We start from the raw sequence: 71,476 nt of genomic DNA on the forward strand, positions 1-71,476 counted from the left end.
AAGGTAGGAAAACATGTACACACACACAAACACACACACTGACCAAGCCAGTAGTGTGTGAGATAATGCAAAATCCAGTCAACACAGGCAGACAGCGTGTCTGCAGAATAGCAATAGAGGCGGAGCAGAGCCCTTCCCCTTTCTCACCTCATCTCTCTGTTTCTCACTCCCCTGCTTTTTGCATTATCCACTGTCAAATCCTCTTCATCACACTCATTTTCATCAAGCTGAATCTTTCTCTTTCTTTCCCTCTGCATCCCCCTTTCCTCTCTCCTCCCAGCTTTCAGCTTCCCTCTGTGAGATTCTGTCTGCTTCCTTCCTGTTCCGTAAGCAACAGTGTGATCCCCCTCTCCACACGAGACAGACAAAGAGACGGAGAGAGGGAAGAAGAGGGGGAGTAACAGACGTATGTTAAGAATGAATAGAATGACATGATGGCTGTGACAGAGAGATATTAAGAGAGAGAGAGAGAGACAGAGAGAGAGAGATTCATGTAAACCCAGGGGTGTCAGTGTTGCCATACAGACAAAGGTAGCGCCGTAGTGCATGTGGTCTCTCTCTCGCACACACACACACCGGCATTACAACTGCGTAGGAGTCAGACAGAAGAGGAATGCCACTGGCTTGCACACAGAGTAGCCTCACATTCATAACTTAACAACAACAGGCGCACAAGACACACACATGCACGCACGCACGCACACACACACACACACACACACACTCAATCAATCGCAGACACAGACTCTTTGTGTGGCTGTAAACATGGGGCTCGTCATGGGGACCTTTTCCATGCAGAGCAATAAGCAGGATCGGACCTATCGGAAAGGTAAGACCTCCATCGTTTATTCTCAGAGTGGGAGACTGATTCGGTTTACTGTGTGTTACAGGGTTAGTACTGTATGTCTGTGTGTGAGAGACTTTGTTATATACGCTGAGTTTACAAAACATTATGAACACCTGCTCTTTCTGTGACATAGACTGACCAGGTGAATCTGGGTGGAAGCTATGATCCCTTATTGATGTCACTTGTTAAATCCACTTCAATCAGTGTGGATGAAGGGGAGGAGACGGGTTACAGAAGGATGTTTAAGCATTGAGACATGGATAGGGTGTGTGTGCCATTCAGAGGGTGAATGGGCAAGACAAAAGATTGAAATACCTTTGAATTGGGTATGGTAGTTGGTGCCAGGCACACAGGTTTGTGTCAAGAACTGCAAAGCTGCTGTTTTTTTCCTGCTCAACAGTTGCCTGTGTGTATCAAGAATGGTCCACCACTAAAAGCACATCCAGCCATCTTGACTTCAATGCTTCCCACAGTTGTGTCAACATGGACCAGCATCCCTGTGGAACACTTTCGGCACCTTGTAGAGTCAACATGGACCAGCATCCCTGTGGAACGCTTTCAACACCTTGTAGAGTCAACATGGACCAGCATCCCTGTGGAACGCTTTCGGCACCTTGTAGAGTCAACATGGACCAGCATCCCTGTGGAACGCTTTCAACACCTTGTAGAGTCAACATGGACCAGCATCCCTGTGGAACGCTTTCAACACCTTGTAGAGTCAACATGGACCAGCATCCCTGTGGAACGCTTTCAACACCTTGTAGAGTCAACATGGACCAGCATCCCTGTGGAACGCTTTCAACACCTTGTAGAGTCAACATGGACCAGCATCCCTGTGGAACGCTTTCAACACCTTGTAGAGTCAACATGGACCAGCATCCCTGTGGAACGCTTTCGGCACCTTGTAGAGTCAACATGGACCAGCATCCCTGTGGAACGCTTTCGGCACCTTGTAGAGTCAACATGGACCAGCATCCCTGTGGAACGCTTTCAACACCTTGTAGAGTCAACATGGACCAGCATCCCTGTGGAATGCTTTCGGCACCTTGTAGAGTCCATGACCGGATGACTTGAGTCTATTCTGAGGGTGAAAAGGGGATGAAAATCCATATTAGGAAGGTGTTCTTAATGTTTTGTACATTCAGTGTATGTATAGGCTAAATTATGCACATATGTGTCTGCATGTACTGCATATGGACTAGCATCCATTAGTGTCAGTGTCAATGCATGATTTATCAGTTTATGCATATGTGATTACATTTACACGTAGAATATAGTCTGTGAGTGAATATGATTACTTGTAGACTTGTAGGCTGCAGTCTGTGTGAATATGATTACTTGTAGGCTGCAGTCTGTGAGTGAATATGATTACTTGTAGGCTGCAGTCTGTGAGTGAATATGATTACTTGTAGGCTGCAGTCTGTGAGTGAATATGATTACTTGTAGGCTACAGTCTGTGAGTGAATATGATTACTTGTAGGCTGCAGTCTGTGAGTGAATATGATTACTTGTAGGCTGCAGTCTGTGAGTGAATATGATTACTTGTAGACTTGTAGGCTGCAGTCTGTGAGTGAATATGATTACTTGTAGGCTGCAGTCTGTGAGTGAATATGATTACTTGTAGGCTGCAGTCTGTGAGTGAATATGATTACTTGTAGGCTGCAGTCTGTGAGTGAATATGATTACTTGTAGGCTGCAGTCTGTGAGTGAATATGATTACTTGTAGGCTGCAGTCTGTGAGTGAATAATAAACTCATGTTTTTTGGACACCAGAGCAGAGCAAAGTCCCAGGGAGGATAACCAACTTGGTTTCAGCACTAGCACTATACCATAGAGTCAACTTCTTCTGTTTTCTGTACACATTGTGTGTGTCTGTGTCAGTCTGTGTGAATATGATTACTTGTGTGTGTGTGTTTTTGCACCAGAGCAGAGCAAAGTGTGTGCTCGCACTGAGTCATGAGTGTGTGTCGTGTCCGTGTGTGTGTGCGTGTGTGCGTGTGCGTGTGCGTGTGCGTGTGCGTGTGCGTGTGTGTGTGTGTGTGTGAGTAGACAGCACACTACTAAGGTAAATAGAGAGGGTTAGGATAATGTCTATAAAAGGGGATGGTATTCACTAGCCTCCACGTCTCTGCTTCTGCTCATTAAAACAAAACTTGCGTTCTGTCTGCCAATGTCTTACAAGGACAGGAAATTGTGTGTGTGTGTGTGTGTGTGTGTGTGTCTGTATGTTGGTCTTAAGGGGCGTCTTTCTAGCCCCTTATGTTGTGTTCAGGTAATCACTGTAATCCGTCAGCCATTGGCTGTGGCGTGTCTGCTGACTACAGATTGTCACTCACCATTGGACACAGAACTTGAAAGCATAGGACTCCCAAACATAGAGCTAAAAATACTAAACCAACAGAAACGGGGTCTACAGGAGCATTATCCATTACTATAAACTGTTAATCCACGATCTATTCCTGTATTTAATCAGGACATGCTGGATCTGGTACAATTTGAACAGAATTACAATAGCAGAAAGCAGAGCTACAAGCTCCTAAGAAACAGAATATGTGATAAAAACCAGGTGTATCCCTGCAGAAGCTTCATCTCCAGGATCTATAGTTCAACGGAAGCAGGGGCTGCGTCCCAAGGCACACTATTTATATATAGTGCTCTATTTCTGTTCACCAGAGCCCCATATTTATTAGTGCACTATGTAGAGAATAGGGTGCCATTTGAGATGTACTCAGGGACAAGCAGGAACCACCAGGGCTTTGGGGAGCCTTCAGTCCCTCTGCTGGCCATCTGACAGGGGGGGTTGGAACCTGGACTTACACATAGAGGACCCACACTGAGAGGACCTATACATCTAGATCACAACACCACCAGCCACACACACAACCCCAGCCCAACCAATCAACACCCTCCCAAGTCAACCATGCCCACACCCCATTTAGGCCCCCTCAGATCAGACCTATGCCCCTCCTGCCCATCCCATGCACCCCACCCCAGCAAAAAGGGCTTCAACATGGAAGTCACACATATGCCCAGGCCATGAGCAGGCAAACAGGCCCAACCCCCACTCTTACACTAGCCCAAGCCAATGGCATGTACCAGATACTCAGCAGGCTCTGCTCTCACTTACTGGCCTGAGGCCAAACTACACGACCAACAACATTGGACACTTTATGGAACACAAAGCCTTCACTATCTCATCCTGGAATATCCCAGGCCTGAGGTCATCTGCCTTTGGCCTAAAGGGCAGGAACCTGGACTTCATCAAAGAAATACAGACATTTTCATCCTACTAGAAACCTGGTATAGAGGAGACGGACCCACTGGTTTCCCTCTAGGTTACAGAGAGCTGGTAGTCCCATCCACCAAACTACCAGGTGTGACACAGGAAAGGGACTCAGGGGTTATGCTAATTTGGTATAGAGCAGACCTAACTCGCTCCATTAAATTAATCAAAACAGGAACATTTGACACTTGGCTAGAAATTCTAAAGGGAATGATCTTAACAGAGAAAAAGTATTCCTGTGTGCTAACTATATCCCCCCCCCCCATTTTAACGAAGACAGCTTCTCCATCCTGGAGGGGGAAGACAATCATTTCCAGGCCCAGGGACATGTACTAGTCTGTTGTGACCTAAATGACAGAACTGGACAAGAACCTGACACCCTCAGCACACAGGGGGACAAACACCTACCTGGAGGTGACAGCATTCCCTCCCCCATATGCCCCCCTAGGCACAACTATGACAACATAACCAACAAAAACGGTCACAACTCCTGCAGCTCTGTCAGGCGCTGGGTATGTACATAGTCAATGGTAGGCTTTGATGGGACTCCTATGGTAGGTACACCTATAGGTCATCCCTTGGCAGTAGTACTGTAGACTACTTTATCACTGACCTCTACCCAGAGTCTCTGAGTGTTCACAGTCAGCCCACTGACACCCCTATCAGACCACAGCAAAATCACAGTCTACTTGAACAGAGCAATACTCAATCATGAGGCATCAAAGCCAAAGGAACTGAGTAATATTAAGAAATGCTATAGATGGAAGGAATGTAGTTTGGAAACCTACCAAAAAACAGAAGAGAAGAGGTTAACAGAGGTAGAGAGAGGAGGTTAACAGAGGTAGAGAGAGGAGGTTAACAGAGGTAGAGAGAGGAGGTTAACAGAGGTAGAGAGAGGAGGTTAACAGAGGTAGAGAGAGGAGGTTAACAGAGGTAGAGAGAGGAGGTTAACAGAGGTAGAGAGAGGAGGTTAACAGCGGTAGAGAGAGGAGGTTAACAGCGGTAGAGAGAGGAGGTTAACAGAGGTAGAGAGAGGAGGTTAAACAGAGGTAGATAGAGGAGGTTAAACAGAGGTAGATGTAGGGAGAGGAGGTTAACAGAGGTAGATGTAGAGAGAGAGAGGAGGTTAACAGAGGTAGATGTAGAGAGAGAGAGGAGGTTAACAGAGGAGGTTAACAGAGGTAGATTTAGAAAGAGGAGGTTAACAGAGGTAGATGTAGAGAGAGGAGGTTAACAGAGGTAGATGTAGGGAGAGGAGGTTAACAGAGGTAGATGTAGAGAGAGAGAGGAGGTTAACAGAGGAGGTTAACAGAGGTAGATGTAGAGAGAGGAGGTTAACAGAGGTAGATGTAGAGAGAGGAGGTTAACAGAGGTAGATGTAGAGAGAGAGGAGGTTAACAGAGGTAATGTAGAGAGAGGAGGGTAGATGTAGAGGTTAGAGGTAGATGTAGAGATAGGAGGTTAACAGAGGTAGATGTAGAGATAGGAGGTTAACAGAGGTAGATGTAGAGAGCTATTTGGCCCTAAACAGAGAGTACACAGCGGCAGAATACCTGACCACTGTGACTGACCCAAAATTAAAGAAAGCTTTGACTATGTACAGACTCAGTGAGCATAGCCTTGCTATTGAGAAAGGCCACCGTAGGCAGACATGGCTCTCAAGAGAAGACAGGCTATGTGCTCACTGCCCACAAAATGAGGTGGAAACTGAGCTGCACTTCCTAAGAGAGCAACCACCATTGTAAATACAACCCATATTTATGCTTATTTTTTTTTATCTTGTGTCCTTTAACCATTTGTACATTGTTAAAACACTGTATATATATATTATATGACATTTGGATTGTCTTGTTTTGAAACTTCTGTATGTGTAATGCTTACTGTTAATTTGTATTGTTTATTTCATTTTATATATTCACTTTATATATTATCTACCTCACTTGCTTTGGCAATGTTAACACACGTTTCCCATGCCAATAAAGCCATTTGAATTGAATTGAGAGAGGAGGTTAACAGAGGTAGATGTAGAGAGAGGAGGTGAACAGAGGTAGATGTAGAGAGAGGAGGTTAACAGAGGTAGATGTAGAGAGAGGAGGATAACAGAGGTAGATGTAGAGAGAGGAGGTTAACAGAGGTAGATGTAGAGAGAGGAGGTTAACAGAGGTAGATGTAGAGAGAGGAGGTTAACAGAGGTAGATGTAGAGAGAGGAGGTTAACAGAGGTAGATGTAGAGAGAGGAGGTTAACAGAGGTAGATGTAGAGAGAGGTTAGGGTTAACAGAGGTAGATGTAGAGAGAGGAGGAGGTTAACAGAGGTAGATGTAGAGAGAGGAGGTTAACAGAGGTAGATGTAGAGAGAGGAGGTTAACAGAGGTAGATGTAGAGAGAGGAGGTTAACAGAGGTAGATGTAGAGAGAGGAGGTTAACAGAGGTAGATGTAGAGAGGAGGTTAACAGATGGTAGATGTAACAGAGAGGTTAAACAGATGTTTGTAGAAAACACTGTAGAGTTTTGAGGTTAACAGAGGTAGATGTAGAGAGAGGAGGTTAACAGAGGTAGATGTAGAGAGAGGAGGTTAACAGAGGTAGATGTAGAGAGAGGAGGTTAACAGAGGTAGATGTAGAGAGAGGAGGTTAACAGAGGTAGATGTAGAGAGAGGAGGTTAACAGAGGTAGATGTAGAGAGAGGAGGTTAACAGAGGTAGTTGTAGAGAGAGGAGGTTAACAGAGGTCTCTTGAGAGGTTTTGATCTTAGTCAGTACAGCATGAGGTCATAGCTCTGGGAATAATAACAGATGGCTTCTTCTGAAGAGTCTCAGGGAACATGATGCAGTGATCGTCTGTCACCTCACAACACACTACTTCCAATAGGAATGATTCCCTGTAACAACAAAAACATAGCAACAAGAAACCCATCACTAATCTCCCCCCCTGTCTCTCTCTCAATTCAATTCAGGGGGGGTTATTTGCATGGGAAACATGTTAACATTGCCAAAGCAAGTGAAATAGATAAAAACAGAAGTGAAATAAACAATACAAAATTAACAGTAAATATTACACTGACAAAAGTTCCAAAAGAATAAAGACATTACAAATATATTATGTCTATATACAGTGTTGTAACGATGTGCAAATAGTTAAAGTAAAAAGGGTAAATAAATAAACATAAATATGTCTTGTATTTACAATGGTGTTTGTTCTTCACTGGTTGCCCTTTTCTTGTGGCAACAGGTCACAAATCTTGCTGCTCTGATGGCACACTGTGGAATTTCACCCAGTAGATATGGGAGTTTTATCAAAACGGGATTTGTTTTCAATTCTTTGTGGATCTGTGTAATCTGAAGGAAATATGTCTCTCCAATATGGTCATACATTTGGCAGGAGGTTAGGAAGTGCAGCTCAGTTTCCACCTCATTTTGTGGGCAGTGTGCACATTAGCCTGTCTTCTCTAGAGAGCCATGTCTGCCTACGTTGGCCTTTCTCAATAGCAAGGCTATGCTCACTGAGTCTATACGTAGTCAAAGCTTTCCTTAAGTTTGGGTCAGTCACAGTGGCCAGGTATTCTGCCACTGTGTGCTCTCTGTTTAGTGCCAAATAGCATTCTGGTTTTCTCTCTCTGTCAAACGATTTCTCTTCCCGGTTCTCTCTCACCACTTCTCACTCTATATGCAAACTTTCTCTATCTGTCGTTATCAGATCTGATAGGGACATCCACACTGCATGCTGCACTAAGCTCATCGCTGGCTTTGAATCATGTGTTGGGCTAATCTTGTTCTGTGAGTGTGGGGCTATCTAGTCTAGGTTAGTGTGTGTGTAGTGAGTGTGTCTTTGGGTTAATATCTCCATCAGCCACAGGCTAAAGAGGCTACGTCAGCAGCATTAGAAGAGCACATCTCCCATCCTCTCCGCTCCTCTTCTCTCTGCTCCTCTCCTCTCTGCTCCACTCCTCTGCTCCTCTCCTCTCAGCTCCTATCCTCTGCTCCTCTTCTCTCCTCTCTGCTCCTCTCCTCTCCGCACCTCTCCGCACCTCTCTGGTCCTCTCCGCTCCTCTCCGCTCCTCTCTGCTCCTCTCCTCTCTGCTCCTCTCTGCTCCTCTCCGCTCCTTTTCTCTCCTCTCCGCTCTTCTGCTCCCCTCCTCTCATCTCCGCTCCTCTTCTCTCTGCTCCTCTCCGCTCCTCTCCGCTCCTCTCCTCTCCGCTCCTCTTCTCTCCTCTCCGCTCTTCTCCGCTCTTCTCCTCTCCGCTCCGCTCCTCTTCTCTCTTCTTCGCTCCTCTCCGCTCCTCTCCTCTCTGCTCCTCTCCGCTCCTCTTCTCTCCTCTCCGCTCTTCTCCGCTCCTCTCCGCTCCGCTCCTCTTCTCTCTTCTTCGCTCCTCTCCGCTCCTCTCCTCTCTGCTCCTCTCCGCTCCTTTTCTCTCCTCTCCGCTCTTCTGCTCCCCTCCTCTCATCTCCGCTCCTCTTCTCTCTGCTCCTCTCAACTCCTCTCCGCTCCTCTCCTCTCCGCTCCTCTTCTCTCCGCTCCTCTTCTCTCCTCTCCGCTCTTCTCCGCTCTTCTCCGCCCCTCTCCGCTCCGCTCCTCTTCTCTCTTCTTCGCTCCTCTCCTCTCTGCTCCTCTCCGCTCCTCTTCTCTCCTCTCCGCACTTCTCCGCTCCTCTCTGCTCCTCTCCTCTTCTCTCCTCTCCGCTCCTCTTCTCTCATCTCCGCTCTTCTCCGCTCCTCTCCGCTCCGCTCCTCTCCTCTCTGCTCCTCTCCGCTCCTCTCCTCTCTGCTCCTCTCCTCTCTGCTCCTCTCCGCTCCTCTCCTCTCCGCTCCTCTCTGCTCCTCTCCTCTCTGCTCCTCTCCGCTCTCTCCTCTCCGCTCTGCTCCTCTCCGCTCCTCTCCTCTCTGCTCCTCTCCGCTCCTCTCCTTTCTGCTCCTCTCCGCTCCTCTCTGCTCCGCTCCTCTCCTCTCCGCTCCTCTCTGCTCCTAACCGCTCCTCTCCTCTCCACTCCTCTCTGCTCCTCTCCTCTCTGCTCCTCTCCTCTCTTCTCTGCTCCTCTCCTCTCCTCTCTGCTCCTCTCTGCTCCTCTCCTCTCCTCTCTGCTCCTCTCTGCTCCTCTCCTCTCATCTCTGATCCTCTTCGCTCCTCTCTGCTCCTCTCCGCTCTGCTCCGCTCCTCTCCGCTCCTCTCCTCTCCGCTCTGCTCCTCTCTGCTCCTCTCCTCTCTTCTTCACTCCTCTCTGCTCCTCTACGCTCCTCTCGCTCCTCTCTGCTCCTGCAGCTTCATCAGTAACCCCCATCATACCCTCACATCAACAGACACCACAAGGATCAGTTAGAACTGCCAAAGAGCTTTATTAGTCACATGGCTCCATCCAGGGGTGATAATCCACTGCCCACAGCACTGTGTATGTGAGTGTGTTGCTGCGTGTGCATGCAAGCGCATGTTTGTCTGTGCATGCGTGCATGTGTGTATTCACATGCATTTTCCGCTGTCTGTGTACCGTATTTTCACTGAACAAAAATACAAATGCAGCATGTAAAGTGTTGGTCCCATGTTTCATGAGCTGAAATAAAAGATCCCAGAAATGTTCCACACGCACAAAAAGCAAATTTGTTTACATCCCTGTTAGTGAGCATTTATCCTTTGCTAAAATAATCCACCCTCCTGACTAGTGTGGCATATCAAGAAGCTGATTAAGCAGCATGATCATTACACAGGTGCACCTTATTCTGGGGACAATAAAAGTTCTGTCACACAACACAATGCCACAGATGTCTCAAGTTTTGAGGGAGCGTGCAATTGGCATGCTGACTGCAGGAATGTCCACCAGAGAATTTAAAGTTAATTTCTCTACCATAAGCCACCTCCAATGTCATTTTTTGAGAACTGTGCAGTACGTCCAACTGGCCTCACAATCGCAGGCCACGTGTATGGTGTTGTGTGGCCGAGTGGTTTGCGGATGTCAATGTTTTGAACAGAGTGCCCCATGGTGGCGGTGGGGTTATGGTATGGGCAGGCATAAGCTACAGACAATGAACACAATTGAATTTTATCAATGGCAATTTGAATGCACAGAGATACAGTGAGGAGATCCTGAGGTCCATTGTCGTGCCATTCATCCGCCGCCATCACCTCATGTTTCAGCATGATAATGCTTGGACCCATGTCGCAAGGATCTGTACACAATTCATAGAAGCTGAAAATGTCCCAGTTCTTCCATGGCCTGCATACTCACCAGACATCTCACCCATGGAGCATGTTTGGGATGCTCTGGTTCGACAGCGTGTTCCAGTTCCCGCTAATATACAGCAATTCCGCACAGCCATTGAAGAGGAGTGGGACAACATTCCACAAGCCACAGTCACACCAGATACTGACTGGTTTTCTGATCCACTCCCCTACCTTTTTGTTAAGGTATCTATGACCAGCAGATGTATATCTGTATTCCCAGTCATGTGAAATCCATAGATTAGGGCCTAACGAATTTATTTCAAAGGACTGATTTCCTTATTTGAACTGTAACTCAGTAAAATCTTTTAAACGATTGCATGTTGGTCCTGGTCTGTCCCTGGATGGGAGACCAGATGCTGCTGGAAGTGGTGTTGGAGGTCCAGTAGAAGGCACTCCTTCCTCTGGTCTAAAAATATCCCAATGCCCCAGGGCAGTGATTGGGGACACTACCCTGTGTAGGATGCCATCTTTCGGATGGGACGTTAAACGGGTGTCCTGACTCTCTGAGGTCACTAGCGATCCCATGGCACTTATCGTAAGAGTAGGGGTGTTAACCCCGGTGTCCTGGCTAAAATCCTAATCATCCCCAGTTTACAATTGACTCATTCATCCCCCTCCTCTCCCCTGTAACTATTCCCCAGGTCGTTTCTGTAAATGAGAACATGTTCTCAGTCAACTTATCTGGTAAATAACGAATAAATAAAAATAAAAAAATGTTGTGTATATATTTTTGTTCAGTGTAAGTTGCTTGATGTGTCTGATTGCTGAGTGGTAGCCAAGCTTAAGTTCACTATCCTCCACAGAGTTTCCAGTCTTTTTTCATTTCATATCCAATCCCTGAGGAGCCTGAGTGAGTCATGTGAGAAGCCTATTCAGTCTGGTGAAAGGCACCCTGATTAAAGCTGGTGTGCTGAAACGCTTTGGTGTTTAATGGGAAAGAAACACTTTCTATTCAAATGTCATTGGAGAGGGGCTGAATATGTCTGACCGCCAGGAATGTAGATGTGAGAAGTTAAAGCTGAGGAGATTAAGGACATTCCAACATCCTAAATCTCCAGACAGAATTTCTAAGAAGAGTGTGATCAAGGGTGTATTCATTCTGTCAATTCTGTTGAAAGAAATGTCTTCTGCCACCGCAAATCTTTCTCTCGACCTGTGTGCACCTATGTTCTAAACCTTCATTCATAGGCTAGGTTGTAGCAACCTCATGAAGGGTATAGGGGAAATTCTAGTATTGTGTAGTAGCCTAAACCTATCAATGTTACATTGAACTGGGTGAATGGAATATGAATGACAGTCATCCATTATGCTGACATTTTGTCAGGCCATGCTGACAAAAACAAATCATCTTCCCTTAAATGGCACCGACCGACCATAGATTTACTGTCAAAACTGCTTACATCCCTGCTCTCACTCCCACAGTATTCCCAACTTATAAACTAATCAGAAGAAGAATCTGTTCTGAACTGAGCACCCAGTCTGTCACAGACAGCACCAGGAGCAGAGACATCACATCAACCCAGTCTGTCACAGACAGCACCAGGAGCAGAGACATCACATCAACCCAGTCTGTCACAGACAGCACCAGGAGCAGAGACATCACATCAACCCAGTCTGTCACAGACAGCACCAGGAGCAGAGACATCACATCAACCCAGTCTGTCACAGACAGCACCAGGAGCAGAGACATCACATCAACCCAGTCTGTCACAGACAGCACCAGGAGCAGAGACATCACATCAACCCAGTCTGTCACAGACAGCACCAGGAGCACATCACATCAACCCAGTCTGTCACAGACAGCACCAGGAGCAGAGACATCACATCAACCCAGTCTGTCACAGACAGCACCAGGAGCAGAGGCATCACATCAACCCAGTCTGTCACAGACAGCACCAGGAGCAGAGACATCACATCAACCCAGTCTGTCACAGACAGCACCAGGAGCAGAGACATCACATCAACCCAGTCTGTCACAGACAGCACCAGGAGCAGAGACATCACATCAACCCAGTCTGTCACAGACAGCACCAGCAGCAGAGACATCACATCAACCCAGTCTGTCACAGACAGCACCAGGGAGCAGAGACATCACATCAACCCAGTCTGTCAGACAGCACCAGGAGCAGAGACATCACATCAACCCAGTCTGTCACAGACAGCACCAGGAGCAGAGACATCACATCAACCCAGTCTGTCACAGACAGCACCAGGAGCAGAGACATCACATCAACCCAGTCTGTCAGACAGCACCAGGAGCAGAGACATCACATCAACCCAGTCTGTCACAGACAGCACCAGGAGCAGAGACATCACATCAACCCAGTCTGTCACAGACAGCACCAGGAGCAGAGACATCACATCAACCCAGTCTGTCACAGACAGCACCAGTCTGTCACAGACAGCACCAGCAGAGACATCACACCAACCCAGTCTGTCAGACAGACCAGGAGCATCACATCAACCCAGTCTGTCACAGACAGCACAGGAGCAGAGACATCACATCAACCCAGTCTGTCCCAGACAGCACCAGGAGCAGAGACATCACATCAACCCAGTCTGTCACAGACAGCACCAGGAGCAGAGACATCACATCAACCCAGTCTGTCACAGACAATACCAGGAGCAGATACATCACATCAACCCAGTCTGTCAGACAGCACCAGGAGCAGAGACATCACATCAACCCAGTCTGTCACAGACAGCACCAGGAGCAGAGACATCACAACAACCCAGTCTGTCAGAGACAGCACCAGGAACAGAGGCATCACATCAACCCAGTCTGTCAAAGACAGCACCAGGAGCAGAGACATCAATCAACACTTCACAGACAACCAGAACAGAGGCATCACATATCTGTCACAGACAGCACCAGGAGCAGAGGCATCACATCAACCGTCTGTCAAAGACAGCACCGGGAGCAGAGACATCACATCAACCCAGTCTGTCAAAGACAGCACCAGGAGCAGAGACAAAACACTTCCAGTAAGATGTGAAGTATTAGCAAGGCGTGTAAGAGAGTATGGCAGCTTCCCTCTGTCACCTTCTCAGTCTCAGAGTGTTGGTGACCCATCAATAGGACTGGGATCCTCAATCATCTGAAGGAAGGTTTCATCATGACTACTGTGTACTGATAGAGATAACCCAGTGAGCAAAATGTGTCAAAAAGATGGCTTTGAAAATATGTTTTAATTGTGTCTTGTGCTCATTGGGAAAGCAAGGTCTGAGACTGAGAGATACAGCTGTGCAGCAAGACTTATCTTTTGGACTGTGAGAAAGGAACAGATAAGGATGTGAAATTGGTATTCTGAAGAGATATATTCAGGACTCAAGGCTTGTGAAGTCTATCCTGATAAATACCGGATGTCTGAGGAATTTCTAAGACGGTGAAGGAAAGGATTTGATGCAGAATAAATATGACGTGTGAAGGTTTCTAATATTTTCACAGATGGAGATCCATATCTGAGGACTGTGGAGGAAAGGAATGGACATTCATGAGCAATTGATTTTGTGAAGAGATATGTTTATATCTCAAGGCTCACAAAGTCTATCTTGATAAAGATACACTACATGACCAAAACTATGTGGACCCATGCTCGTCGAACATCTCATTCCAGAATCGTGGGGATTAAATATGGAGTTGGTCCCCACTTCGCTGCTATAACAACCTCCCATCTTTTGGGAAAACTTTCCACTAGATGTTGGAACATTGCTGTGGGGATATGCTTCCATTAGTGAGGTCGGGACTGATGTTGAGCGATTAGGCCTGGCTCGCAGTCGGTGTTCCAATTCATCGCAAAGGTGTTAGATGGGGTTGAGATCAGGGCTCTGTGCAGGCCAGTCATGTTCTTCCACACCGATGTCAACATCATTTCTGTATGGACCTCACTTTGTGCACGGGGGCATTGTCATGCTGAACTAGGAAAGGGCCTTCCCCAAACTGAAGCATAGAATTGTCTAGAATGTCATTGAATACTCTAGCATTAAGAGTTCCCTTCACTGGAACTAGGGGCCTAGCCCGAACCATGAAAAACAGCACCAGACCATTATTCTTCCTCCGCCAAACTTTACAGTTGGCACTATGCATTGGGGCAGATAGCATCCGCCAAACCCAGATTCAATCACCAGACTGCCAGATGGTGAAGCGTGCATCATTACTCCAGAGAACACGTTTCCACCTCTCCAGAATCCAATTGCGGCGAGCTTTACACCACACCAGCTGACACTTGGCATTGGTAATCTTGGGCTTGTGTGTTGCTGCTCGACCATGGAAACCCATTTCATAAAGCTCCCGACAAACAGTTCTTGTGCTGACGTTGCTTCCAGAGATAGTTTGGAACTCGATAGTGAGTGTTGCATCCGAGGACAGATATTTTTTTACGCACTTCAGCATTCGGCAGTCCCATTCTGTGAGCTTGTGTGGCCTACCACTTCACGGCTGAGCCGTTGTTGCTCCTAGACGTTTCCAATTCACAATAACAGAACTTATAGTTGACCTGGGCAGCTCGAGCGGGCAGAAATCTGACAAACTGACTTGTTGGAAAGGTGATATCCCATGACGGTGCCACGTTGAAAGTCACTGACCTCTTCAGTTAGGCCATTCTACTGCCAATGTTTGTCTATGGAGATTGCATGGCTGTGTGCTTGATTTTATACATCTGTCAGCAACGGGTGTGGCTGAAATAGCCAATTCCATTAATTTGAAGGGGTGTCCACATACTTCTGTCTACACTACACTATGCATTTCCAGAGTTTTTAGGAACTGCCTGTGAGCGAAAGAGAGGCATAATATTTTGTCTAAGGAGACGTGTGTCTGAAGTCTGAAGGATAGTGTTGCTTTTCAAAGGCTCTTTGGTCTGACTGACTTCTTCATTGTCATCAAGATGTCCCCTTCTGTCCCTCTATCTCTCTTTTCATGTCATCCCTCCTTTCCAGTTCTCTATATGCTTCTTAATTCACATTTGATCCTCCTCCTCTCTCTCTCTCTCTCTCTCTCTCTCTCTCTCTCTCTCTCTCTCTCTCTCTCTCTCTCTCTCTCACCAAGCTTCTCAGAGGCACACACAATACAACACACAATACAACACACAATACAACACACACGCCAACAAGCTCTCATGTCAGATTTAGACGTTCATCCATTTTATGTGTTTGTTTACTTGTCTGTATCGTTCCAAGGTTAAATCTGAATTATTAAGGTTCGGCATTAACTCTAAAAGGTTATGGTCATAGCCGTGGGAAGATGTGTTTGGGTGGGGGTGCTGCGATATTTTTAGTAAAGGTGCAGTGCAGCACCTTTGTGGTGAATATTTTTACCGTGTAGAGTCCATGCCCTGACGAGTTGAGGCTGTTCTGGGAGTAAAGGGGGGTGCAACTCAGTATTAGGAAGGTGTTCCTAATGTTCTGTATACTCAGTTTATATTCCTATGTATGGTCATTGTTATACCATTTAACAACTAACCTTGTTTAGTCTCATTCTGTGGATTAACTCATTAAGACTCCTGATGTAATAGTCATAAAAGAGCCTTGGCTCACTTGACCAGAACTGTCATACTCAGGCTATGCATACATGCTGTTTTTAAGACCTCAGAGTTAGTGTATTTCATTAACGGGCAAAGTTGTGTATATTCACACACAGTGTTCAGTGTATTGTACCATTTTCTTCCTATAATGATGTTCGTTGGTTAAAGTTGCTTCTTAACTAATGGCCTTGGCAAGCATAGCTCACAGCACACTGTGTGAGCATCTTTGTTCCACCTCTCCCTCTCTCCATTTCTCCATCCAGAATTTGGTGCCTGTGCTACAGTCGGCTATATCAGTCCGCTAATACAGGACTAGTATTGGCGCAGTGCACTACTTTTGTGAGAGAGAAAAAAGGTTATTTTAATTTTATTTAAAAAAATGTATATGTATTTTTCAATTCAGATTTTTCAGGGGGTTCTTCAGCACATAACAGCTCTGTCATTATCCTCAATCTCTGTCTTTACCCCCTCACGCCTTCTCTTTCTGTTTCTCTTCCATCTTCCATTCTGTTCTTCTGTTCTCTCCCCCCATCCCCACACTCCTTCTCTCCCCCCATCCCCACACACCTTCTCTCCCCCCATCCCCACACTCCTTCTCTCCCCCCATCCCCACACTCCTTCTCTCCCCCCATCCCCACACACCTTCTCTCCCCCCATCCCCACACACCTTCTCCCCCCATCCCCACACTCATTCTCTCCCCCTTTCTCTCCCCCCATCCCCACACTCATTCTCTCCCCCTTCTCTCCCCCCATCCCCACACTCCTTCTCTCCCCCATCCCCACACTCCTTCTCTCCCCCCATCCCCACACACCTTCTCTCCCCCATCCCCACACTCCTTCTCTCCCCCATCCCCACACTCATTCTCTCCCCCTTTCTCTCCCCCCATCCCCACACTCCTTCTCTCCCCCCATCCCCACACTCATTCTCTCCCCTTTCTCTCCCCCATCCCCACACTCATTCTCTCCCCTTTCTCTCCCTCCATCCCCACACTCATTCTCTCCCCCTTTCTCTCCCCCCATCCCCACACTCCTTCTCTCCCCCCATCCCCACACTCCTTCTCTCCCCCATCCCCACACTCATTCTCTCCCACTTCCCCATACTCCTTCTCTCCCCCTTCCCCACACTCATTCTCTCCCCCTTTCTCTCCCCCATCCCCACACTCCTTCTCTCCCCATCCCCACACTCCTTCTCTCCCCCATCCCCACACTCCTTCTCTCCCCTTCCCCACACTCATTCTCTCCCCTTTCTCTCCCCCCATCCCCACACTCCTTCTCTCCCCCATCCCCACACTCCTTCTCTCCCCCATCCCCACACTCCTTCTCTCCCCCCATCCCCACACTCCTTCTCTCCCCCATCCCCACACTCCTTCTCTCCCCCATCCCCACACTCCTTCTCTCCCCCATCCCCACACTCCTTCTCTCCCCATCCCCACACTCCTTCTCTCCCCCTTCCCCACACTCATTCTCTCCCCCTTTCTCTCCCCCATCCCCACACTCCTTCTCTCCCCCATCCCCACACTCCTTCTCTCCCCCCATCCCCACACTCCTTCTCTCCCCCATCCCCACACTCCTTCTCTCCCCCCCCATCCCCACACTCCTTCTCTCCCCCATCCCCACACTCCTTCTCTCCCCCCATCACCACACTCCTTCTCTCCCCCATCCCCACACTCATTCTCTCCCACTTCCCCATACTCCTTCTCTCCCCTTCCCCACACTCATTCTCTCCCCCTTTCTCTCCCCCCATCCCCACACTCCTTCTCTCCCCCATCCCCACACTCATTCTCTCCCACTTCCCCATACTCCTTCTCTCCCCCTTCCCCACACTCATTCTCTCCCCCTTTCTCTCCCCCCATCCCCACACTCCTTCTCTCCCCCATCCCCACACTCCTTCTCTCCCCCATCCCCACACTCCTTCTCTCCCCCCATCCCCACACTCCTTCTCTCCCCCATCCCCACACTCCTTCTCTCCCCCTTCCCCACACTCCTTCTCACCCCCATCCCCACACTCATTCTCTCCCACTTCCCCATACTCCTTCTCTCCCCCTTCCCCACACTCCTTCTCTCCCCTTTCTCCCCCCATCTCCAAACTCCTTCTCTCCCCCTTTCTACCTTCCATCTCCACACTCCTTCTCTCACCCTTTTCTACCCCCCATCCCCACACTCCTTCTCTCTTTTCTGTCTCCATCTTCTTCTCTATCCTGGTGTGTTTTTATAGATGGATGATGTATGTAGTGGGTGATCAGTGGGATGGATGATGTATGTAGTGGGTGATCAGTGGGATGGATGATGTATGTCGTGGGTGATCAGTGGGATGGATGATGTATGTCGTGGGTGATCAGTGGGATGGATGATGTATGTAGTGGGTGATCAGTGGGATGGATGATGTATGTAGTGGGTGATCAGTGGGATGGATGATGTATGTAGTGGGTGATCAGTGGGATGGATGATGTATGTAGTGGGTGATCAGTGGGATGGATGATGTATGTAGTGGGTGATCAGTGGGATGGATGATGTATGTAGTGGGTGGTCAGTGGGATGGATGATGTATGTAGTGGGTGATCAGTGGGATGGATGATGTATGTAGTGGGTGATCAGTGGGATGGATGATGTATGTAGTGGGTGATCAGTGGGATGGTTGCCGTATGTAGTGGGTGATCAGTGGGATGGATGATGTATGTAGTGGGTGATCAGTGGGATGGTTGCTGTATGTAGTGGGTGATCAGTGGGATGGATGATGTATGTAGTGGGTGATCAGTGGGATGGATGATGTATGTAGTGGGTGATCAGTGGGATGGTTGCTGTGTGTGGGGGTGACGAGGGGAGGAGAAGATGTGTGTAGTGGGTGATCAGTGGGATGGTTGCTGTGTGTGGGGGTGAAGAGGGAGGAGAAGATGTGTGTAGTGGGTGATCAGTGGGATGGTTGCTGTGTGTGGGGGTGAAGAGGGGAGGAGAAGATGTGTGTAGTGGGTGATCAGTGGGATGGTTGCTGTGTGTGGGGGTGAAGAGGGGAGGAGAAGATGTGTGTAGTGGGTGATCAGTGGGATGGTTGCTGTGTGTAGGGGGTGAAGAGGGGAGGAGATGATGTGTAGTGGGTGATCAGTGGGATGGTTGCTGTGTGTAGGGGGTGAAGAGGGGAGGAGAAGATGTGTAGTGGGTGATCAGTGGGATGGTTGCTGTGTGTAGGGGGTGAAGAGGGGAGGAGAAGATGTGTGTAGTGGGTGATCAGTGGGATGGTTGCTGTGTGTGGGGGGTGAAGAGGGGAGGAGAAGATGTGTGTAGTGGGTGATCAGTGGGATGGTTGCTGTGTGTAGGGGGTGAAGAGGGGAGGAGAAGATGTGTGTAGTGGGTGATCAGTGGGATGGTTGCTGTGTGTGGGGGTGAAGAGGGGAGGAGAAGATGTGTGTAGTGGGTGATCAGTGGGATGGTTGCTGTGTGTAGGGGGTGAAGAGGGGAGGAGAAGATGTGTGTAGTGGGTGATCAGTGGGATGGTTGCTGTGTGTGGGGGGTGAAGAGGGGAGGAGAAGATGTGTGTAGTGGGTGATCAGTGGGATGGTTGCTGTGTGTAGGGGGTGAAGAGGGGAGGAGAAGATGTGTGTAGTGGGTGATCAGTGGGATGGTTGCTGTGTGTGGTGGGTGAAGAGGGGAGGAGAAGATGTGTGTAGTGGGTGATCAGTGGGATGGTTGCTGTGTGTGGGGGTGAAGAGGGAGGAGAAGATGTGTGTAGTGGGTGATCAGTGGGATGGTTGCTGTGTGTGGGGGTGAAGAGGGGAGGAGAAGATGAAGTGTAGTGGGTGATCAGTGGGATGGTTGCTGTGTGTGGGGGTGAAGAGGGGAGGAGAAGATGTGTGAGTGGGTGATCAGTGGGATGGTTGCTGTGTGTGGGGGTGAAGAGGGAGGAGAAGATGTGTGTAGTGGGTGATCAGTGGGATGGTTGCTGTGTGTGGGGGTGAAGAGGGAGGAGAAGATGTGTGTAGTGGGTGATCAGTGGGATGGTTGCTGTGTGTGGGGGTGAAGAGGGAGGAGAAGATGAGGTGTAGTGGGTGATCAGTGGGATGGTTGCTGTGTGTAGGGGGTGAAGAGGGGAGGAGAAGATGTGTGTAGTGGGTGATCAGTGGGATGGTTGCTGTGTGTAGGGGGTGAAGAGGGAGGAGAAGATGTGTGTAGTGGGTGATCAGTGGGATGGTTGCTGTGTGTAGGGGGTGAAGAGGGAGGAGAAGATGTGTGTAGTGGGTGATCAGTGGGATGGTTGCTGTGTGTAGGGGGTGAAGAGGGGAGGAGAAGATGTGTGTAAAGGTGTCTGTGTAACAGTATGATTATGTCTGTAATCACTTTAGTTCAAATATATTAATAATTGTTTTATGGAGGGGTGTGTGTATCTGCGTGTGTGTGTGTGTGTGTTTAAATTACATTTTTATTCTCAGGGGGATGGAATGGTGTAACAGTACTGTAACAGTACTATGAGTCATTGAGTCATATGATCTATGATTCAATGAATCAACCTCTTACTGTTTTACTGACTCTGAATCAATGATTCAGGCTTTTCAGTGTTCTGGAGGAGGGAGGTGGGAGGTGGGAGGAACACAGCAACAAGGAGAAGGAGAGAGGAGAGAATGGGAGAAAAGAAGAGAGAGAGAAGGAGAGAGAAGGAGTGAGAGAGAGTGAGGGAGAGAGAGAAGGAGAGAGGGAGAGAAGGAGAGGGAGAAGGAGAGAGCGAGAGAGAAGAGACAGAGAGAGAGAAGGAGTGAGAGAAAATGAGAGAGAGGGAGAGAAAAGGAGAGAGAGAGAGAGAGAGGGGAGAGCCTGAGAGCAAGAGAGAGGGAGAGAGAGAGAGAGGGGAGAGCCTGAGAGCAAGAGAGAGGGAGAGAGAATGAAATAGGGGGAGAGGAGGGAGAGGGAGGGCGAAAGAGAGAGCGAGGGAAAAAGGAGAGGGAGAGTGAAGGAGAATGAGGGAGCGAAAAGGAGAATGAGGGAGCGAAAAGGAGAATGAGGGAGCGAAAAGGAGAATGAGGGAGTGAGAGAGAGAGAGAGAGAGAGAAAGAGAGACTGAAAGAGGGAGAGTGAGGCAGAGAGAGGGAAAGAGAGAGAGAGAGGAGGGAGGGAGAGGGAGAGAGGAGGGAGAGAGAAGGAGAAGGAGAGAGGGGGAGTGAGAAGGAGAGAGGGGGAGCGAGAAGGAGAGAGAGTGAGAGGAGATAGGTGGAGAGAAGGAGGGAGAGGGAGAAAGAGGCAGAGATAGTGAGAGAGAAGGAGAGCTAGGGAGAGGGAGGGGGGGGAGGGGAGAGAAGAAGAATGAGGGAGAAGGATAGAGAAGGAGGGAGAGAGGGAGAGAGAGAAAGAAGGTGCGAGGGAGATATAGGGTGATAGAGAGAGAGAATGGGAGAGGAGAGAGAAGGAGAGAGGGAGAGAGAAAGAGAGAAGGAGAGAGAGAGAAGGAGAGAGAGAGGGAGAGAGAGAAGGAGAGATGGGGGAGAGAGTAGGAGAGAGAAGGAGAGCAAGGGAGAGAGGAGAGAGGGAGAGACAGGGAGAGAGGGTAAGAGAGAATGAGAGGGAAAGAGAAGGGGAGAAGGAGAGAGAAGGAGAGTTATGGAGAGATAGTGAGAGAGGAGAGAGGGAGAGAGAGAGTCAGAGAAGGCGAAAGGGAGATATAGGGCGATAGAGAGAGAGAATGAGAGATATAGGGAGATATAGAGAGAGATAATGAGAGAGAAGAGGAGAGGAGGAGAGGGAGAGAGGAGAGGAGAGGGAGAGAGAAGAGGAGAGGGAGAGAGAAGAGGAGAGGGAGAGAGAAGGAGAGATGTGAGAGATAGACAGAGATAGGGAGAGAGAGAAGGTGAGAAACGAAGGAGGGGGAGAGATAGGAGAGAAGTGGGGAGAGAGGAGAGGGAGAAGCAGAGGGAGAGGAACTTCGAGGCTCCACAGATCGAGAGAGTAAAAGAACGAAAGAAAGATAGCGGGGCGTCGTTGAGTTAAACCATTCAGAGTCAGATGACAGGATGAGTGGAAAGAGGGACAGAGAGAGGGAGGGAGTGAGGGAGGCAGTGTGAGAGCTAACTGTCAGACACGTTACAGACCTCTGACAACATGGGCGCTGTGGTGGGCACGTTAACCATGGGGGAGAGGACCAAGGGGGAGAGGAGGAGGCCATCCAGAGGTGAGACACACGGACACACACAGGTGCACCACACACATACACACACACACACACACACACACACACACACACACACACACACACACACACACACACACACACACACACACACACACACACACACACACACAACTTAAAAAGGATGCTAGCACTCACATACACACATTTATGAAAACAACACAACCTACATCTATCAACAACACATGCAACCAATACAATGTCATACACACACATAATAATAATAATAATAATAATAATTATTATTATTATCATAAAGCCACTATTCCATGGAAGCATCAGTTGAATGTGTGTGTGTGTGTGAGAGAGAGGTAACAACTGGGATAATGTGTGTGTGAGCGAGAGGTAACACCTGAGGTAATGTGTGTGAGAGAGAGAGGTAACACCTGAAGTAATGTATGAGAAAGAAAGGTAACACCTGAGGTAATGTGTGTGTGAGAGAGAGAGGTAACACCTGTAGTAATGTGTGTGTGAGAGAGAGAGGTAACACCTGTAGTAATGTGTGTGTGAGAGAGAGAGGTAACACCTGAGGTAATGTATGAGAAAGAAAGGTAACACCTGAGGTAATGTGTGTGAGAGAGAGAGAGGTAACACCTGAGGTAATGTATGAGAAAGAAAGGTAACACCTGAGGTAATGTGTGTGTGAGAGAGAGAGAGAGAGAGAGGTAACACCTGAGGAATGCATGGGTGAGAGAGAGAGAGTTAACACTTGAGGTAATGTCTATGAGAGAGGTAACACCTGAGGTAATGTGTGGGTGAGAGAGGTAACACCTGAGGTAATGTGTGGGTGAGAGAGGTAACACCTGAGGTAATGTGAGGGTGAGAGAGAGAGGTAACACCTGAGGTAATTTGAGAGAGAGAGAGAGAGAGAGAGAGAGAGAGAGAGAGTAATGTCCAGAGAGAGAGAGAGAGAGAGAGAGAGAGAGAGAGAGAAGAGAGAGAGAGAGAGAGAGAGAGATCTGAGAGAGAGAGAGAGAGAGAGAGAGAGAGAGAGAGAGTGAGTTAACACTTGAGGTAATGTCTATGAGAGAGGTAACACCTGAGGTAATGTGTGAGTGAGAGAGGTAACACCTGAGGTAATGTGTGTGGGTGAGAGAGAGAGATGTCTCGAGAGAGAGTAACACCTGAGGTAATGTGTGGGTGAGAGAGAGAGGTAACACCTGAGATAATTTGTGTGGGTGAGAGAGAGAGAGAGAGAGAGAGAGAGTGCAGTGGATGTGTGTGAGAGAGAGAGAGAGAGGTAACACCTGAGGTAATCTGTGGGTGAGAGAGGTAACGCCTGAGGTAATGTGTGGGTGAGAGAGAGAGAGAGAGGTAACACCTGAATGAGTGAGAGAGAGAGAGAGAGAGAGAGAGAGAGAGAGAGAGAGAGAGAGAGAGAGAGAGAGATCTGAGAGAGAGAGAGAGAGAGAGATGTGTCTCGAGAGAGAGAGAGAGAGAGAGAGAGAGAGAGAGAGAGAGAGAGAGAGAGAGAGAGAGAGGTAACACCTGAGGTAATGTGTGGGTGAGAGAGAGAGGTAATACCTGAGGTAATGTGTGGGTGAGTGAGAGAGAGGTAACACCTGAGGTAATGTGTGGGTGAGAGAGCGGTAACACCTGAGGTAATGTGTGGGTGAGAGAGAGATAACACCTGAGGTAATGTGTGGGTGAGAGAGAGGTAACACCTGAGGTAATGTGTGGATGAGAGAGAGAGGTAACACCTGAGGTAATGTGTGGATGAGAGAGAGAGGTAACACCTGAGGTAATGTGTGGATGAGAGAGAGAGGTAACACCTGAGGTAATGTGTGGGTGAGAGAGAGGTAACACCTGAGGTAATGTGTGGATGAGAGAGAGAGGTAACACCTGAGGTAATGTGTGGGTGAGAGAGAGATAACACCTGAGGTAATGTGTGGGTGAGAGAGATAACACCTGAGGTATTGTGTGGGTGAGAGAGAGGTAACACCTGAGGTAATGTGTGGATGAGAGAGAGAGGTAACACCTGAGGTAATGTGTGGGTGAGAGAGAGGTAACACCTGAGGTAATGTGTGGATGAGAGAGAGAGGTAACACCTGAGGTAATGTGTGGGTGAGAGAGAGATAACACCTGAGGTATTGTGTGGGTGAGAGAGAGGTAACACCTGAGGTAATGTGTGGATGAGAGAGAGAGTTAACACTTGAGGTAATGTCTATGAGAGAGGTAACACCTGAGGTAATGTGTGGGTGAGAGAGAGGTAACACCTGAGGTAATGTGTGGGTGAGAGAGAGATAACACCTGAGGTATTGTGTGGGTGATAACTCTAGAGAGAAGGGTAGTGTCATCAGGACATAGAGGATCTATACATGCTCTAGTGTAAGGTAATGTCTATGTGCATGTGTTTGCTTGATGTGAGAGGAGTGGTGCGTGTGCGTGTGTGTGTGCGTGTGTGTGTACATAAGTGTATGTGCAGACATCAGTGGAGGGGAAACATACACAAGGTATTTGTCACTCTGCTCACACACTCTCTTCCATCTTGCCTGTTCCCTTGGAAGCACGGTTGGCATGGCAACACAATATATCAGTTTTGGGGGTCAATGAGATGTTATGAGATTGGTGGTTCCAAAGTTATCCATGCTTATTGCAAATTTGCACAATTTTGCATATTGCTCTTTTGATTATTTTTCCATGGGTTATTTCCATATTGTAATCTAAATCACATTAGATAACATATCATGTTTTATATCATGAAATATTGACATAATGAAGACATTAAATATAAATTATTAAATATAGTTTGCATTGCATTAACTGTCTCGTTCCTTCCATATCTGTCTCCTTCCATATCTGTTCCTTCCATATCTGTCTCGTTCCTTCCATATGTCTCGTTCCTTCCATATGTCTCGTTCCTTCCATATCTGTCTCGTTCCTTCCATATCTGTCTCGTTCCTTCCATATCTGTCTCGTTCCTTCCATATCTGTCTCGTTCCTTCCATATCCGTCTCGTTCCTTCCATATCCGTCTCGTTCCTTCCATATCCGTCTCGTTCCTTCCATATCCGTCTCGTTCCTTCCATATCCGTCTCGTTCCTTCCATATCCGTCTCGTTCCTTCCATATCCGTCTCGTTCCTTCCATATCCGTCTCTTCCATATTCCTTCCATATCCGTCTCGTTCCTTCCATATCCGTCTCGTTCCTTCCATATCTGTCTCGTTCCTTCCATATCTGTCTCGTTCCTTCCATATCTGTCTCGTTCCTTCCATATCTGTCTCGTTCCTTCCATATCTGTCTCGTTCCTTCCATATCCGTCTCGTTCCATCCATATGTCTCGTTCCTTCCATATCTGTCTCGTTCCTTCCATATCCGTCTCGTTCCTTCCATATGTCTCGTTCCTTCCATATGTCTCGTTCCTTCCATATGTGTCGTTCCTTCCATATCTGTGTCGTTCCTTCAATATGTCTCGTTCCTTCCATATGTCTCATTCCTTCCATATGTCTCGTTCCTTCCATATCTGTCTTGTTTCTTACATACAGTGCATTCAGAAACTATTCGGACCCCTTGACGCTTTCCACATTTTGTTACGTTACAGCTTTAAGGAAGGAACAAGACAGATAGAGATGTAAATGTGATATTTCAGTTGATTTAACTTATGCATTTTCAAACATTTCTACAAACCTGTTTTTGCTTTGTCATTATGGGGTATTGTGTGTAGATTGATGATGGACAAAAACAAACATTTTGAATATCTGTCTTGTTCCTTACATATCTATCTTGTCATATCAAGATGTATGCTACACTTTTAGAAAAAAAGGTTCCAGGTAGAACCTTTTTTGGTTCCAGGTCAAATTATTTTGGGTTCCATGAAGAACCCTTTGTGGAAAGGGTTCTACCTGGAACCAAAAAGGGTTCTCCTTTAAAAAATGTATTTCATATACAGCATATACAGTTGAAGTCGGAAGTTTGCATACACCTTAGCCAAATTCATTTAAACTCAGTTTTTCACAATTCCTGACATTTAATAATTCCTGACATTTCACAATTCCTGACATTAATAAAAATACCCTGTTTTAGGTCCGTTAGGATCACCACTTTTTTTTAAGAATGTGAAATGTCAGAATAATAGTAGACATAATTATTTATTTTAGTGTTTATTTCTTTCATCACATTCCCAGTGGGTCAGAAGTTTACATACACTCAAATTAGTATTTGGTAGCATTGCCTTTACATTGTTTAACTTGGGTCAAAAGTTTCGGCGAGCCTTCCCACAATAAGTTGGGTGAATTTTGGCCCATTCCTCCTGACAGAGCAGATGTAACTGAGTCAGGTTTTTATGCCTCCTTGTTGCACACACTTTTTCAGTTCTGCCCACACATCTTCTATAGGATTGAGGTCAGGGCTTTGTGATGGCCACTCCAATACCTTGACTTCGTTGTCCTTAAGCCATTTTGCCACAACTTTGGAAGTATGCTTGGGGTCATTGTCCATTTGGAAGACCCATTTGCGACCAAGCTTTAACTTCCTGACTGATGTCTTGAGATGTTGCTTCAATATATCCACATCATTTTCTTTCCTCATGATGTCATCTATTTTGTGAAGTGCACCGGTCCCTCCTGCAGCAAAGCACCCCCACAACATGATGCTGCCACCCCCGTGCTTCGGCTTGCACGCCTCCTCCTTTTTCCTCCAAACATAACGATGGTCATTATGGTCAAACAGTTCTATTTTTGTTTCGTCAGACCAGAGGACATTTCTCCAAAAAGTACGATCTTTGTCCCCATGTGCAGTTGCAAACCTTAGTCTGGCTTTTTTATGGCGGTTTTGGAGCAGTGGCTTCTTCCTTGCTGAGTGACCTTTCAGGTTATGTCGATATAATACTCATTTTAATATGGATATAGATACCTTTGTACTTGTTTCCTCCATCATCTTCACAAGGTCCTTTGCTGTTGTTCTGGGATTGATTTGCACTTTTCGCACCAGAGTACGTTCATCTCTAGGAGACAGAACGCGTCTCCTTCCTGAGCGGTATGACGGCTGCGTGGTCCCTTTGTGTTTATACTTGCGTACTGTTGATTGCACAGATAAATGTGGTACCTTCAGGCATTGGGAATTTGCTCCCAAGGATGAACCAGACTTGTGGAGGTCTTAGCTGATTTCTTTTGATTCTCCCATGATGTCAAGCAAAGAGGCACTGAGTTTGAAGGTAGGCCTTGAAATACATCCACAGGTACACTCCAATTGACTCAAATGATGTCAATGAGCCTATCAGAAGCTTCTAAAGCCATGACATAATTTTCTGGAATTTTCCAAGCCGTTTAAAGGCACAGTCAACTTAACGTATGTAAACTTCTGACCCTCTGGAATTGTGATACAGTGAATTATAAGTGAAATAATCTGTCTGTGTCCTAAGCAACTTGCCAAAACAATAGTTTGTTAATTAACAAGAAATTTGTGGAGTGGTTGAAAACGAGTTTTAATGACTCCAACCTAAGTGTATGTCAACTTCTGAATTGAACTGTATATATAAAAAAAGGAACCAAAATGAGTTCTTCAAAGGATTCTCCTATTGGGGCAGCTGAAGAACCCTTTTAGATAGCACCTTTTTTCTAAGAGTGTAGGGCCAGTGGTAACGTCAGATTACAGTTATAGTTCCTTGTTAAATTTAGTATCCTAGCTTGACCTTATTAGAGCTGTGCTACGGAGGTGTGTTATCCTATCTGGGTCTTTCCAACTCTGATGTTTTCTGATGCATGTTATCTCTGTGACAGTGTGTGTGTGTGTCTCTTCTCTGTAACAGTCTGACAGGGTCTTAGTGACATGGGGCTGATGACAGCCAGCTCCGACAGAAGCTTTTGATGGCTTTTTCTCTCTGGTGAATGTGTCATTGCTTCTCCTCCGCCCCCATCCTTCCATCCCTTACTCGGGCTCCCTGCAGCAATGTTGTCTTCCTCTTCTCGCTTCCTGCCACTCTCCCTCTCTCCCTTGCTCATTTTTTCTGTCCCTTCCTGTCTTTTCCTGCCTTCCTGTCTCCCAAACCCTTTCTCGTCTTCCTTTCTCTGTCATATCTCTCTCCACATCTCCTTCTGTCTCTCTCTCTCTCCCGCTCTCTCTCTAGCTCTCTCTCCATATCTCGCTCTGTCTCCTCCTGTCTCCTCCTGTCTCCCTCTCTCTTTCTCTCTCTCTCCCGCTCTCTCTTTCTGTCATCCTCTCCTTCTTGTCCCCAATTCCACTCCTCCCTCTCTGTTTTTGCTCCCCCCTCCTCCTCATTCCACATTTCTTTCTGGTTTTATCACTTCTTCGTTCTTTTCTCCCACCCACTCTGATTCATAATCTTTCTCCTCACTCTCAACCCAACCCTTGCACATCCCTCGTTTTGCTCTCATCCTCCTTTCCTTCCCTCCCACCCATCCCCACGAACATTCCTTCTCTCACCAACGCTCATAAAGAGTATTGCAGGGTGTGAGAGTGCCTATTAACCAAGACATCCTGTGACGGCAGCCTCAGTTGACTATCTACTACAGTGTTTTTTTCTGTGTGTTGATAGCAGACTCTTCTAGTCCGTGGGGATGAGCAGACAAACGGCACTCTAATGCATTTCACACGGACTGTGTCATGACATTAGCGTAAGATTTAGTGCGATGGTGTGTGTGGGTCTGCTTTTCTGAGTCATTGAATTTGTGTCGGCCTCTTTTTAATTATGGATGTGTTTCTTTTGCACTTCCTAAGAATATGTGGAGATGTCACTCTGTCTGTCAGTGTTGGACTTAGAGGGCCCTTCAAAAGGCCAGTGATTATGTACATTAGCAGTAACACTGCTTAACATTTCCCAGTGAATTATTGGTGTGAGTGAAGGGTGACCCAAAGGCATGCAAAGTGAAGGTTTAGTTATAGTATGTCAATTTGTGTCACTGTGTCCTGAAGTCGCAAATTTGCTTTAGTCAAATGGAATTTAGAATGCAGTATCTTATCTCCACTGGTTGTGAGTGGGTGGAATGCTGTGTACATCTATTGGTGTGGGTGTAATAGTGTGTAATATGGGTGTGTGTGATCCATGTACCTGCTCAGTGTTGTGATGTCAGAATAGTGGTTCTGTTTCATAGAGAGCGTTCCTCACTGATAAGTGGCCAATGAGAGGCAGCTGGTCGCTGGGGGACGAAACAGATTAGGCTAACTCAGATTATGCAAACGAGAGTCTCATATGGAAGGATTGCAGGGATCAGTTTGAGTAGAACGAGAGAGAGAGGGAAGAGAACAGGAGAGGGAGAGGAGGGAGGGGGAGAAGGGGGAAGGGATAGAGGGAAGAGAACAGGAGAGGGAGGGGGGATAGAGGGGGAAAGGGACAGAGGGAAGAGAACAGGAGAGGGAGGGGGAAAGGGATAGAGGGAAGAGAACAGGAGAGGGAGGGGGAAGGGATAGAGGGTAGAGAACAGGAGAGGGAGGGGGGGAAGGGACTCAGAGGGAGTGTTTGCTTTCTCATGGTCAGTGAGAGAACAGGAGAGGAGAGGGGAAGAGAAAGAGGGGAAAGGGATAGAGGGGAAGAGAACAGGAGGGGCAGAGGGGGGAGAGGGAGAGGGGGAAAGGGATTAGAGAAAGAGTCAGGAGAGGGAGGGGGGATATAGGGGGAAAGGGATAGAGGGAAGAGGAAAGAGGGGGAAAGGGATAGAGGGAAGAGAACAGGAGGGGCAGAGGGGGAGAGGTAGAGGGGGAAAGGGATAGAGGGAAGAGGGGGAGAGGTGAGAAAGGGAGAGAGGAAAACAGGGAGAGAAAAAATAGAGAAAGAGTCTGGATTATATACTCAATAATAAAATGGTGATATGACTCCAGGAGTGTTTGCTTTCTCATGGTCAGTGAGGTTCTGGAAACAACACCATAAGGACAATATAAGAGAATACAAGATGTTGACAGAGGGGAAAAGGAACACCACAATGACCAAAACTGTCTGTCTCCCTCTACTGGTAGATTGTGATTACTTCAAGTAGATTTGACTAGATTCATAGTGGCATGTATTTTATTGATAATAATAATAACTATTGGGCCTGACTGGTTGGTCTACATGAGGGACAATGACTTGTGTCATTGTTGGGTATTGTTGAACGGATATAACAACAGTTTAGCAAAGCTACTTTCAGGCAAGTTAAGCACAGCTACATTATGCTGTACAGTGAAAAATACACACACACACACACACACACACACACACACACACACACACACACACACACACACACACACATAGAATGATATTATATTATTATTATTATATTATCCACGTTGAGGCTCAGGCTCAGTAGTTACCACTGAGGGGTTATCCACGTTGATGGTGAGTAGTTACCACTGGGGGTTATCCACGTTGAGGCTGAGTAGTTACCACTAGGGGTTATCCACGTTGATGGTGAGTAGTTACCACTGGGGGTTATCCACGTTGAGGCTCAGTAGTTACCACTAGGGGTTATCCACGTTGATGGTGAGTAGTTACCACTGGGGGTTATCCACGTTACCACTGGGGGTTATCCACGTTGATGAGTAGTTACCACTGGGGTTATCCACGTTGAGTAGTTACCACTCCACATTGAGGGGTTATCCACGTTGAGGCTTAGTAGTTACCACTGGGGGTTATCCACGTTGAGGCTGAGTAGTTACCACTGGGGGTTATCCACGTTGAGGCTCAGTAGTTACCACTGGGGGTTATCCACGTTGAGGATGGTAGTACGTTGAGTAGTTACCACTGGGGTTATCCACGTTGAGTTAGTAGTTACCACTGGGGGTTATCTGGGGTTATCCACGGGTTATCCACGTCAGGCTAGTTACCACTGGGGTTATCCACATTAAGGCTCAGTAGTTACCACTAGGGGTTATCCACGTTGATGGGGTTATCCACATTGAGGCTGAGTAGTTACCACTGGGGGTTATCCACGTTGATGGTGAGTAGTTACCACTGGGGGTTATCCACGCTGGTGAGTTACCACTGTTATCCACTGGGGGTTATCCACGTTGAGGCTGAGTAGTTACCACTGTTGGTTATCCACGTTGAGGCTCAGTAGTTACCACTAGGGGTTATCCACATTGAGGCTGATTAGTTACCATGGGGGTTATCCACATTGAGGCTGAGTAGTTACCACATGGGGGTTATCCACATTGAGGCTGAGTACCACTGGGGTTATCCACATTGAGGCTGAGTAGTTACCACTGGGGTTATCCACATTGATGGTGAGTAGTTACCACTGGGGGTTATCCACGTTGATGGGGGTTATCCACATTGATGGTGAGTAGTTACCACTGGGGGTTATCCACATTGGTTACCACTGGTTGAGGCTCAGTAGTTACCACTGGGGGTTATCCACATTGATGGTGAGTAGTTACCATTGGGGGTTATCCACATTGATGGTGAGTAGTTACCACTGGGGGTTATCCACATTAAGGCTGATTAGTTACCACTGGGGGTTATCCACATTGATGGTGAGTAGTTACCACTAGGGGTAATCCACATTGAGGCTGAGTAGTTACCACTGGGGGTTATCCACATTAAGGCTGATTAGTTACCATTGGGGGTTATCCACGTTGATGGTGAGTAGTTACCACTAGGGGTAATCCACATTAAGGCTGATTAGTTACCATTGGGGGTTATCCACGTTGATGGTGAGTAGTTACCACTAGGGGTAATCCACATTAAGGCTGATTAGTTACCACTGGGGGTAATCCACATTGAGGCTGAGTAGTTACCATTGGGGGTTATCCACATTGAGGCTGAGTAGTTACCATGGGGGTTATCCACGTTGAGGCTCATTAGTTACCACTAGGGGTAATCCACATTAAGGCTTATTAGTTACCACTGGGGGTTATCCACATTGAGGCTGAGTAGTTACCATTGGGGGTTATCCACATTGAGGCTGAGTAGTTACCACTGGGGGTTATCCACATTGAGGCTGAGTAGTTACCACTGGGGGTTATCCACATTGATGGTGAGTAGTTACCACTGGGGGTTATCCACATTAAGGCTGATTAGTTACCACTGGGGGTTAGCCAGGATTTTCAACCCAGATAGTCACCTGGCATGTTACCACTGCTGAGCTTAAAGGGTCTCTCCGATGTTCTGCATAGTGAACCTTTTCCATATGAATGAAGATTGCCATGAGTATTGAGAGAGAGGAGGCAAAGTGTACTACCATTACCTGTGTGTAAGGCTGGTTTTGTATGACTGTTCATTCTTAGAGAGAAAGGTTCCAAAAGGGTTCTACGGCTGTCCCCATAGGAGAACCCTTTTGGGTTCCAGGTTACCTAAAAGGGTTCTACGGCTGTCCCCATAGGAGAACCCTTTTTGGTTCCAGGTTACCTAAAAGGGTTCTACGGCTGTCCCCATTTGAGAACCCTTTTTGGTTCCAGGTTACCTAAAAGGGTTCTACCTGGAACCAAAAGTGGTTCTTCAAAGGGTCCTCCTATGGGGACAGCTGAAAAACCATTTTAGAGTCTAGATAGCAGCTTTTTTTCTAAGAGTGTACAGTATCATTGAACAGTGACTCGGTCAGGTGACTGAGGTGGAGGAACACAGGGATTTCTACAATGACCTCTCTCTCACTCTCTCTCTGAGATCCATCTCCTCTCTGTGCTATTATTTCCTCTCTTCTCTCTCCCTACATACAGTATTACTCATTTCTATAGCTGATGAAAATGCAACATTTTGTGTAAATTCCCTCGGATGATATTGATGCTCTGTCTCTCCCTAGATAAAATAGATGATGATTTTGAGTTGAGCATTGTGTGTCATCGGCCAGAAGGGCTGGATAAACTAGAGGCTCAGACCAACTTCAGCAAGCAAGAGCTGCAAGTGCTCTACCGAGGCTTCAAAAACGTATGTAGTCACTCTGTGTCACTCCATTTCTCCATTACTTCATCAATTAGTGTCCGTCACTCTCTCTATGGCTGATCTCGCTCTTTTCTCCCTATTTTCTCTGTCTTCCTCTGCCTCTCTCTCCATCGTAGGAGTGCCCTAGTGGGGTGGTGAATGAGGACACCTTCAAACAGATATACGCACAGTTCTTTCCCCATGGAGGTAGGGAATGAGTTTGTGTATGTGTGTGCATAACCTATAAAAGGTGTTGAGTTGTGCGGTGGATTTGTGTTATGATCACATAAAGGATAACACATACATTACATGATCAAAAGTATGTGGACACGTGCTAGTCCAACATCTCACTCCAAAACCATGGGCATTAAAATGGAGTTGGTCCCCCCTTTGCTGCTATAACAGCCTCCACTCTTCTGGGAAGGCTTTCCACTAGATGTCGGAACATTGCTCCGGGGACTTGCTTCTATTCAGCCACAACAGCCTTAGTGAGGTCGGGCACTGATGTTGGGCGATTAGGTCTGGCTCGCAGTCAGCGTTCCAATTCATCCCACAGGTGTTAGATGGGGTTGAGGTCAGGGCTCTGTGCAGGCCAGTCAAGTTCTTACACACCGATGTTGACAAATCATTTCTGTAAGAACCTCGCTTTGTCCATGGGGGCATTGTTATTGTATTCTCTAGCGTTAAGATTTCCCTTAAGTGGAGCTAATGGGCCTAGCCCAAACCATTAAAAACAGCCCCAGACCATTATTCCTCCTCCACCAAACTTTACAGTTGGCACTTTGCATTGGGGCAGGTAGGGTTCTCCTGGCATCCGCCAAACCCAGATTCATCTGTTGGACTGCCAGTCGGTGACGCGGGATTCATCACTCCAGAGAATGCGTTTCCACTGCTGCTGAGTCCAATGGCGGCGAGCTTTACACCACTCCAGCCGACGCTTGGCATTGTTCATGGTGATCTCAGGCTTGTGTGTGGCTGCTTGGCCATGGAATCCGATTTCATGAAGCTACTGACTAACAGTTATTGTGCTGATGTTGCTTCCAGAGGCCGTTTGGAACTCAGTAGTGAGTGTTGCAACTGAGGACAGACGATTTTTACGCGCTACGCGCTTCAGCACTCAACGGTCCCGTTCTGTGAACTTGTGTGGCCTACCACTTCGCTGCTGAGCCGTTGTTGCTCCTAGACATTTACACTTCACAATAACAGCACTTACAGTTGACTGGGGAAGCTCTGGCAGGGCAGAGATTTGACGAACTGATTTGTTGGAAAGGTGACATTACATGATGTTGCCACATTGAAAATCACTGAGCTCTTCAGTACGGCCAGTCTACTGCCAATGTTTGTCTATGGAGATTGCATGGCTGTGTGCTCAATTGTATACACCTGTCAGCGATGGGTGTGGCTGAAATAGCCGAATCCACTAATTTGAAGGGGTGTCCACATACTTTGTATACATAGTGTATCTCTTCTCTCGAATGCTCTGCAGATGCCAGTACCTACGCACACTACCTGTTCAACGCCTTTGACTCAGCACACAGTGGATCCATCAAGTTTGAGGTAAACATTCCTCTACTGTCTCTCTACTCCTCCCCCGATCTCTCTCTTTCTCACAATCATCAGATGACTAACCCTTTTTGTATTCTGGATCCTTCGTCTTCTTGTTCTCCCTGATACGCCGTCTCATTCTGTCACTCTCTCCCTCCTCCAGGGCTTTATCATGGCGTTGTCCACCCTGCTGAGGGGTTCAGTGAGGGAGAAACTGACGTGGACATTCAACCTGTACGACATCAACAAAGATGGCTACATCAACAAGGAGGTGTGTGTGTGTACTTAAATATTGCGTGTGGTTATTTCACCATTTAACAACGACAGGCAAATATTATTGCATATATTTTGCTTCATATGCTGCGGTTTTGTGTATTTTTTGTGTGTGTTTTACAGGAGATGACAGACATCGTCAGGGCGATATATGACATGATGGGGAAGTACACCTACCCTGCCCTGAAGACAGACACTCCCAAACAACATGTGGATGCCTTCTTCCAGAAGATGGACAAGAACAGAGATGGAGTAGTCACTCTGGATGAGTTCATTCTGTCTTGCCAGGAGGTAAACATTCTCTACATTTCTACAATCAGCAATGTTCCACCCACTTATTCTTGTCTTTTACTGTAGTTTGAGGGTTTTGGTTGGATCAAATTCAATGAGCCATGAGTCAACTCAGCCACTTTCGGTTCGCTTCCAACCATCTACCATCTCTATGTCAACAACAAACATCTGACCAATCAGATTAGAACTAGGTAGCTGCTAGGCAGATAATCAATTATTGTTCCAAACACTGTTGTGTAGTTTTATAGTTTAGAAGTACACAGCAGTGACTTTGGGGTTATTTTATGAGGTATAATATTATTTTCTATTTGCCCCTTCTGTAGGTCTTCACCTTCAACCTTTTTAACTTCTTCAGTCGGTCCACCAAAGACTTAGAATGAAGATGTCACAGACTGGAAAATGTCATGGAAACCGTTCGGGCTCAGAATGCTCAAAACTCTTTCGGCTTGTCATAAAGTCACTCAAAAATTACTCCAGTCACTGTGTTGGGGAGAAATCCACAATATTCGGTCAAACCCTATGGCTCTCCCATCAAATCAAATGAAATCAAACTGTATTTGTCACCACAACAGATGTAGACCTTACAGTGAAATGTTTACTTACAAGCCCTTAACCAACAGTGCAGTTTTAAGAACCCCCCCCAAAAAAATAACATTTAAAAAAATCTAAGTAACAAATAATTAAACAGCAGCAGTAAAATAACAATAGTGAGGCTACATACAGGGGGTACCGGTACATAGTCCAATGTGCGGGGGCACCGGTTAGTCAGGGTAATTGATGTAATATATACATGTAGGTAGAGTTAAAATGACTATGCATAGATAATAAACAGAGAGTAGCAACGCAAATAGTCTGGGTAGTCATTTGATTAGATGTTCAGGAGTCTTATGGCTTGGGGGTAGAAGCTGTTTAGAAACCTCTTGCACCTAGACTTGGCGCTCTGGTTCCACTTGCCGTGCGGTAGCAGAGAGAACAGTCTGTCACTGAGTGGCTGGAGTCTGACCATTTTTAGGGCCTTCCTCTGACACCACCTGGTATAGAGGTCCTGGATGGCAGGAAGCTTAGCCCCAGTGATGTACTGGGCTGTACGCACTACCCTCTGTAGTGCCTTGCGGTCGGAGGCTGAGCAGTTGCCATACCAGGCAGTGATGCAACCAGTCAGGATGCTCTCAATGGTACAGCTGTAGAACCTTTTGAGGATCTGAGGACCCATGACAAATAATTTCAGTCTCCTGAGGGGGAATAGGTTTTGTCGTGCCATCTTCACGACTGTCTTGGTGTGCTTGGACCATAATAGTTTGTTGGTGATGTGGACACCAAGGAACTTGAAGCTCTCAACCTGCTCCACTACAGGTTGGGGGCGTGCTCTCTCCTCCTTTTCCTGCAGTCCACAATCATCTCCTTTGTCTTGATCACGTTGCGGGAGAGTTTGTTGTCCTGGCACCACAAGGCCAGGACTCTGACCTCCTCCCTAAAGGCTGTCTCGTCGTTGTCGGTGATCAGGCCTACCACTGTTGTGTCATCAACAAACGTAATGATGGTGTTGGAGTCGTGCCTGGCAGTGCAGTCATGAGGGAACAGGGAGTTCAGGAGGGGACTGAGCATGCACCCCTGAGGGGCCCTTGTGTTGAGGATCAGCGTTGCGGATGTGTTGTTACCTACCCTTATCACCTGGGGGCGGCCTGTCTGGAAGTCCAGGATCCAGTTGCAGAGGGAGGTGTTAAGTCCAAGGGTCCGTAGCTTAGCATAGGCATCACTGTGATAGCAGCTGGTTTTGGTTGACTAAACTCCCTTCCTCCCTCTTTCCCCGCAAACCCTGCCCCAACCAGAAAAAACAAGCATGTGAGGTGTCTTGCTTTCTGTACTCTCTGCTGTTCACATTGCTGTCCCTTGCTATATTCTCCTCTGCTTTTGTTGCCCCCTCGTGGTGGTTATGAGAACTGCAAGTTCAGAGGTATCATTTTATCCACCTGATATTAAATCAGCTCTCCTTTTTTCCATACTTTCTTTTCTTAGGACGAAAACATCATGAGGTCCCTGCAGCTCTTCAAAAATGTCATATAGACCACACAGAGAAAAGGAGAGAAAAGACACAGAGAAAGAAAGACCGGGAGGAATTGGAAGAGATGCTTGAGCTGTGAGAAGGAAAAGCAGCCCGCCATTTAATGGAAAAAAGAGGCACAAATAAACTTTGTTGTCACCATGGTTACGAGAGGTACTCAACACCGGCTGCCCAACAACAGCTATACACACCAGTCGTGTGGCACAGTGTCTCACGATCATGTTACCATGGCAGTGACCATCAACGGGCTGGGTTATGACCCTTGCCATTGACCTCTGACCCCTGTACCTGTTTTTGAACTTCCTGTGACTCTGTAACCTTTCACCCTAGTCCTCTCTGTCTTGTTCTGTTGATGTTGTTATGGTTACTGATCTCTCTGAGAGTGTATATCACACCTGTTAGTGTACCTACTGACAAACACACACAAAGATTAAGGCATACACACATACCTTGGATTGAATCCTCAATCGACTACCAAATAACAAATACATAATCAATACATTTTCATCTGTAGAATTCATCTGATTGGTATTTGACCTTTAAGAAAAATGCATTTGAACCAAGTCAGTCCTAACCCTGCTAAATGCAGATCTCCTACAGAATGTGTGTTAGTGTTATTCAATGGTTTTGGTGTTGTGGTGACTTGTGTCATAGTGTTTTTGGCTTCTATCTTTCTGTCTGCAATGAGCTCTTTTCATCTGTGTCGTGGTTGGTCTCTTTGTCTGTCAATCTAAGTCATGGCCAGACGACATCCCGCCCACAGGGCCTGGATTGGATGTTATGTGGCCTATGATAGACATATACAGTGGTAGGAAGTTATTGCAAGTCCCATTTTGAAGTGTATTCTTATGTGGGATATTACGACTGAACAGTAACATCTCTCAAGACAATACCCAACCACTCACTGTGACCAGAGAGAGAGAGAGAAAGAGACCTTGTCACTGAGAATACAGGAATAAAGCCATGACAGATGACAATAGCCTCATCAATGTGAAGACTTACTGACAAGAAAATACAAAATCCCTTTCCTCACAGTTACCTCACAGAAAACATCAGTGTATTCAAATGTGGTGCAAAATGATATTTAACAAACTTCTCTGAAAAAAATGGTGACGTTTGATATTTCTTCTTTGAGTAAAACAAAGCTTTCCATCCGTGTCTGTAACATCACAGGCAACAAATGAAGGGTGCTCAAGTGAAGAGTGTATATCGGCATTTACATATCTACATCCCAAGTACAAATGACGATACATTTACACCCACATCCTCATAGGAAATGAGTCACAAATGGAACATTTGAGGATGTTTTAGTTTCACACTTTACCGACATTGCATGCATCATTCTTCCACCTCTCCACTTCCTCCCTCTCTTCTATACCCCTCTACCTCTCACACGTGCCTCCTCTTGTCCTTCCCTCAGTTCCCTGTCACTTGAGTCTACAATCTGTCTTTAGCCATAGAGCTTGTTCCACGTTGCTGCCGACAGTGCTGACAGATCTACAAATCACCTTGCATCATAAGCAACTACTCATTCTTATCTGTAGATCAGTCAGTCAGTAACCCTTTACCCACAATGCACCATGGATTTGACGCTCTCGAACACGGCCACAGTGTGGGATGTAAAATAAGGCCAGATAGGGGTCAAAACACCTGTAAGTGTGCTTGGGTAGTGTAGATAGATTGAGCCCTATCTAGGTCTAAGGATGAGGGGTTGGGTGTAGTATTAGGGCTATCCGGCACCTTGTCTCCACACAGTCTCAAAGGGGCATCACACACTGTCCATAATCTCCACTTTGCCACTACCAACTGAGCTAGGGTCAAATCATTCAATTCCTCTCATCGGCCCAGGGCTGCAGGTTCCTCCTACTCCCTCTCCTCGGCCCAGGGCTGCAGGTTCCTCCTACTCCCTCTCCTCGGCCCAGGGCTGCAGGTTCCTCCTACTCCCTCTCCTCGGCCCAGGGCTGCAGGTTCCTCCTACTCCCTCTCCTCGGCCCAGGGCTGCAGGTTCCTCCTACTCCCTCTCCTCGGCCCAGGGCTGCAGGTTCCTCCTACTCCCTCTCCTCGGCCCAGGGCTCGGTTCCCAGGGCTGCAGGTTCCTCCTACTCCCTCTCATCGGCCCAGGGCTGCAGGTTCCTCCTACTCCCTCTCCTCGGCCCAGGGCTGCAGGTTCCTCCTACTCCCTCTCAGGTCCTCGCCCAGGGCTGCAGGTTCCTCCTACTCCCTCTCCTCGGCCCAGGGCTGCAGGTTCCTCCTCCCTCTCCTCGGCCCAGGGCTGCAGGTTCCTCCTACTCCTCTCCTCGGCCCAGGGCTGCAGGTGCAGGTTCCTCCTAGGGCTGCCCTCTCCTCGGCCCAGGGCTGCAGGTTCCTCCTACTCCCTCTCCTCGGCCCAGGGCTGCAGGTTCCTCCTACTCCCTCTCCTCGGCCCAGGGCTGCAGGTGCCCAGGGCTGCAGGTTCCTCCTACTCCCTCTCCTCGGCCCAGGCCTGCAGGTTCCTCCTACTCCCTCTCCTCGTCCCAGGGCTGCAGGTTCCTCCTACTCCCTCTCCTCGGCCCAGGGCTGCAGGTTCCTCCTACTCCCTCTCCTCGGCCCAGGCCTGCAGGTTCCTCCTACTCCCTCTCCTCGGCCCAGGGCTGAAGGTTCTGCAGGGCATACAAGGAGGAGTTATGTGAGCACAGCGGGTCGAAGCCTGCTAATTCGTTAAAGGACTTGTGGAGGGCGTCGGCCTGCAGCTGTAGAATCAGCCGATTGGCCTGTTGATGCTCAGCCTCCCGCTCCTCTGCTGTCTGTCTCCTAAAACAGAGAAAGGGAGAGATCAGGCCTACTTGCTTACAATCTAATTGTGAACATAGAATACTTCTAATATGTTGAAATTCACCAATGGTCAAACTTATGTAGCCTAGTGGACGTTTATATACCATCTCAACTTTCCTTAGGCATCTAGGCCTACAGCTTCATTTTTCTGAAGGCACTGTATAATTGCAGATGACTTGATAAACTTTAGGTCTAGGCCAAACAGACTTGGTGTGAGGACTGACGCTGGAGACAAGAAGCAAGTACAGGGAGTGAACATTTAATGGACAACAGACATCAAACAAAACAAGAACAGATCCTGGACGGGGCAATGAAATGACATGATGGCAATAATGCTGACACGGGGAACCAACTGAGGAACAGACAGATATAGAATCAACAAACATGAAGGAGTCCAGGTGAGTCCAATTAGAGCAGATGCACGTAATGATGGTGACAGGTGTGCGTAATGAAGGGCAGCCTGGCTCCCTCAAGCTCAGAGAGGGGAGAAGGGGGAGAAGGTGTGACAGTATCCCCCCCCTCCCTCCCCCCACAGAGGCCCCACCCGGCATCCCACCTAGGCGTGCCTGACAGGCCGGGCCGAGGCTTAGGAGTGGAAGCCCGACGAGCCGGCTGAGACGTGGGAGCCTAACGATCCAGCTGAAACGTGGGAGCCTGCCGAGCCGGATGAGGCGTGGGAGCCTGATGAGCCAGCGGAGGCATGACGTGGGATGGGAGCCTGCCAAGCCAACCGAGGCAAGGAAACCTTTCGAGCCAACCTTTCGAGCCCGACGAGCCAGCTGAGGCACCCCTGGTTCCATCAGCGTTGGCACCCGGATCCGACGTCACCACCAAAAACCAAAAACAAGAACTCCCTCAAATATTGGTGTCAGCATTCTGTAAGGACCGATGCTGGAGACGAGACGCAAGTACAGGGAGTGAACATTTAATGGAAAACAGACATCAAACAAAACAAGAACAGATCCTGGACGGTGGAATAAAACAACATGACGACAATAATGCTGACACGGGGAACCAACTGAGGAACAGACAGATATAGAGGGGCAATCAACAAAGTGAAGGAGTCCAGGTGAGTCTAATGAGTGCAGATGCGAGTAATGATGGTGACAGGTGTGCGTAATGAAGTGCAGCCTGGCGCCCTCGAGCGCCAGAGAGGGGAAGCGGGAGCAAGTGTGACACTTGGGCTGATTTTACCATCCTGTTTTCTCCTGACTTATTCTGGTAGGCCTACAGGATAATCCAATCATTTTTTGGGCAGAGGAATTAGGGATCTACCAGCTAGCTGTTCAGTTCGATTGAACGTTCGCTATGTTGCATAATGGTTTGAAATGAACAACATGTTTCACCAAAGGTTTCTTCAGCATTGTTGAGCAGACTTTGAGGTACATTTGCTCCATTTGGTGGGTGTGGCAGGGTGTGACTTGAAGCAATGATTGACATATTTAAAGAGCAGTGGCCATGCTGACAGCTTGCCTGGCTACCCTGGATCCTTAATTCTGACAAATTCTACACCACGCCCACGGACCTTTGTTTTCTTACCTGCAATGAGTCATAAAAATAAATAAAAATGTTTACTCCAGACCTTACTTAGGCTTGCCATAAAAAATGGGTTGAATAGTTATTGACTCAAGACCTATAGTTTAAAATCATCAGCAATTATACAGTGCCTACAGAAAGTATTCACACCCCTTGACTTTTTCCACATTTCGTTGTGTTACAGCCTGAAATTAAAATGGATTAAATTGCGATTTTGTTTGTCACTGGCCTACACACAATACCCCAGAATGTCAACGTGAAATTATGTTTTTTACATTTTTACAAATGTATAAAAAATGAAAAGCTGATATGTCTTGAGTCAATAAATATTCAACCCATTTTTTATGGCAAGCCTAAATACGTTCAGGAGCAAACATTTGCTTATTAACAAGTCACATAATAAGTTGCATGGAATAGTGTTTAACGTGATTTTTCAATGACTACATCATCTCTGTACCCCACACATACAGTGCAAGCAGCTGTAAGGTCCCTCAGTCAAGCAGTAAGACTCACAGCTGTAATCGCTGCCAAATGTGATTCTAACATGGGGGTTGAATACTTATCTAATCAAGATAAATTAGTCTTTTATTTTTAATACTTTTTTGGCAAATGTTGAAATGTTTCTTCCACTTTCACATGACAGAGTATTTTGTGTAGATCATTGATAAAAAATTACAATTAAATTAATTTTAACCCCACTTTGTGAATAATTTCTGAAGGCACTGCAAAAATCCCGTGTCGCACCTTTCACACTACCAGAAAACAATTAGTCTCAACAGTCTCAATTCAGGCCTATAGTTTAAAACTAACCTTGTCCCCAGACTAATTGGGCATGAGCAGAAGTGTCTTTCTGGTGACTGGTGAACGAGATTAAGACTTAAAGTAACAGTGTTTCCAGATTTCCATGAAATAGTATCTATAATTAATTACAATGTGACTGAAATAGTTTTCCTCCCAAACATGTTTCATTATGTATATGTTAAAGGCAGTGGTTGAAAAAGTGCCTAATTGTCATACTTGAGTAAAAGTAAACATGCATTAATCGAAAATGACTCAAGTAAAAATGAAAGTCACCGTGTAAATTCCTACTTGAGTAAATGTCTAAAGAGTATTTGGGTTTAAATATACTTAGGTATGAAAATCATTTCAAATTCCTTATATTAAGCAAACCAGACGGCACCATTTTTCATTTTTTTTCATTACGGATAGCCAGGGGCACGCAGCAACCATCAGACATAATTCTCAAACAAAGCATGTGTTTAGTGAGTCCGCCAGATCAGAGGCAGTAGGGATGACCAGGGATGTTATCTTGATAAGCGTGAATTAGACAATTGTCTTCTCCTGCTAAGCATTCAAAAAGTTAACAAGTACTTTTGAGTGAAGAGGGAAAATGTATGGAGTAAAAAGTACATAATATTCTTTAGCAATGCAGTGAAGTAAAAGTATGAAGTTGTCAAAAATATAAATAGTACAGTAATGTACAGATACCCCCCAAAATGACTTAATTAGTCCTTTGAAGTATTTTTAACTACACTACCGTTCAAAAGATTGGGGTCACTTAGAAATGTCCTTGTTTTTGAACGAAAAGCACATTTTTGTTCCATTAAAATAACAAAATTGATCAGAAATACAGTGTAGATATTGTTAATGTTATAAAAGACTATTGTAGCTGGAAACGGCAAATTTTTTATGGATTATCTGCATAGGTGTACAGAGGCCCATTATCAGCAACCATCACTCCTGTGTTCCAATGGCACGTTGTGTTAGCTAATCCAAGTTTATCACTTTAAAAGGCTAATTGATCATTAGAAAACGCTTTTGCAATTATGTTAGCACAGCTGAAAATTGTTGCCCTGATTAAAGAAGCAATCAAACTGCTCACATAATCGCAAACTGGGTTTCTAATGATCAATTAGCCTTTTAAAATTATAAACTTGGACTAGCTAACATTGGAACACAGGAGTGATGGTTGCTGATAATGGTTCTCTGTATGCCTATGTAATTGATCAATTAGATATTCCATAAAAAATCTTCCATTTCCAGCTACAATAGTCATTTACAACATTAACAATGTCTCCACTGTATTTCTGATCAATTTGATGTTATTTTAATGGACAAAAAAAAAGTGATTTCCTTTCAAAAACAAGGACATTTCTAAGTGAGTCCAAACGTTGAAACGGTAATGTAAGTACTTTACATCACTGGTGAAATGCGCTACAGACAAGATATTCTTTTACATGTCTGCATTGTATACTGAACAACCATATAAACACAATCATTTCAAAGATCTTACTGTTACAGTTCATATAAGGAAATCAGTCAATTGAAATAAATTATTTAGGTCCTAATCTATGGATTTCACATGACTGGGAATATAGATATGCATCTGTTGGTCACAGATACCGTAAAAAAGAAGTAGTGACGTGAATCAGAAAACCAGTCAGTATCTGGTGTGACCACCGTTTGGCTCATGCAGCTCGACACATCTCCTTCACATAGAGTTGATCAGGCTGTTGATTTTGGCCTGTGTAATCTTGTCCCACTCCTCTATTCATTGGCTGTGCAAAGTTGCTGGATATTGGCGGGAACTGGAACACGCTGTCGTACACGTGGATCCAGAGCATCCCAAACATGCCCAATGGGTGACATGTCTGGTGAGTATGCAGGCCTTTGAAAAACTGTGACATTTTCATCTTCCAGGAATTGTGTACAGATCCTTGCAACATGATGTCCTGCTGAAACGTGTGGTGATGACGGTGGGTGAACAGCACGACAACGGGCCTCTGGATCTCGTCACGGTTTCTCTGCATTAAAATGACCTTTAATAAAATGCAATTGTGTTTGTTTTCCGTTGCTTATGCCTGCCCATACCATAACCCCACCACCACCATGGGGCACTCGGATGTCAATGTTGTGAATAACAAACCGCTCGCCCACACAACGCCATACACGCTGTCTGCCATCTGCCAGGATTCATCCATGAAGAGCACACTTCTCCAGCGTGCAAGTGGCCATCAAAGGTGAGTATTTGCCCACTTAAGTCGGTTATGATGCCAAACTGCAGTCAGGTCAAGACCCTGGTGGGAACAACGAGCACGCAGATGAGCTTCCCTGAGACGATTTCTGAGTTTGTGCAGAATTCTTCGCTTGTGTAAACCCACAGTTTCATCAGCTGTCCGAGTGGCAGGTCTCAGTCAATCTTGCAGGTGAAGTGGCCATATGTAGAGGTCCTGGGCTGGTGTGCTTACATGTGGTCTGTGGTTGTGAGGCCAGTTGGATGTACTGCCAAATTCTCTAAAATGACTTTGGAGGTGGCTTATGGTAGAGAAATGTATATTAAATTACCTGGTAACAGCTCTGGTGGACATTCCTGCAGTCAGCATGTCAATTGCACGCTCCCTCACAACTTGTGTGATAATACTGCACATTTTAGTGGCCTTTTATTGTCCCCCAGCACAAGGTGCATCTGTGTAATGATCATACTGTTTAATCAGCTTCTTGATATGCCACACCTGTCAGTTGGATGGATTATCTTGGCAAAGGAGAAATGCTCACTAACAGGGATGTAAACAAATTTGCACACAACTTTTGAAAGAAATAACCTTTTTGTGCACGAGGAGGATTTCTGGGATCTTTTATTTCAGTTCATGAAATAGGACCAACCCTTTACCTGTTGTGTTTATATTTTTGTTTAGTATAATTTCAGAAAATGTTCATGATAGATATGTTGCTAATAGTGAAATGATAGTGACTATGAAACACTTTCATTTCACTATTACTGCAGATTTAATACGGACATTTCCTGAAATTACAATGCAAAAATCCAACAACAACAAAAATCCTATGTGTAGCACCTTTTAAAGGCAGTAGCTTTTCTGTGTTGAAATGATGTCGGCTTACTCCAACAACTGAATGGTGTGGGTATACTGAAACAACGAATGGTGTGGGCGTACCCCAACAACAGAACGGTGTGGGCATATACCATCGTCATGCGAGTAGACTGCTAATAGGCCAGCTCATTCTCCTCACGAGGAAGACATCATCCATTGAGATTTTCAATGGACATTTATTTTAATTAAGGTATGACTAAACATGTAAACTGTCAAATTGATAAACTGACCTCCACTTGGTCCTGCGGTTCTGGAACCAGGTCTTGACCTGCGCGTCTGTCATCTTCAGGCTCTTGGCGAGGGTGGCCCGCTCCGCGCTCGCGAGGTACTTCTGCCGGTGGAAGCGCTTCTCCAACTCACAAATCTGCACACGGGAGAAGGATGTCCGAGGCTTTTTCCGTTTGGGCGGTGTGCGGTTCTGGTATGGATGACCTATCCGCCGGGTCACCGTGAATGGCACGAGAGCTGAAGGAGGGAGCAGAACAGCAGACTGGAGGATGAGTTCACACGGTGGATGAGTGATGGGTGTTTTGTCCTCTGTGGTAGGAAAGACTCCAACTGTGTTGTTGTACAGTTCGTAGATTCTGGAGTATAGGCTAATCCTCAGTAGAACACGGTTATATTCATTATTAGCCGAGTTAGAAGAGAATTGTATTGGTTGATTTGGCGCCTGCATAAAACTGGGCGTTTCTGTTTGGGCCTACGTCGACTCATCCATCTGCAATTTGCAAATATTCAATTTTTAACCTGATTTTAATCGTTTATTCTCTAGGGATAAAGCCATCATTTCTGTCTGGATATTACAGTTAGGCTTTCCCCTGCGTGAGCAAACAATGACATTAAATGGTAAATACAGGAAGTCGTCATGTTGGGTTCGGCTCTGGGTGCCGAATCAGGCTATTACAAATGGAATAGGCCTATATTTGAGATCAATAGCATTATTGCCTAACATTCACACTATGGCTTACTACTCTTCGCGAGAAGGTTTTCATATGTCTTTATCAGATTGTATAAACTGTTGAGTGTTAAATAAAATCCTTATATTTAAAAATCTATATATTTAGGCCAATAACAACAACGTGCATGAGATACATCTACAAATAATCATTTATCACATGTCCTTGGCGCTAGAAGATCCTAAACTGGAAGTGAATGCACATGGAGGCATAAAGAAATGCAGGCTATTCTGGGTGATTCTACAATGCAATTTGATTATTGTAGCAATTGTGTTTTTTGTCCACATTTTATTTGTATAGGCCTATTCAATATTTACACGTAGTTTCCGTTGCTATAAGTATTAATTGACTTTATCAAGCACACGTCTTGTAACATTAAAATATGCTAAATATGTAGAGAAATAAGGAAGTAGGCTACAATTTCAGTAAAATTGCATAAGTGGGTGAAGACTACATTTTCTTACGTTTTAATGCGTAAAGGGTTGGAGATTGAATTAATGGTTATCAAAATGCTTTGTTATTTTATTGATCACATAATCTGTATTATTGTTGTTGTTGTTGTTGCCGTATCGTTATCGTTATTATTTAGCTTTTCACTTTTTTAAAGCTTATTACACGTTTATTGTAAGATAATATGTTTTTAAGATGTTTTGAAAATTGCTATTACGGGAAACCGGGAACATTTTTTTTCGGAAAGTTACCTGAAAACCTGTCCTTGGCGAACCTATAACCGACCAACGGGAAACTCAGGCCTCCATACCCGGGCACAGCGCTCCCCACATGCGGCGGTCCATCGACCGTGAACGGTCTGTGAGCGGGCACCCGGATCACTCCTCTGCTGCCCAGGCTGCACTTCACTCCGTACAAACCAGGATCCTCTAACTGTGGTATCATACCCGAGAGGGAGATGGACAGCGCGGTGTAGGACGCTGCGCTCCTTCCGGTCGTGCTCCCCAAAAGGTAACCGTCTCCACTGCTGGTCCGGCCGCTCTCTGAGTCAGCACCGCTACTAAGTATCTGGTCGATGCCGAAGCTGATGGGTTCGTGCTGGATCACTTTGAGAGGAGGGCTTGGGTTGCTGAGTGCGCGCTCCATCCCCACCGTTTACTGGCTGGACAGGATGGAAATTAAATAACGAGGTTAAACAGCCAGTTTGTGCCAAAAAGCAACTGCGGTTGTCTCCATTGTCATCCTCCGTTCAGAATCCGACCATCTGAAACTTCGGAAAGCACTCCTTCAGATCATCCTCGTGCACGCCAGTGAAAGTTTGATTTGCGTTTGGATAAGTCTGTGACGCTCTCTTCCCTGCGTCAAAGAATGTTGGTCTTGCTGCCCACCCCCCCATTCCTGTGTTTTTATTGGTTGGTGCTGTCAATCCCTTGGGGGCAGGATATTTTAACACCATAACCTCGACTGCTTTCCGACAAGAGTTAATTTAGTGCAATATCAGAGCATACATTTCTAAACATTGTATTTGACCTGTTTGGACAATTCACTTGACCTAGTGTTTTATTTATTTAACCAGGCAAGTCAGTTAAGAACACATTCTTATTTACAGTTACGGCCTAGGAACAGTGGGTTATCAGCCTTGTTCAGGGGCAGAACGACAGATTTTTACCTTACCATCTTGGGGATTCGAGCTAGCAACCTTTCGGTTAACTGGCACAACACTCTAACCACTAGGCTACCTGCCGCCCCACAGGCTTTGAAAAAGTGCCCGGAGTCCCTGTTTTCTAACCTCCATTTTGTAGCCTTGTCATTGTCCGATCTCCATGAAAATACAGTAGGCTGTAATGAAATATATTAATTGAACGGAAATAACAGATACAAGTTGCAACGATGACATATTCTTACTTCCCATTGCCTTTTCCTATCTAGAGATGATCAACGACTAAACTGTATCGAAATAGGAAAAGGTCTCCGTCTCTTCTCTGTGATATGTCCATCCCGCAATACACATGTTGGTGGCTGCGCGTCTCTACGAGGAACACGAGAGGACCTGTATTAACACAAGAGTCTATTCGTCATGGATTGAAGTGGGCCTTGGTTAGGGCCATTGATTTGAGGTATAGAGGAAGCGAGGCATCACTTCTCCGTTTTGATTACGGCGTCTGTCAACAGCTACTGGCAGATTACTCCTTCTCTGTGTAAGACATACATTTGAAGTAAACCAATAGGTTGTATCCGAACCGTGTCTGCTGCTGGTAATCATAATGCTTTAATTCCTCACAAGGCCTAAACTAAATTACAATAGTGCAGGGTACAACCCGACGGTGGCACATTCATTGATAATAAAAGGGAATTGTCTGACGAGGCCACGGGCTATACAGAGGAAGTAGAGGGTCTGCATGGTCGCTGGAACCTCCTGCCCATTAGAATCAATGAAAAGACGGACACAATTAACTGTTTATGTACCCCTGGCGAGAGCTTTGCTGAGATGTGTTCCTGTCCTCGTCTCTATAGACCTGATATAGGCCCATAGTCTTTAACATATTTACATGTACATTTTATTTATCGACAAAAACAAATATTCTTAACACAGGTAAAACATTTAACTATTAGGCTATAATTTAAACCTATATTTTGGGTTGCAAGTTTCTTATAGGTTTTAATTTTGACATGCATAGATACGACTATTTTAATGATTCATTTGATGAGGCGATATAAGCTAGGTACCCCCCACAATCAAAATTATAACCTCGATCGAATTTGTTGTATGAGTAACTGTCCATAACGGAGGTTCTCTTGTTTTTTTGTCCCATCTATATGGCTTTAAAAAATGTGTTTAATGTGCTTTAAGGTTTTCATATTCATTCTGAGGAAATTCCTTTATGAATAATAATGATCTCATATTAATACGTTGTTTACAATACATGTGTTTTCCATAAACGAACAATTGGAGTAGGCATATCAAGAGACCTAACCAAAATTTGACGTGGTTGTTCAGAAATATGGACTGGCAGAATTGGCTATAGTTTCCCCACCATCGTGAGCACACCGGTGGCCAATTTTCACGAGGGAGAAATTGACTGTTATAGCTGTCATTTCCCGTACACATTTTTATATTTACTGTGCAGTTATCAGGCTACTTTATATTCAAATCATAATTACTATTTATTGTGTACCTATATGTGGTTGATCGTTTTATTCTATTAAATTATATGGTTCATGTATATATATATTTTTCGATTGCATGCATTTTGATTTAGCCTAATATGACCATCTGCAGTCCTACACAGATAGCAAAAACGGGTCTAGTCAACGTGGGAAACTGCTTAGATTTGAAAGAAGTATCCAACATTAGGAATTTCTTATTTTTTTCATCCAACTTTGCATCTAAATCCAATGACATGGTGACATTTTTGGTTGGTTTCACTTTGAATTCACGTTAATTGATAACACAACCAAATGTAAATAAAAAATCGAAGTTGAACTGACATCTGTGCCCGGTGGGTATATTATGCACGGTGGATTTGGGAACACGGCAGAAACGGTGTCATAGCTGGCTCTCTCTCCAATGGAGAAGGATTCAGCGGACGGGGACAGGGGAACGTTGGTTCAGGGGTCGTGGGTGTAAATGAGACGGTGTCATAGCTGGCTCTCTCTCCACTGGAGAAGGATTCAGCGGGCGGGGACAGGGGAACGTTGGTTCAGGGGTCGTGGGTGTAAATGAGACGGTGTCATCCTCAGATTATCCGAGTTTATGCCACACCATGAAGTCACTAAATCCGGGAATGCTCGGCCTACTACGTGGATGATACAACCACGATAATAACTATAGGTCTATATGATAATAGAACTAATAGCTTTAAAACATTTTTTTATTAAATACTAGAAATACTAGAAATAGAAGAACAAATAAATTGGCTACCGGATACAAAACACATGAACTTTATAGGAAAACAGACTAGTGTGCATGACATTAACAGCAATGGATGTGGCACACTAAAAATTAGGGGTTCAACGAGGGTTCTTCTAAGATCCTCAAAGATCTAAGGACCTTCAGGTTATTGTCACTGAAAATGGCCCCAAAAGGTTATTCCAAGAACCCAATAGGAGGTGGGGTTAATCGAGGAACCTCCTTAGTTGGTGGGGGTTCTTGCAGGAACCTAACTGCCCAACGGAAACATTTGGATTTGAATTTGAAAGGACAGCAGGTGAAGGCAGTTAACTGAAAAATGTAAAGTCTCCTCAATTTAAGGTAAGGTTTGTCCTTTGTATTATATACATTAATATTGTTTTATGGTGACACCATCTATCTTTTCATATTTGTGCAAATCTTTCTAAGGATCGGACCCTTTTTAACATTTTTGCCTAAAATGACACCCAAATCTACTGCCTGTAGCTCAAGGCCCGAAGCAAGGATATGCAATTTGAAAGGAAACACTTTGAAGTTTGTGGAAATGTGAATTTAGTGTGGGAGAATATAGCACATTAGATCTGGTAAAAGATAATACAAAGACAAAACTAACCGTTTCTTTGTATTTTTGTTGTACCAGCATCTTCGAAATGCAAGAGAAAGGCCATAATGAATTATTCTAGCCCAGGTTCAATTTAGGCATTGGCCACTAGATGGCAGCAGTGTATTTACAAAGTTTTTGAGTGATCCAATGATCTGTTGCATATCTATTCAAAATGTTGTATCAAGACTGCCCAAATGGTTTATTCATACATTTCCACATTCATAATTGTACTCTCTCCATTAACAATAGGATGGTATTCTTTCACCATAGTAGCTACTATAAATTGGACAGCGCAGTTAGATTAACAAGAATTTAAGATTTCTGACACTATCAGATATGTCTATGTCCTGGGGATTTCTTTTGTTTCTTACAACCTCATGCTAATCACATTAGCCTACGTTAGCTCAACCGTCCCGAGAACGGGACACCGATCCTTAACAGAAAATGGACACAATTCAATGGATATCAATCAACAAAGAGGTAAGAATATGTACGCTATAAGAATATGTTGAAGGCTGGCTGTATTGGGTGCAGATGACTAAACTGATCACTTTTGTGGCTGTGTCTGCAGGTATACAGACGAGGAGACATACACAGGTATGTAAATTGGTATTGGTATGTAATGCAGGTCACATGTACCATTCTCCTCCCTTACCTCTTCAATGAATATCCCATAGTTCTCCCATAGTTCTCTACATTATGGACAAGGTATGTGTATGTTTTATTCACATTCACAACAAAAACCAAGGTTTGAATACTGTTGTGTGCATGTTTTGTTAATCATCTGTATTATGACTATTTTTGGGGATTCACAGACCTCCCTACAGCTCTGATGAATGTAACAGGAAACATGTTCGATCACCATTCACTGCTAAATCATTCTGGCTATATATACATTGGCAAGAAGAAATATGTGAACCCTTTGGAATTACCTGGATTCCTGCAAAAAATGGTCATAAACTTTGATCTGATCTTCACATCAATATACAAACACCGTCTGCTTAAAACTAATAACACACACACAATTAGACATTTTATGTCTTTATTGAACACACTGTGTAAACATTCACAGTGTAGGGTGGAAAAAGTATGTGAACCCTTGGATTTAATAACTGGTTGACCCTCATTTGGCAGCAATAACCTCAACCAAACGTTTTCTGTAGTTGCTGATCAGACCTGCACAACGGTCAGGAGGAATTTTGGACCATTCCTCTTTACAAAACTGTTTCAGTTCAGCAATATTCTTAGGATGTCTGGTGTGAACCGCTCGCTTGAGATCATGCCAAGGCATTTTTAATCGGGTTGAGGTCAAGTCTCTGACTGGGCCACTCTAAAAGACATCTTTTCTTCTGTTGAAGCCATTCTCTGTTTGTGGTCATTGTCCTGTTGCATCACTCAACTTCTGTTGAGCTTCAATTGGCAGACAGATAGCCTTACATTCTCCTGCAAAATGTCTTGATAAATTTGGGAATTCATTTTTCCGTCGATGATAGAAAGCTGTCTCGGCCCTGAGGCAACAAAGCAGCCCCAAACCATGATGCTCCCTCCACCATACTTTACAGTTGGGATGAGGTTTTGATGTCGGTGTGCTGTGCTATTTTTCTCTACACACAGTGTTGTGTGTTCCTTAAAAAACAACTCAACTTTAGTTTAATCTGTCCACAAAATATTTTGCCAGAAGCGCAGTGAAACATCCAGGTGCTCTTTTGTGAATTTCAGACGTGCAGCAATGTTTGATTTGGACAGCAGTGTCTTCTTCCGTGGTGTCCTCCCATGAACACCATTCTTGTTTAGTGTTTGACGTATCATAGACTCATCAACAGAGAAGTTAGCACGTTCCAGAGATTTCTGTAAGTCTTTAGCTGACACTCTAGGATTCTTCTTAACCTCATTGAGCATTCTGCACTGTGCTCTTGCAGTCCTCTTTGCAGGACGGCCACTCCTAGGGAGAGTAGCAACAGTGCTGAACTTTCTCCATTTATAGACAATTTGTCTTACCGTGAACTGATGAATATCAAGGCTTTTAGAGACACTTGTGTAACCCTTTCCAGCTTCATACAAGTCAGCAATTCTTAATCTTAGGTCTTCTGAGATCTCTTTTGTTCAAGGCATGGTTCACATCAGGCAATGCTTCTTGTGAATAACAAACTCACAAAGTCAGCTCTTACCAACATCTCCAATCTCATCTCATTGATTGGATTCCAGGTTAGCTGACTCCTGACTCCAATTAGTTTTTGGAAAAGTAATTAGCCGAGTAGTTCACATAATTTTTCCAACCTACACTGTGAATGTTTAAATTATGTATTAAATATAGACAAGAAAAATACTATAATTAGTGTGTTATTAGTTTATTTAAGCACACTGTGTTTGTCTATTGTTGTGACTAAGATGAAGATCAGATCAAATTTTATGACAAATTTATGCAGAAATCCAGGTAATTCCAAAGGGTTCACATACTTTTTCTTGCCACTTTATATAGATACGGAGAACATCAACACATTAACATCAATACGCCAGAGGATATACAGTACCTATTGGACTTGGGACTCTGCTGGGAGTATACCTCATATTTAGATTTTTTAATTCTGCTTAGCCACTAAAATCATAATAAACACTGACAACTAAAATATTGTGTTATTGTTGTTATTGTTATTATATTATTATTCATATAGGGGTGGGGGGGAGTTAAGAAATGAACCCCAAAAGGTTCTTTGAGGATCCATCAAAATAGGTTCTTTGAAGAACATATAGGGGTTCCCCCACAGTTTCAATTTGAAGTACCCCTAAAGGATTCTCCAGGAACCTTTTCTTTTAGAGTGCAAGAGCACAAACTGGCCTGGGACCAGTCTATAGGCTACCTCCCCTTAAAGGCTATATCCGCTTACATTTTAATATTTTTTAAAATTATTTTTAACTTTTATTTATTTATTTTTATTTTACCTTTATTTAACTAGGTAGGCCAGTTGAGAACACGTTCTCATTTACAACTGCGACTTGGCCAAGATAAAGCAAAGCAGTGCGACACAAACAACACAGACTTACACATGGGATAAACAAACGTACAGTCAATAACACAATATAAATATCTATATACAGTGTGTGCAAATCAGGAAAGATTAGGGAGGAAAGACAATAAATAGGCCATAGTGGCGGAATAATTACAATATAGAAATGAAACACGGGAGTGATAGATGTGCAGAAGATGAATGTGCAAGTAGAGATACTGGGGTGCAAAGGAGCAAAAAAATAAATTACAATATGGGGATGAGGTAGTTGGGTGGGCTATTTACAGATGGGCTGTTAACACCAATTAGATCAAAGTAATGACATAAAAAATAATGGATGCCAATACTAAATTAGGCTAAAGCAATTGTAACACTTATAATTATTAGGCAAATAGGCTAATATAACAATAGACCAATGACATTTCAATCGAAAGCAGTTTTGGTAATGACACTTGACTTTGGAAAGCTATCTTCATAAATGGCCCTCCGTGAGCAATTAGGACACGGTCAATTCTCGTGCAAACTGCAAAGCCAATATATTCAGCTGGCATTCTGGTTCTCTGGAGAGAGAGGCCTAAAGTCCAAAGAAAATGGAACAAAGACTGAAAGTGCACGATTGATTTGAGAAATTAGCTTACCACTTGATCTGCATAATCGAGGTTCGAGCTTGTGGCACCCGCGGGCTCTGTTTTTATTGCACGTGTCTTCACTCTGTCTTTTTAAAGGAAGGGGACGGGCTGCTTTTGAATAATAAATGAGGCGTTGTTCTATTGTCGCTAAAGTGCCGGTGATGTTAGAATATGGAAATGCAGCAGTAAGTAATAGTGCATTTAAAGAGGATGTACAAATGTTTTATTATGATATGTAGGGAAAGAGATGGAGATGGGGAGAGGGAGGAAGGGAGGAGAGATCTGTTTTATTGCAATATAAGCGACAGTAGAGGAAGAGATTGCCTCGTAGGCAAATTGAGTTGTTAATGAAACTACCGCTCAAAACGATTATTTTCCTGCCATCCTCATGAAATATTTAAAGTATTTAATATGCCTATTGGTGCTGGCCATTGGGCAACAGGCAGCTATAGCAATCAATAAAATTGGTGTCAAACGACATTTATAGGAGGTATTTCACATTAGCCTACAATGCTTGGCAGACTATATCTCTGTTTACAATGAAAAAGATAAATAGTGTCTTCCCTTTTCCGTGTTCAATGCATGGTGTTGCCAGTGGGAGTGTTGAGATGTTGACATGCTCAGTGGGATGTTTCTAGGTCAGAGAGGGGAATGGGATCTCCTTTGGGGACTAGCATAACCCTGCCTGTGTTAGAGTATGAGACAGGACTATGGGGTGGAAGGGCTATGCCCCTGTGGATACAGGACTGTGGGGTGGAAGGGCTATGCCCCTGTGGATACAGGACTGTGGGATGGAAGGGTTATGCCTCTGTGGATACAGGACTGTGGGGTGGAAGGGCTATGCCCCTCTGGATACAGGACTGTGGGGTGGAAGGGCTATGCCCCTGTGGATACAGGACTGTGGGGTAAGGGCTATGCCCTGTGGATACAGGACTGTGGGGTGGAAGGGCTATGCCCTGTGGATACAGGACTGTGGGATGGAAGGGTTATGCCTCTGTGGATACAGGACTGTGGGGTGGAAGGGTTATGCCTCTGTGGATACAGGACTGTGGGGTGGAAGGGCTATGCCCCTGTGGATACAGGACTGTGGGATGGAAGGGTTATGCCTCTGTGGATACAGGACTGTGGGGTGGAAGGGCTATGTCCCTGTGGATACAGGACTGTGGGGTGGAAGGACAATGCCTCTGTGGATACAGGACTGTGGGGTGGAAGGGCTATGCCCCTGTGGATACAGGACTGTGGGGTGGAAGGGCTATGTCCCTGTGGATACAGGACTATGGGGGGAAGGGCTATGCCTCTGTGGATACAGGACTGTGGGGTGGAAGGGCTATGCCCCTGTGGATACAGGACTGTGGGGTGGAAGGACAATGCCTCTGTGGATACAGGACTGTGGGGTGGAAGGGCTATGCCTCTGTGGATACAGGACTGTGGGGTGTAAGGGCTATGCCTCTGTGGATACAGGACTGTGGGGTGGAAGGGCTATGCCCCTGTGGATACAGGACTGTGGGGTGGAAGGCCTATGCCCCTGTGGATACAGGACTGTGGGGTGGAAGGGCTATGCCCCTGTGGATACAGGACTGTGGGGTGGAAGGGCTATGCCTCTGTGGATACAGGACTATGGGGGGAAGGGCTATGCCCCTCTGGATACAGGACTGTGGGGGGAAGGGCTATGTCCCTGTGGATACAGGACTATGGGGGGAAGGGCTATGCCCCTGTGGATACAGGACTGTGGGGGGAAGGGCTATGCCCTGTGGATACAGGACTGTGGGGGGGAAGGGCTATGCCCCTCTGGGATACAGGACTGTGGGGGGAAGGGCTATGTCCCTGTGGATACAGGACTATGGGGGGGAAGGGCTATGCCCCTGTGGATACAGGACTGTGGGGGGGAAGGGCTATGCCCCTGTGGATACAGGACTATGGGGGGGAAGGGCTATGCCCCTGTGGATACAGGACTATGGGGGGGAAGGGCTATGCCCCTGTGGATACAGGACTGTGGGGTGGAAGAACTATGCCTCTGTGGATACAGGACTGTGGGGTGGAAGGGCTATGTCCCTGTGGATACAGGACTATGGGGTAGCAGGGCTATGCCCTAAAATAGTTTTGGAAGACAAAGCCAATCACATAAATGTTTTGTTATACTTTGTTATTTTTTGAACATTTATTTTGAGATATTTGTTGAGCATTGTGTTCTTGGCTTGTTAAAACAAAGGAAGGGATGGCGTTTGGCTGAGATCAAAGGTGTGTGTTCATGGTGTGTGTTCATGGTGTGTAAGCATGGTGTGTGTGTATGGTGTGTGAGCATGGTGTGTGTTCATGGTGTGTGTTCATGGTGTGTGAGCATGGTGTGTGAGCATAGTGTGTGAGCATGGTGTGTGTGTATGGTGTGTGAGCATGGTGTGTGTGTATGGTGTGTGAGCATGGTGTGTGTGTGTGTGTGTATGGTGTGTGTTCATGGTGTGTGAGCATGGTGTGTGTGTATGGTGTGTGTGAGCATGGTGTGTGTGTGTGTATGGTGTGTGTGTGTGTGGTGTGTGTATGGTGTGTGTGTATGGTGTGTGTTCATGGTGTGTGAGCATGGTGTGAGCATGGTGTGTGTGTATGGTGTGTGAGCATGGTGTGTGAGCATGGTGTGTGTGTATGGTGTGTGTGTGTATGGTGTGTGTGTATGGTGTGTGAACATGTTGTGTATGGTGTGTGTGTTCATGGTGTGTGTATGGTGTGTGATGGTGTGTGAGCATAGTGTGTGTGAGCATGGTGTGTGTGTGTATGGTGTGTGTTCATGGTCTGTGAGCTTGGTGTGTGTTCATGGTGTGTGTTCATGGTGTGTGTGTTCATGGTGTGTGAGCATGGTGTGTGTGTGTGTGTGTATGGTGTGTGTTCATGGTGTGTGAGCATGGTGTGTGTGTATGGTGTGTGTGTGTATGGTGTGTGTATGGTGTGTGTGTGAATGGTGTGTGTTCATGGTGTGTGAGCATCGTGTGTGTGTATGGTGTGTGTGTGTATGGTGTGTGTATGGTGTGTGAGCATGGTGTTTGTGTACGGCGTGTGTTCATGGTGTGTGTTCATGTTGTGTGTTCAGGGTGTGTGTTCATGGTGTGTGTGTATGGTTTGCGTTCATGGTGTGTGTTCATGTTGTGTGTTCATGTTGTGTGTTCATGGTGTGTGTTCATGGTGTGTGTGTAGGGTGTGTCCATGTGGTGTGTTCATGGTGTGTGTTCATGGTGTGTGTGTATAGTGTGTGTGAGCATGGTGTGTGTGTATGGTGTGTGAGTATGGTGTGTGTGTATGGTTTGTGAGCATGGTGTGTGTGTATGGTGTGTGTTCAAGTTGTGTGTTCATGGTGTGTGTGTAGAGTGTGTGTTCATGGTGTGTGTTCATGGTGTGTGTACATGGTGTGTGTTCATGGTGTGTGTTCATGGTGTGTGTTCATGTTGTGTGAGCATGGTGTGTGTTCATGGTGTGTGTGTATGGTGTGTGTTCATGGTGTGTGTTCATGGTGCGTGTGTAGGGTGTGTGTTCATGGTGTGTGTGTATAGTGTGTGTATATGGTGTGTGAGCATGGTGTGTGAGCATGGTGTGTGTGTATGGTGTGTGAGCATGGTGTGTGTGTGTGTGGTGTGTGAGCATGGTGTGTGTATGGTGTGTGAGTATGGTGTGAGCATGGTGTGTGTGTATGGTTTGTGTTCATGGTGTGTGTAGGGTGAGTGTTCATGGTGTGTGTTCATGTTGTCTGAGCATGGTGTGAGCATGGTGTGTGAGCATGGTGTGTGTGTGAGCATGGTGTGTGTGTGAGCATGGTGTGTGTGTGAGCATGGTGTGTGTGTAATGTGTGTGAGCATGGTGTGTGTATGGTGTGTGTGTGTATTCGGATCATGTTAGTCTGTCTGATGGTTGAATGCATGATTGCCTCTACATGAACGTGGGAGGGAGAGGAGGAGGGGGGAGGAATGTCCTGAGTTAAAGGGATGGATGGAGAAATAAAGATGAATACGATTGAGATGTAAAAGATCAGCTTAACACATTAATGAATATCTTTCTGTCTGTCTTTCTGCGTCTCAGCCTCTCATAGCTTTTAGACCCAGACAGTCCAATGCTTTTTAAAAAAGCATCACATTTCAAAAAGCATTTGGCTGTCCTTGATAAATTCAATGAATTAGTGAGCGTGTTAACGGGTGTGTAGATGTGTCAGAGTTGATGTGTGTGTGTGTGAGGAGCTGGGGCGACCTGCAGGCCCCTGTCCTGTGTTAATGTGATAATTCATTAGTGTTCATCTCAGTATCATTGTGACAGAGCAGCCCTTACCAGCCCTCTCTGTTCTCTACTCTTCTTAAAAGCCGATTAATCTACGTGTCATAGTTCCGCTCATTCTTCTGCCTTTTGACCTCCTCACCCCTTCCCGTTGCCTGGCTGCGGGATGTTGGAGAAGGGGGAGAGAAGGAGGAGGGAAGGCACCAGCTGCCACCAGCTGCAGTACTCCCCTCCCTGGCAGAGGAGATACTCCAGTCCCCTGCTTCGTCCGGCCTTCTGGCCCCTCAGGGTGGAGTAGTCTGCACTGCCACCAGTCCCACCTGTCCTGCCCCAGGCTGCAGTCTGACACACACAAACATAGTGTGTAAATGATGGATGTGTGTGCCTCTGTGAATAGAGGTGTTCTGAAACCTTTGTGTGAAAGCAGGCGTCCCTGCTTGCTTTTGCAATGAGGCAGATACTGCTATTGATTACTGCATTGTTGGCCATTGTTGGGAGAGAGCAAGCAAGAATGGTATTTCACACACACATACGAAAGCACACAAAGACAGAGACAAAGACAGAGACAATGCACACAGAGACAGAGACAAAGACAGAGACAATGCAAACAGAGACAGAGACAAAGACAGAGACAATGCACACAAAGACAGAGACAAAGACAGAGACAATGCACACAAAGACTGAGACAATGCACACAGAGACAGAGACAAATACAGAGACAATGTACACAAAGACAGAGACAAAGACAGAGACAATGCACACAAAGACTGAGACAATGCACACAGAGACAGAGACAAAGACAGAGACAATGCACACAAAGACTGAGACAATGCACACAGAGACAGAGACAAAGACAGAGACAATGCACACAAAGACTGAGACAATGCACACAGAGACAGAGACAATGCACACAAAGACAGAGACAATGCACACAAAGACTGAGACAATGCACACAGAGACAGAGACAATGCACACAAAGACAGAGACAATGCACACAAAGACTGAGACAATGCACACAGAGACAGAGACAAAGACAGAGACAATGCACACAAAGACTGAGACAATGCACACAGAGACAGAGACAAAGACAGAGACAATGCACACAAAGACTGAGACAATGCACACAGAGACAGAGACAATGCACACAAAGACAGAGACAATGCACACAGAGACAGAGACAATGCACACAGAGACAGAGACAATGCACACAAAGACAGAGACAATGCACACAAAGACTGAGACAATGCACACAGAGACAGAGACAATGCACACAGAGACAGAGACAATGCACACAAAGACAGAGACAATGCACACAAAGACTGAGACAATGCACACAGAGACAGAGACAAAGACAGAAACAATGCACACAAAGACTGAGACAATGTTACACAAAGACAGAGACAAAGACAGAGACAATGCACACAAAGACTGAGACAATGCACACAGAGACAGAGACAATGCACACAAAGACAGAGACAATGCACACAAAGACAGAGACAATGCACACAAAGACAGAGACAATGCACACAAAGACAGAGACAATGCACAAACATTCATACATTTGCAAGGTAGCCTACACACATGCTGGTGTAAGTGAGAGGTAGTCAGTGAGATGTTAGTCAGTGAGAGGTAGAATGTTAATGAGTGAGAGGTAGAATGTTAGTGAGTGAGAGGTAGAATGTTAGTCAGTGAGAGGTAGAATGTTAGTGAGTGAGAGGTAGAATGTTAGTGAGTGAGAGGTAGAATGTTAGTCTGTGAGAGGTAGAATGTTAGTCAGTGAGAGGTAGAATGTTAGTGAGTGAGAGGTAGAATGTTAGTGAGTGAGAGGTAGAATGTTAGTGAGTGAGAGGTAGAATGTTAGTCAGTGAGAGGTAGAATGTTAGTCAGTGAGAGGTAGAATGTTAGTGAGTGAGAGGTAGAATGTTAGTGAGTGAGAGGTAGAATGTTAGTGAGTGAGAGGTAGAATGTTAGTGAGTGAGAGGTAGAATGTTAGTGAGTGAGAGGTAGAATGTTAGTCAGTGAGAGGTAGAATGTTAGTGAGTGAGAGGTAGAATGTTAGTCAGTGAGAGGTAGAATGTTAGTCAGTGAGAGGTAGAATGTTAGTGAGTGAGAGGTAGAATGTTAGTCAGTGAGAGGTAGAATGTTAGTCAGTGAGAGGTAGAATGTTAGTGAGTGAGAGGTAGAATGTTAGTCAGTGAGAGGTAGAATGTTAGTGAGTGAGAGGTAGAATGTTAGTGAGTGAGAGGTAGAATGTTAATCAGTGAGAGGTAGAATGTTAGTCAGTGAGAGGTAGAATGTTAGTGAGTGAGAGGTAGAATGTTAGTGAGTGAGAGGTAGAATGTTAGTGAGTGAGAGGTAGAATGTTAGTGAGTGAGAGGTAGAATGTTAGTCAGTGAGAGGTAGAATGTTAGTGAGTGAGAGGTAGAATGTTAGTGAGTGAGAGGTAGAATGTTAGTGAGTGAGAGGTAGAATGTTAGTCAGTGAGAGGTAGAATGTTAGTCAGTGAGAGGTAGAATGTTAGTCAGTGAGAGGTAGAATGTTAGTCAGTGAGAGGTAGAATGTTAGTGAGTGAGAGGTAGAATGTTAGTGAGTGAGAGGTAGAATGTTAGTGAGTGAGATGTTAGTGAGCATAGAGCTCTATTTCTCTATTGATTTCCCGTTAGTTATCAGAGTCAGTCCCTGCTGAGTCATTAATGTGTATCAGGGAGAGAACAAGAAACTAATACCAGTCACTCACACCAGCACAGGGGCTTTCAGCCTACCCTCCCTCAGGGCAGGAAGGATGAGGGTGTTTGTGTGTGTGTGCAGAATGGGTTAAGAGATGGGTAGGTAGTGGAGAGAATCATATTTTTGTTAAACCACCCACTTCTCTCCTCTTTTTAACTTTCATTCCATTCTAGTTCCTTGCCCTCTGCCATTCTAGGTTGAGAGAGAGCGAGAGATAGAGAGGTAAGTAGGTTTTTTTAGTCTCACCTGGTCCTGTGGGGTTTACTTCTCTCTCCCTGTGGATGCAGAAGGATGGTTATATCCTTTATGTGTATTTGTAGTGAACATCATTCATCATAATCATTTTATACCCATGTGATTATGGTACCCCCTCTGTCCACACACACACACACACACACACACACACACACACACACACACACACACACACACACACACACACACACACACACACACACACACACACACACACACACACACACACACACACACACACACACACACACACACACACACACACACACACACACACACACACACACAGGTGTGAGTTCTGATGGATATTTTCTTGGACAGGACCATGTGTGTGTACCCTCTGCCCCCTCCCACTGGTGTTAATTGATTCTCAGTGCACTCTGCTGATTGGTGTGAGGACCCCTAGGGGCAGGGTGAGTCTCCAGCTGCCTCCTCCCCATCTCTGTGCCCCCCCCCCACACACGCCCACCCACTGCTATTGATACTGTACACACACTGCAACACACACTGCAACACACTGTCTTCCTTCACACTGCAGTGAAAAGGAAGTTGACTGACAGTTCAGCAGATTGTGCTACAAACTGAGAGAGTGGGAGAAAGAGAGAAAGAGAGAAAGCGAGTGAGAGAAATGAGAGAGAGAAAGAGAGAAGAAAGAGAGGGAGAAAGAGAGAGAGAGAGAGAGAGAGAAAGAGAGAGAAGAAAGAGAGAGGGAGATAAATAAAAAAAGAGAAGGAGGGAGGGAGGTAGGTAGGGAGATATAAAGAGTTACCAAAAGAGAGAGAGATAGAGAAAGAGATAGGACTGCACCATTCAGGTTCTTCATGAATAACTTAGCAGAGATGTGTGTTGTCACCTGTGTGTGTGCGTGCCTGTGTGTGCCTGTGTGTGCGCCTGTGTGTGCGTGCCTGTGTGTGCCTGTGTGTGCGCCTGTGTGTGCGTGCCTGTGTGTGTGCGCCTGTGTGTGCACGCCTGTGTGTGCGCGCCTGTGTGTGCGCGCCTGTGTGTGCGTACCTGTGTGTGTGTGTGTGTGCCTGTGTGTGCACGCCTGTGTGTGCGCGCCGTGCCTGTGTGTGTGTGTGCGCGCGCCTGTGTGTGCCTGCGCCTGTGTGTGCGCGCCTGTGTGTGCGCCTGTGTGTGCGTGCCTGTGTGTGCGTGCCTGTGTGTGCGCGCCTGTGTGTGCGCCTGTGTGTGTGCGCCTGTGTGTGCGCCTGTGTGTGCGTGCCTGTGTGTGTGCGCCTGTGTGTGTGCGCCTGTGTGTGCGCGCCTGTGTGTGCGTGCCTGTGTGTGCGCCTGTGTGTGCGTGCCTGTGTGTGCGCCTGTGTGTGCGTGCCTGTGTGTGCGTGCCTGTGTGTGTGCCTGTGTGTGCGTGCCTGTGTGTGCGCCTGTGTGTGCGTGCCTGTGTGCGTGCCTGTGTGTGCGCCTGTGTGTGCGTGCCTGTGTGTGCGTGCCTGTGTGTGCGCCTGTGTGTGCGCGCCTGTGTGTGCGTGCCTGTGTGTGCGCCTGTGTGTGCGTGCCTGTGTGTGCGCCTGTGTGTGTGCGCCTGTGTGTGCGCCTGTGTGCGTGCCTGTGTGTGCGCCTGTGTGTGCGTGCCTGTGTGTGCGTGCCTGTGTGTGCGCCTGTGTGTGCGCGCCTGTGTGTGCGTGCCTGTGTGTGCGTGCCTGTGTGTGTGCCTGTGTGTGCGTGCCTGTGTGCGTGCCTGTGTGTGCGTGCCTGTGTGCGTGCCTGAGTGCGTGCCTGTGTGCGTGCCTGTGTGTGCGTGCCTGTGTGTGCGTGCCTGTGTGTGTGTTTGTGGAGATGAATGTGTGGTTATTAATTCCAGCAGTGCCCTCTGGGTGAGATGTTATCATCTGTGTGTGCGTGCCTGTGTGTGTGCGTGCCTGTGTGTGCGTGCCTGTGTGTGCGTGTGTGTGCCCTGTGTGCGTGCGCTGTGTGTGTGCGTGCCTGTGTGTGCCGTGTGTGTGCCTGTGTGGCCTGTGTGTGCGCGTGTGTGTGCCTGTGTGTGCGTGCCTGTGTGTGCGTGCCTGTGTGTGCGCGTGTTTGTGGAAGTCTGATTACCACTAATCTCTTATTAATTGCCATCAGCTATTACACAATGGCCACATATCCGGCTGATTTGTTGTAATCAATTTAGCAATGTGCATATTTTAATTGCTGCAGGTGGCTCATCAGGCTATACTGATGCCAAGGTTTTGTGTGTGTGTGTCTGTCTATGTGTATAGACTATACATGTGTGAAAGGAGAGGTAACGTAAAGAACCATTTCAAAGACACAAGACTTGTTTTCTTTGTATTTTAGAGTGAAATTGAGCTTTTAATGAGTGAAAGCCATATATGTAAACATGGTTGAAATGACCAGTGTTGCCATATAATTCAGAATCCCCCACTAACACTGAGAAAGCCCTCTGGACAGTGATAACTCATCGTTCCAGTGATTTAATCACACACTGGAATGTATGAGCAGAATAAAGAGAGGAAGAGAGAGTAGAAGATAGATAGAGAGAAAGGGAGGGAAAGAGGTGGGGGCAGAGGGATATATAGAGAGAAAGAGTGTGAGAAAAAGAAAGGGAGAGAGATAGTGAGCGAGGGTGATATAGGCGTAGATGTGATAAATAGCCCAGCCTCTCTCTGTTGCATTAGATCGGCTAACCGATACATTGCAGTGCGAATGGGCTCAGACAAGCGATTGTTTCTCACATAAAAGTCATAGGACTGCACCCTGCAAGCATGTTTCTGAGAGAAAAGGAGTGAGAGAAAGAGAAAAAATAGAGGTGGAGAGTGAAGAGAGAGGGGGAGAGAGGGGGAGTGAGGGGGAGAGAGGGGGAGTGAGGGGGGGAGAGAGGAGTGAGGGGGAGAGAGGGGGAGAGAGGGGGAGTGAGGGGAGAGAGGGGGAGAGAGGGAGGGGGGTAGAGAGGGGGAGAGAGGGGGAGAGAGGAGTGAGGGGGGGAGAGAGGAGTGAGGGGGGGGAGAGAGGGGGGGAGAGAGAGGGGGGAGAGAGGAGTGAGGGGGTGAGAGGGGGAGAGGGGAGAGAAGGGGAGAGAGGGGAGAGGGGGGGAGCAAACGAAAGGAAAGGAGGACAGTCTGTGACAGAGAAGAACAGGGAGGGAGGGAGAAGGAGAGGTAGAAAAATATTTTCTTTCTAACTTTCTCTCTTTGTACATCTTGTGTTCTCTATATGTCTGTGTGTGTTCCCAGCTGTTCTGTGCTACGTTAATGACCTCTTAATTGTTTTCTAACTCATTAAGATGCTGATGTTTTAATAGTAATTAATCTGTCATTTGTCCATATACAAATATGGACCACAGAGACTTCTCCGAAAAGTATCCCTCCCTTAGTCCAGTGTCAATGCAGAACCCTATTGGAAGGAGACACTGTGAAGGGACTTCCTCTCATCACTGTTAATTGCTTATTAACTACCGTTAATTACAAGGCTATAGCTGTGGGATTTGGCTTGTCAGAAAAGAGCTTCTTGATGTTGATGGGAGAACTCTCCCTCTTTCTAAATCATAAATGTTTTAGAAGTTTGCTTGGCGTGTGTATATGTTCCACCAATGTTGAATTGTCCGACATAACTCCACTCTCTCTCTCTCTCTCTCTCTCTCTCTCTCTCTCTATCTCTGTCTCTCTCTCTCTCTGTCTCTCTCAGTATTTCTCTCTCTCTCTCTCTCTCTCTCTCTCTCTCTCAATTTCAATTTCATTTTAAGGGGCTTTATTGGCATTTTAAACATACGTTTACATTGCCAAAGCAGGTGAAATAGATAAAAAAAATGAACAGTAAACATTACGCTCACAAAAGTTCCAAAAGAATAAAGACATTACAAATATATGATGTCTACATACAGTGTTGTAACCATGTGCAAATAGTTAAAGTAAAAAGGGTAAATAAATAAGCATAAATATGGGTTGTATTTACAATGGTGTTTGTTCTTCACTGGTTGCCCTTTTCTTGTGGCAACAGGTCACACATTTTGCTGCTGCTTTCGGTGGCCTTTCTCAATAGCCAGGCTGTGCTCGCTGAGTCTGTACATAGTCAAAGATTTCCTACATTTTGGGTCAGTCAGTGGTCAGGTATTCTGCCACTGTGTACCTTCTGTTTAGGACCAAACAGCATTCTAGTTTGCTCAGTTTTTTTGTTAATTCTTTCCAATGTGTCAAGTAATTATCTTTTTGTTTTCTCATGATTTGGTTGGGTCTAATTGTGTTGCTGTCCTGCGTTTGTGAACAGAGCCCCAGGACCAGCTTGCTTTGGGGGCTCTTCTCCAGGTTCATCTCTCTATAGGTCATGGCCATGTTATGGAAGGTTTGGGAATCGCTTCCTTTTAGGTGGTTGTCGAATTTAACGTCTCTTATCTGGATTTTGATAATTAGCGGGTATCGCCCTCATTCTGCTCTGTGTGTATTATTTGGTGTTTTGCGGTGTTCACTGAGGATATTTTTGCTGAATTCTGCATGTAGAGTCTTAATTTAGTGTTTGTCCGATTTTGTGAATTCTTGGTTGGTGAGCGGACTCCACACCTCACAACCATAAAGGGAAATGGGTTCTACGACTGATTCAATTCTTTTAAACCAGATCCTAATTGGTATGTCGAAAATGATGTTCTTTTGATGGCATCGAAGACACTCAAAGATATATCACCCCCTACCTTGTCACAACACAACTGATTGGCTCAAATGCATTAAGAAGGAAAGAAATTCCATGAATGAACTTTTAAGAAGGCACATCTGTTAATTGAAATGCGTTCCAGGTGACTACCTCGTGAAGCTGGTTGAGAGAATGCCATGAGTGTGCAAAGCTGTCATCAAGGCACACATTTTTGGTTTCTACATGATTCCATGTGTTATTTCCTAGTTTTGATGTCTTCACTATTATTCTACAATGTAGAAAATAATAAAAAAATAAAGAAAAACCCTTGAATGAGTGGGTGTTCTAAAACTTTTGACCGGTAGTGCATTTGTGTATTGTTTTAATGATTTTGGTTGGAGAGATTTCTTAATTTCTTTCTTAGGTTATTGCATTCTTCATCAAACCATTTGTCATTGTTGTTCATTTTTTTCTTAGGTTGTCTGCTTCACATTTTTTGATTTGATAGGGAAGCTGAGAGATCAAATATACTGTTTAGGTTTTCTACTGCCAAGTTTACACATTCTCTTGAATATGTTGTTGCCCAATTGTTTTTTTAGTAGATTTCCACACTATTTTCCTTTCATCTATAGCATTTATTAATATTATACAGTTCCTTTGAATTTGATGCCTCATGATTGAGCATAGCTCTGTTCAAGTAGAGTGCGATTTTGCTTTGATCTGATATGGGTGTCTCTCCCTTGTCTGCTCTCCATTCTCTTGCTCCCCCCTCCCCCTCCTCCTCTCGTCCAATGCTCTCCACCCCTCCTCTCTCCCGATCTTATGAACTCATTAACTTTTTTCATTATTTTTAATAAAAGATGAGTTATGACTCCAGCCCCTCTGGGGTGTAACATCCCTCCCCATCCACTCTTTCTCTCTCTTTCACTTCTCCTTTCCAACTCCCTCTCTTCTCCCCTCCCCTCCTTCACCCTCTCTTCTCCCCTCCTCTCCAACACTCTCTCTTCTCCCCTCCTCTCCAACACTCTCTCTTCTCCCCTCCTCTTCTACTCCCTCTCTTCACCCCTCCTCTCCAACACCCTCTCTTCTCCCCTCTCCTACTCCCTCTCATCTCCCCTCCTCTCCTACTCACTCTCTCTTCACCCCTCCTCTCCAACACCCTCTCTTCTCCCCTCCTCTCCAACACCCTCTCTTCTCCCCTCCTCTCCTACTCCCTCTCTTCTCCAACTCCCTCTCATCTCCCCTCCTCTCCTACTCCCTCTCTTCTCCAACTCCCTATCTTCGTGTTTTTGTTTGTTTGGAGTTCCCAGAAGTGGTTAGATTATTTAGATTCTTCAATTACATTGAGCTGATTTCTGACGTGCTGTTCCTTCTTTTACAGTAGTGTATACTACCGGTCAAAGGTTTTACAGCACCTACTCATTCAAGGGTTTGTCTTTATTTTGACTATTTTATACATTATAGAATAATAGTGAAGACATCAAAACTATGAAATAACACATATGGAATAATGTAGTAACCAAAAAAGTGTTAAACAAATCAAAATAAAATGTATATTTGAGATTCTTCAAACAGCCACTGTTTGCCTATAGACAATTATCTTAACCTTATATCTGTCTCTGTAGACCGGGCTGTGAGGTTAACACTAGCCTACTAGCTACCTGTTCATTTTAGGCCTACATTCCTTAAGGACTCTTCGGTTTGGGAGAGGGTCGGGGGGAGGCTAGATGGTGGAAGCGGATATTCTGTTTGAAACTGATGGTGCGTCGTGTGGAGAGGAGAGTGGGAAGGAATGGATAGAGAACAGGAAGGGAAACAAGAAGTCCAGTAAATAAAAGTTCTGACTCTTCTTTTAAGAGTGAGGGTTTTGGACCGAAGGTAAGGAATGCCATTTGGGTCTTTGCGTGTCAAAAAATATACACGTCAAATAACACTATTTGATGCGTCAAATCAGCTTTAATTTGACACGTCAAATAACACAATTATATTATAGCATCATACCCCATTTCATGTCTCCACATTCCAACACGCCAGCCATGTTTAGCATGATATATTCCATTGTGACATAATGCCGCGATATGTATTCATTTACATCACTTTCAATTTGAGACTTTTATTTTGAAGGCGAACCGCAAATTACACTATTGTAGCTAATCCTTATTGTGGCTACCTTCACATAGATGGGTCCGACCACCATTAATCAAATAAGAACTGTCTTATAAATTAGGGTCATTTTAGATGACACCTAGCTATATAGTTAGCTAGCTAACGATAAGTACTGAAACGGATTGTCGTTTTGCTATGTTTTGGGGGAAGAACATTGTTTGCATCCATCAGCTAGCTCGCTTTTTTTAAGACCAGCATTTTTCCAGAGCTTGGGGACGTGTGTCTGCGCTCGTGCGGCAGCGACAGGAGCGCGAGACAAGACTTTACCAGCATCATAGCATACGTATCGGGGAATCGTTGTGGCATATAAAATACAAGTGTTAGTGTAATCAATGTGTAATAACTAAGTAAAAAAAAAATCATGAACGTTTTAAATTATTACGTGACGTGCAGTCATATTCAGGTCCTGATTGGTCAACAAGCTTATTTGACACGCAAAGACCCAAACGGCGTTCCATAGGAAGGAGATACCTGGGGGATCCATTTGATGTCTCTGTGAACATCCTAGATGTGTTGGAAGAGGTTGCATCAGTGAGAAAAACGAGAGGTGCGCTTATTCTGAGGAGCAGAGGGAGGGTGCTTTGCTCCTCAAAAGGATATCGGATTGGAATGTGTGCTGTGTGGATCTTCGAAGCAGGGCGTCTGTCAACGGGGTTGTTTCTGGGGTGGCGCGAGATGTGAGTGTGAAGGATACAAAGGAAGAAGTAGATGGAGTGGTCGGTGTATCCCGACTGACCTGTATAGTGGATGGAGTGGTCGGTGTATCCCGACTGACCTGTATAGTGGATGGAGTGGTCGGTGTATCCCGACTGACCTGTATAGTGGATGGAGTGGTCGGTGTATCCCGACTGACCTGTATAGTGGATGGAGTGGTCGGTGTATCCCGACTGACCTGTATAGTGGATGGAGTGGTCGGTGTATCCCGACTGACCTGTATAGTGGATGGAGTGGTCGGTGTATCCCGACTGACCTGTATAGTGGATGGAATGGTTCTACTAAGCTATATGGAATTGTTTTAAGGTCATACCAAGGATCATTTAGCTATTTGATTTAGATTCTTAAAACCCCTTGAAGTATTAAAAATACTATTATTCATGAAAAAAATATTTAGCCTTTCTGCTATTACAAACACATTGAATAACTTCATCGAACAACAGATAGACCCCCCCAAAAAATGAAAAGGAAGTTTGTTCTGAAGTGTCTCCTTTCTGAGAGATACAAGAAAGATCCGGAAATGTACTTCAGCCCTTTATATTTGGCACTGAACAGTCTCCATATATACTTCCACTGGATATTTGGTCTCCATATATACTTCCACTGGATATTTGGTCTCCATATATACTTCCACTGGATATTTGGTCTCCATATATACTTCCACTGGATATTTGGTCTCCATATATACTTCCACTGGATATTTGGTCTCCATATATACTTCCACTGGATATTTGGTCTCCATATATACTTCCACTGGATATTTGGTCTCCATATATACTTCCACTGGATATTTGGTCTCCATATATACTTCCACTGGATATTTGGTCTCCATATATACTTCCACTGGATATTTGGTCTCCATATTTACTTCCACTGGATATTTGGTCTCCATATATACTTCCACTGGATATTTGGTCTCCATATATACTTCCACTGGATATTTGGTCTCCATATATACTTCCACTGGATATTTGGTCTCCATATATACTTCCTTACATTTTTTCAACTGGTACCGGGACCTTCAGACAAGTCTTGTGAGGACAAACTGTTTGGATGCTGCAGAAAATTTGGTGAGAAGACCGATGTTCGGGATGTCTCATGGTGTGACAAACGGCGCTCTGTCGCCTTTCACCGCAGATACAGAAGTGTGACATCGGCTGATGTGGTAGATTGAGATGCGTCCAAACTGACAGGTTTCTATGGGGATTTGTGTGTTATGTGGGGACTCAGGGATTTGACAGCAGAGGAAATACATGGAACCCTGTCGATGAAAGTACCGCCCTGTCAGGCCTCTGATTCTGTGTATATGATTTGGACTGTGACGGATGCAGCGGAATAGAATTGCTGTACAGTATCTATTTTTGTATTTTGTGTGAAGTCAACACTTTTTCTCCAATAGGTGGTGGAAGGCACATTACATTTGTGTGACTGCAATTATACCAGAGGAGAAGAAGTGCCAGCTCTTTGCTGCTTGTTTATTGGCAGTTGAACACATTTCTTCAGAATCTACATAAACCTGGACTTAGTCCCTTTCATCCTGAAAACCAAGTTATGTATGTTTTTCAAGAACTTGACTTTTCTTTTTATAATTTGTTTGAATTTGAGTTTATTTTTTAATTTTACAGGGACAGGCACATTAATCAACGTTTCAGTAAAAGTGCCCGGTTTTAGCTAGCCGGCTAATTTGCAACCACTGTCCCTGGGCAACGTTCCCACGGCTACCATGAGAGAGCTCCTGGAGAAAATAAATGGCACGATATTGTTGGAATCCATGACTACTGGTAAATGCTATTTATTCTACCACTCAACCAGCAGTTTTCAGTACCATCCCTGGTCGTAGGTGGCCTACCTTCACAACCTTACAACAACTTAGATGGCACTGTGGTTAGACGTGACAAATATCAGATCCCAAGATGTTCTGGGGCAGGTTTTAGTCCAGTAGGCTGCATGTACATACTGTGTACTCAAATTCAAAATACCTAGTATATGACACGTATAGCTGCACATTTAAGCAGTTCCTCATACAGATGAAACACTTTCACATATTTGAAATCATTTTCTCTCAGTACACTGATTGTTTTATTAGATAATTGAGTCTTGGGTCCTTGTCAGGTTGTACTATTATATTTCATCACTAGAGGGCATAACTATCTGCTTCATTGGAAGATCACAATAGGCTCAGGTGAATAACACCAGAGCTTAGATTTCGCCAGCCAGCCAGCCAGCCAGTCAGTCAGCCAGCCAGTCAGTCAGCCAGCCAGTCAGTCAGCCTGTCTCATTACTTTCCAGGTATCAGTGTTCCAGAACAAAGTGACTTGTGGGCTTCCCCAGTCTCTGCTTATTGATTGAAGGGATAGAAATAGTCTCATTCTAGTTCTGCGGGTAAAGGTCCCCGGTATTCCTTGTTGCAGATTGTCCGTGATATTTTAGACGACTCCCAGTGTCCTGGGGGAGAACATAGAGAAGTGGATCACTGTTATGAACCGTTTATAAACTCATTCATTGTTTTTAGATG

At 45.6% G+C, this 71,476-nt stretch overlaps 2 protein-coding genes across 4 annotated transcripts; one reads left to right on the forward strand and one right to left on the reverse strand.

Moving 5' to 3' along the window:
• Positions 1 to 483: 483 nt before the first annotated feature.
• Positions 484 to 38,127, forward strand: LOC135545765 (Kv channel-interacting protein 1-like). Of its 3 annotated transcripts, none has more exons than XM_064973612.1 (7): positions 485 to 829; positions 32,694 to 32,818; positions 32,950 to 33,019; positions 34,299 to 34,369; positions 34,521 to 34,628; positions 34,754 to 34,921; positions 36,938 to 38,127. In XM_064973612.1, the coding sequence occupies exons 1-7, from the start codon at positions 685 to 687 to the stop codon at positions 36,983 to 36,985; spliced, it is 735 nt and encodes a 244-aa protein (XP_064829684.1). In that variant the 5' UTR covers positions 485 to 684; the 3' UTR covers positions 36,986 to 38,127. The 3 variants fall into 3 exon arrangements, with proteins under 3 accessions (XP_064829686.1, XP_064829684.1, XP_064829685.1); XM_064973613.1 differs by lacking the exon at positions 485 to 829 and adding an exon at positions 21,626 to 22,006; XM_064973614.1 differs by lacking the exons at positions 32,694 to 32,818; positions 32,950 to 33,019 and having other exon boundaries at positions 484 to 829.
• A 1,462-nt stretch (positions 38,128 to 39,589) lies between these two features.
• Positions 39,590 to 47,310, reverse strand: LOC135545185 (T-cell leukemia homeobox protein 3-like). The gene is made up of 3 exons (XM_064972813.1): positions 46,878 to 47,310; positions 45,451 to 45,685; positions 39,590 to 39,773 (listed from the first exon to the last, which is right to left on the reverse strand). The coding sequence occupies exons 1-3, from the start codon at positions 47,269 to 47,271 to the stop codon at positions 39,590 to 39,592; spliced, it is 813 nt and encodes a 270-aa protein (XP_064828885.1). The 5' UTR covers positions 47,272 to 47,310.
• Positions 47,311 to 71,476: the final 24,166 nt, after the last annotated feature.

This window comes from Oncorhynchus masou, chromosome 9 (assembly GCF_036934945.1).
Source record: "Oncorhynchus masou masou isolate Uvic2021 chromosome 9, UVic_Omas_1.1, whole genome shotgun sequence".
Classification (NCBI taxonomy): Eukaryota; Metazoa; Chordata; class Actinopteri; order Salmoniformes; family Salmonidae; genus Oncorhynchus; species Oncorhynchus masou.

Excerpts from the sequence above, each read along its gene's own strand:
- LOC135545765 (XM_064973612.1), top strand. The coding sequence starts at position 685 with ATGCACGCACGCACGCACACACACACACACACACACACACTCAATCAA. Across the intron at positions 33,020-34,298 it reads ACAGTTCTTTCCCCATGGAG|ATGCCAGTACCTACGCACAC; the intron begins GTAGGGAATGAG and ends AATGCTCTGCAG. Across the intron at positions 34,629-34,753 it reads ATGGCTACATCAACAAGGAG|GAGATGACAGACATCGTCAG; the intron begins GTGTGTGTGTGT and ends TGTGTTTTACAG.
- LOC135545185 (XM_064972813.1), bottom strand. The coding sequence starts at position 47,271 with ATGGAGCGCGCACTCAGCAACCCAAGCCCTCCTCTCAAAGTGATCCAG. Across the intron at positions 45,686-46,877 it reads CGCCAAGGACAGGTTTTCAG|CTCTCGTGCCATTCACGGTG; the intron begins GTAACTTTCCGA and ends TCCCTCCTTCAG. Across the intron at positions 39,774-45,450 it reads AACCGCAGGACCAAGTGGAG|GAGACAGACAGCAGAGGAGC; the intron begins GTCAGTTTATCA and ends TCTCTGTTTTAG.